The sequence below is a fragment of the Rattus norvegicus genome, chromosome 19, assembly GCF_021556685.1.
Source record: "Rattus norvegicus strain SHRSP/BbbUtx chromosome 19, alternate assembly SHRSP_T2T, whole genome shotgun sequence".
NCBI classification, from domain to species: Eukaryota; Metazoa; Chordata; class Mammalia; order Rodentia; family Muridae; genus Rattus; species Rattus norvegicus.
The window spans coordinates 39,324,045-39,393,891 of NC_141552.1; the positions used below are offsets into that span (position 1 = coordinate 39,324,045).

At 53.1% G+C, this 69,847-nt stretch overlaps 1 protein-coding gene and 1 long non-coding RNA gene across 12 annotated transcripts; one reads left to right on the forward strand and one right to left on the reverse strand.

Annotated features, from left to right (window-relative positions):
• Positions 1–777: 777 nt before the first annotated feature.
• On the reverse strand, positions 778–42,942 carry Adgrl1 (adhesion G protein-coupled receptor L1). Of its 11 annotated transcripts, none has more exons than NM_022962.2 (24): positions 42,162–42,942; positions 27,650–27,811; positions 24,334–24,547; positions 19,906–20,015; positions 16,664–16,678; positions 12,593–13,393; positions 11,562–11,876; positions 11,088–11,191; positions 10,660–10,845; positions 10,440–10,478; positions 10,108–10,291; positions 9,833–9,955; positions 9,017–9,231; positions 8,610–8,780; positions 8,019–8,228; positions 7,717–7,937; positions 7,526–7,592; positions 7,016–7,107; positions 6,463–6,631; positions 5,324–5,452; positions 5,092–5,188; positions 4,874–5,002; positions 4,707–4,724; positions 778–4,342 (listed from the first exon to the last, which is right to left on the reverse strand). In NM_022962.2, exons 2-24 carry the CDS (start codon positions 27,717–27,719, stop codon positions 3,606–3,608), a joined length of 4,416 nt encoding a protein of 1,471 aa, NP_075251.1. In that variant the 5' UTR covers positions 27,720–27,811; positions 42,162–42,942; the 3' UTR covers positions 778–3,605. The 11 variants fall into 11 exon arrangements, with proteins under 11 accessions (NP_075251.1, XP_087451234.1, NP_001418295.1 ...); XM_087595108.1 differs by having other exon boundaries at positions 16,664–16,681; positions 42,162–42,927; NM_001431366.1 differs by lacking the exon at positions 16,664–16,678.
• Positions 42,943–43,470: 528 nt separating this feature from the next.
• LOC147999399 (uncharacterized) lies at positions 43,471–55,827 on the forward strand. Its single transcript, XR_015644045.1, has 3 exons — positions 43,471–43,868; positions 53,192–53,300; positions 55,393–55,827. It is a non-coding gene; the product is annotated as an uncharacterized LOC147999399 (long non-coding RNA).
• The last annotated feature ends 14,020 nt before the right edge of the window (positions 55,828–69,847 follow it).

The window sequence follows — 69,847 nt, forward strand, 5'->3', positions numbered from 1 at the left end:
TGACTGTCCTCATTCCACATTAGATTCTAGACAAGTGGCCGGAATCTGTGTCACACTTCCATGCTTGGCTGTAGCTATGTGTCTAGGCCAAGAAGGGCATGTGACCCAGTAGACAGGCCAGAGACCTAGGTGTGTGTGTCTATCTAGGTATGCATCTCCATCTGTAAAGTGGATTTATAACTGTAGCTGTGCACCTTGCATTATGGCTGCAGATCAGAGGAAACTACCCAAGAAACAGCCAGGCCAGGAGTATAAAAGCACTCCACATACAAGCATACATCAGTTCTGGTATCTGCTGAGGGTTCTAAGATTGTTTTAGATGTTATATGAACCACATGTATGCCTGTGGAGGTCAGAAGGTTCGGATTCCTTAGAATTGGAGTCACAGGTGGTTGTAAACCACCATAGGGGAACAGAAGTTGGGACTTGTGCAAGAGCAAGGGTTTTGTTTTGTTTTGTTTTCTTTCAGAGCTGGGGACCGAACCCAGGGCCTTGCGCTTGCTAGGCAAGCGCTCTACCACTGAGCTAAATCCCCAACCCAAGAACAAGGGTTCTTTACCACAGAACTATCTTCCCATCCCCTGAATTTTGTTGAGACAGGGTTTCACTGTGTAACCCAGGCTGACTTTGACTGATAATCTTGCCTCAGGTTCCCACATGCCAGTTACAGGCCATAATACCATGTTCATCCACCTTCGGAATGCTTGACTTCCCGAGATGAGGGAAATATAGCATGCATTTTTTTGTCCACCAATTGAATCACACCACTCTTTCTCATTTCAAGAAATCTTAATTTCTTTATTGTTTGACTTTTTGACTCAACATTTTTTTAAAACTTTTTGTTTTTTTCTGAAACGTTCTTATGAGCCTTTTGTTTTATTCTCGTTAAATGCACTCGACCCAAAATTGGTTTGGCATATCGAAAAGGAGACCAAGGAGGGGAGGGAGTAGGGTGTGGGGGCAGGGAGGAGGCCCAAATGGACTAAGAAATTGAGAATGAGAGAGGAACACTGAGACGGCAAACAAGGACACAAAGAAAGAAGTCGGATAGCTAGGAAAACCCAAAAGAAAAACCTGGAGAAAAAGAATGAGCAAGGTTTAGGAGCAAATGAATTCAGGAGCCCGAGGAAGGGAGGAGGAGACCAAGACCCTTCTCTGTACCGTCCCCGCTGGGGTGGGGGCGTCAAGGCACCAGGTCTGGTTAAAGTAGGGGACACCTGGGCTCTCTGGGTGGCTTTACGCTGGATTGTAGTGGATCCAGCCGCACTTGGGGACCTGCCATGTAGCTCTGAGGCCTGGGAGTGAGTGACTCCCTGTGCTAGTAATTCCAGCCAGAGCAGGAGCCACAGGCCCTACCACACTACATGCTACCCTCCATAGCCCACCTTTGGAGAGGGTCTGTATAGGGAGAGGGCACAGGACTCCTGTGTCTGCCAATCCCCGAGGAGCTCTTCCCCCAACACCTTCCACTTTATTAGTGTCTGATGGCCTCAGCCTGGGCTGAGTCAACTCCTCTGGCTCCTAGGACAGCCACTCCAGACAGCCACTCCAAGGTCCAGACCCAGTGAAGTTAGGCAGGGCTGAGCCAGTCCACACACTCTTCACACCCGCCTGGCCAGACTGTCCCCATCCTGTGTCCTCTTCCCTATTTAGACTTCACTCTTATTCTTCTGGCAAGGTAGGCTAAACATTACCAGGAAAACTGAGATGGAATAAACCCTGCCTTTCACACTGTTCCCCTCCATGGGGCAAACCATTATCTTTGGTCTGGCCCCTTTCCCCCTCATTGATTGGGGACAAACCAGTCCCAGCTCCTTAGAAGGGAGAGGGCTTTCTAGCAGCAAAAAGGGTCCTTCCAGCCACCCACCCACCACCTCCTCAGCTCCTTCCTAGAGTCCCTTCCCCCATAACCCAAAGAAGCTCATGGCAGCAGCAAGCTGAGACCCGAGGATGCTTGAAAACTCATGGCACTTGTGAGGAAGGAGGCAGGGAAGAGACAGGATGAAGTCAGCAGAGGTGCACTGTCACCTCTGGAAGATGGCAACAGGATAATTCTACCCCCAAAAAACTGGGGGGAGGGCAGGCTGGGTTGGAGGTGCTTAGCAGACACCCTACACCTGCCTGAGGGCTTGGGGGTAGGGGCGGGTTAAGAAAAGCGATCTCTCACCTTTGTCCCCCACCCCTGAAATGACATCACTACTGCCATCCCACCCTCAGCCCCAGGACCCACTCTCTGACCTCCTCGTTCCCTTGCCCTTTTCAGGATGGGACACCAGCCTCCTCCTGCCTGTCATGAGTCCCGAAGTGATATACAAGAAGCAGGAACTCAAAGGGGGTAGTGCAGCCATCTTGGCAAAAACATCTTTGGGTGTGAAGATGTCTCCTGGCCAGTGGGCAGGGGAGACAGGCCTCTGGCCCTGGGGCAGGCAGTGAGGTACACGCCCCAGGAGGGCTGACTGATGCAGAGAGGACAGAGCAGAGGTGAAAGGACCGGTGCTGGGAAGGACAGGTTCTTTGTTTCGCTGTTGCTTCTAGATTTGTTTTGTCTCTGGAGTGTAAAAAGCTGCTCTGATGGCTGCCCACCCCGGCTGGGATGTACACACAGGAAGTCCTGGCTGCCAGGGCTGCCGCTGCTCTGTTCCGGAGGGAGAAAGTCCGGGCTGGCCTGGGCTGCAGGTGCCCGGTGGCTTCAAGTGATGAGATTTTCTTACTTTTTTTTGTCTTTTTTTTTTCCTTTTCCATTTTGTTGAAATATTTACAGCAATAGGGGAGGAAGAGAAGGGTAAGAGGACCCCCTAGGGAAAGATCCAAACCCAGGACCCACTCCTCAGGGAGCCCCAGACCCCACATCTGCTCCCCAGATAGCCCAGCCCACAGGACTGGGAACTGCCCAAATATGGCCACTGCAGTGGGTTGGGGCCCTGCGGGGAGTTGTGCTTCATCAGGAGTCACCCCAAGGGAGGGGGTCATTGGGTGCACTCTGGGGGTTTAGGGTAGGCTTGCTCGGGAGATAGGGACCAATAGCAAGGGAGAAAGGAGCTTCAGAGAAAGTTCCACCATTAACCACCAGCCCTCACAACCCCATCCATCCCCTGGGCCTGGGCTCTCTCAGGATGTAAGGCCCAGTCTCCAAGAAGCAAGGAACTGTAGCATGGAAGGACCCTGTCCATCTGTCCCACTGCTCCTTTCTGGTGGACGAAGAAGAGTGAGCAGCAGATAGGGTGTATCCTGCAAGGCTTCGGCCACCTCAAAAGTGGCCACCCCTGTACACCTAGGGAAGCCTTATCCCTTGCTTTCTCCCTCCAAAGGGAGGGAGCTTTGGACGTTGGTCACACCTACCAGCTTCTCCCTCACTCCTAGGGCCCTGGGGGCTTCTCCTCAATGCACTCCCCTAAAGAGGCTGGGGCTTGTGGCTGGTGGAAACCCTGTCTACTAACCCTGGCACCTGGGGCCCAGGTCATAGTCCCCAAGGGGACTGTGGGGCCCACAGGCAGAGGGGCACCTGGAGAGAGTGGCCCACCAGCCACTGCCTCCATCAGTCTCTGCTCCCACCAGAGCCCCTCCTGGATTCCCTCCCTGGCCAGGCCTCTGGTCCATGAGGCCCCTCAGAGACTAGTGACCAACTGCATTTGCCCATCCCCATCGGGCCCTGGCCCCTCAAGGCTGGGGGCTGCCAGGTAGCCCTCATGGCTGGGCCGCCGCACCTGGTAGTAGCCCTGTAGGGGATTCCGAGCCACCAGGGCCGGCGGGCGAGAGGTGTAGTAGATTTCTGGGGGCCCAGGGGGAGCAGGTGGGGGAGGGGGCAGGGCCTCATTAGGCCCTTCGGGGCTGCTGTCCGGGTAGGAGGGCGAGTCCCGCAGGTTGGCCCCGCTGGCATAGAGGGAGTCCCGGCCGGGAGGGGAGGAGAGGGGCCGGCTGGTGGCCCCATCCTCTGCCGTACAGCTCTCCGACTCATCCAGATCACTCTGGTACAGCACCGACTGGGCCCGGGGCAGCAGCAGTGGCTCCTCCAGGGCCTTGTAGAGAAGTTCAATCTCAGCCCGGTCAGCACCCCCAGGCCCACCAGCCTCGTCCTCACTGACTCCTGGCACGGGTGGCACAGGAGGCTCTGGTGGAGGACCTTTGGCGCCCCCACTGGCCCCCCGAAGGTTGTTGTGCACCAGCTCTGAGATGATCATCTTCTCAAAGGCCGCAGCATCCGCTAGGTTTCGGCCTCGGGGTGGCTCAGGACCCCCATCCCCCGGAGGGAAATCACCACTTCGCAAGGAGTAGCTGTTGTTGAAGTTGCCATTAAGGGGCAGTGTGTCCATGCCACAGGCTTCCCGGCCGCCCAAGGGGTGCTCTGCAGGGCAGAGGGAGCAATAAGGAAGAGGCCAAGGGGTCTGCCTAGGGCCTCTGCTCTCGCTTTTCCTCTTCCTCAACTCGCAATGGGCTGAAGAGGGTGTACATTAGGACCAATTCCCCAGGATCTTGAGTTTTTCCTTAAGTTTCAGAACTTCAGCAAATGGAGCCCTGTGTATCCAGGTTCACTCCCTAGGCTTGAACCCTCCCTCACTTTCATTCTCTACTGAGGGTCCCACCTGGCAACCATGTCAGAGCCTGTGGGTAGAGGCACCCCAAATGTAGAGTCCATGAGAGGCTCCAGAAAGCTCTAGCCTCCTTCCCAACCCCCTTTGGAAATGCTTCCAGGAGACAGTGGTACTTACTAGGTTCCCTGTAGCTTCCTGTAGACGCCAGCCCACAAAGGAAGAGAAGACAAGAATGAGCTCAGCAGAGGCCTAGGACCTCCCAGCCTGGGGCCTCCCAGCCTGGGGCCTCCCAGCCTGGGGCTCTGCTCCTCTTCCCTGGCACCCAGGCATCTATGTGTCCTCACCTGGGGAGTTGAAGACTGGGGGCGAGGAGGGATTGAAGCCCACAGACTCTGCAATGAGTGTATTGTATGGGCTAGTGCCCCCACGGGGCTGTAGCACAGGGTTGGTCAGTAGGTGGTTCCCCATGGTACCTGCCCAAGGGAGGGGTAAAAGGTTACAAGGCAGCCCAGAGACCTGGGGCAGGGAGCTTCTGAGAGGACACAGAGCCAGGGAACCTCACCTCGGTTCAGGGTGGGGGTGCTGTTGATGTCCCCTGCCATAAAGGACGACTCTGTCTGCTTCCTCACGGTGTCATTCCACATCCTCCGGATTCGGCTCTGGGGACACAGCCCAAACGTGAGGGGGTCTCCAGGACCACTCTGCCCTCCAGGATCTTTCTGAGACTCTGGCAGAGCACTCCTGCCTCTCGGCCCCAGAGAGACCTGGTGGATATGCCTTCCCTGCCCGGGTACCTGGGTCCCTGTGTAGTAGCGGGTGTTACTTCGCATGGCTGAGGTCTTAAGGGAGCCGTGAGCCCCCCCAGGTGGGGAGCGAATGCAGCAGTAGGAGTGACGCAGGCACTTGCTGTACTCCTTGTGCACCTGTGTAAGAGGTGACAGTCACGGCAGTGTCACCCTCAGAAAGGGTTACTTCGGAGGACCAAAGACTGATATATTAGTGGTTGGCAGGTCATTGAAACGTTGGTCCATAATCTTTTCTCCACCATCAACTTTCCTATTTATCCCTTCATTGTCCAACTTAACACATCTTCCAGGAACATGTACTAGACATATGTCAGACCTAGGGAACACACATATGCTCCTGGTCCTCCTGCCCTGCCCCCCCCAGTGCCAGGACTCTAGGCATGCACCACTATGATCAGTTCATGGGACACTAGAGATGGAACTCAGGCTTCAGGTAAGCTAGACAAACATTTTGCCAACTCAGCTACACCCTCAGCCCGGGTGAGATGGAGCTCAGGAAGAGCAGAGCCTCTAGAGGAGCAGTCCAGGTTCACCACTGAGCCTTCTTTCCAGCCCTTGACTTTTTAAAATTCTCCCTCTTGTGTGTGGTCTTGCTGTTTTTCGAGACAGGTTTCTCTATGTAGTCCTGGTTGTCCTAGAACTGGCTCTGTGGGCCAAGCTGGCCTTGATTTCACAGATCTGTCGAGCTCTGCTTCTCGAGTGCTGGGACGAGGGTGATGAGCCAGCAGCACCGGCTCTCATGTGTCGTGAGTATGGATGTTTTCTGTGTCACACATGTAAACCATTTGTGCAGTGCCCTCGAAGCCAGAAGAGGGAGAAACACTCCCACTGTTAAGGTAGGAATCTTGTAGTGGCTTCCAGTTGTCTGTCACGAAAGGCTGGGTGGGCCTCACGACTAATAGGGCCATAAGAACATCTATAGTGAATCTGTTCTGTCGCCATTCTTCTAGAACTGTCTTTACTTCTGACTGAATATTCCCACTCTGCCTCTATTAAGACTCAAATGGTCCACATTAGGGAGGTGACCAGGAGACACACTAAAGGTCCCAGGGAGTACCTAAGCCTCATCCTGGCCTCCCTCCCCTAATAATCCAGAATGTCCCTGAGGAGAACTCTACCACCCTCACCTTTTTCTGTAAGGCGCAGTGAAAGACAAAGATGAAGACCCCCTGGAAGGCGTTGAAGGTTGTGAAGAGGTAAGCCATTACTACTGACTCCTTGTTGATGAAGAGGAGGCCGAAAGCCCAGGTGAGGCCCAGCAGGAAGAGCAGTGCAATGGCACCCAGCGCCCAGGACCTAGTAGCCAGAGGACAAGCTGTCACAGTACTCACCAAGGAAGACGGCCCAGCCCCAAGGCTTCCAGTGCCGTCTAAAAGACCTAGCCTAAGGTTGAGGAGGTCTTGGGAAGGCCTGTTGTTCCCCGCCAACTTCATCATTTCGGTTAGATTTCCAGCCCACTAAAACTCCCCGTGTGGCCTATTTTCCAGGTGTCCTCAGACAAGACTCACACTGACTACAGTCTCGGGCCCGAAAGCACAGGCTGGATGGACCTCTGCACCTCTGGCTCTGTTAAATAGGGCCATCCCAGGTACAAATACCCTCTCACTGAAAACCCCACTAGACAACCAGCAATAAAAGTGTCTCAGGACACTCTGAGGTTCACTAGGGTTAGCGGCTCACTTGATGTTGTCAAGGCGGCTGGAGTCAGGCTTGAGCACGGATGAGCTTCGGATCATCTTGTGCAGGGTCACCATGAGGAACACCAGGTTCACCTGGGTAGGAGCACAGGAAAGGGGGCTCAGACTGTGGTCCAACCCCTTCTCAGTGCCTACAGGGCCCAAGATGCGCACTGTCTGTCGTTACTTGATGTTGTGAGGCCAAGGGTCATGGCTTGGCATGAAACGGGCTTGGACTAGAACTGCAGGTCACTGGCCGTAGAGCCAGGGACTACGGACTAAGTGATCCTGGTGTTTTAGCTGCGCTTCAGGCTGTGTGTGCGATGAAAGACAGAACCAAGGGCCTTTTGCATCATGGGCAAGTGTTCATCACTGAGCCATCCCCTGGCTCATCTGCGTGGTTCTGCCAGTTTTTATACTAAGGGTCCTGTAAGGCTGGCAAGGGGCCCGGCCAGGGCTTAGGGTCCAGACCAGCTTGAATGACAAGAGCCCCAGTACTTGAAGTGCCACTCACCACAATAACAAAGGAGACGGGCCCAATGAAGCTCCAGATGAAATAGTTATCCACCCTCAGCCAGCAGCTACAAAGAAACACAGCCAGAGTGGAGAGATGCCTGAGAGCCTGGCCACCCGCCCTGGCCCAAAGAAAGCCAGCCTCGTAAGAACCAAGAAGACAGAGAGCACAGGGATAATGGGGTGACTCACGCCTTCTCAGTGCCGTAGCTTCGGTAGTCAATGGCGGCTGCGATGCCTACCACCAGGGCTGGGAAGCAGTAGCCGCCCAGGTAATAGTACTTGGTGCGTGAATATTCGCTCTCGAACACCTCGACCAGCAGGAGGTAGAGGTGCACGCCCTCTAGGCACAGCCAGGAGAAGGCGGCCAGGAAGAAGTAGTGCAGCAGGCCCGCAAAGATAGGGCAGGCGACCTGCAAGGGCACTCAGTAAGCGGCTGCTTCACGAGCTGCAGCCCTGTCCACTGCTTAGTCTTGGCTCCAAGTTTGCCTCACCTCATACTGAGTTTTGTCTATTCCAACCAGGAAGAGCAGCTCTGCAAGGAAGAGGTTGATGCACAGGTTCTTGTGGATGGTGTTGCGGTCGGTCTGCAGGCCCCGCAGGAAGCAGAAGGTGGAGATGCAGATAGCCAGACAGACCAGGGAGATGACAATGCCAACCCAGGTGATGACTGACAGCAACAGCTCATTAATACGGCCTTGGTACTGGGGGACAGGAGAAGGGGGTGCACTCAGGGCTTGGCCTGGTGCCAGCTGAAGACAAGGACCCAGGTAAGGCTGTGGGCCTCAAGGCCCTCCAGTGCTGCCCAATCGGCCACCAAGCTGGCCCCCACCCCTGTGCAGGCAGTGCGGGCTCACTTCCTCATGCTCTGGAAGGCTTGTGATACCAACTTGCTTTTCCTGAGTGCCTCAGGCCAGAGGGAGCCAGATGCAAGGCCTCATGCCCCAGGTAAGACTGGTGGCCCCCCATGCCCATGAGCTGGCCTTGTAGGCATCGCCCATGCTGTGTGCTCTCTAGGATGCCATGCAAAGCCAGGCCAGCAGCAAGCAGGCCTGCCCGGAACAGCACCACACTGGCCAGCTTACGATCTCTCGGTGAGCCATGAGCACTGCGAAGTTGGTGAGGTGGCTGCAGGCACATGTGGTATGGGTCTTATTGGACTCCACCAGTCGGCAGCCCTGGGTTGACCAGTAGCCCAGCATGGAGCGCTCTGAGTAGTTCCAGAAGGAGCAGTTTGCATTGAAGTGGTTCTTGGCCTGTTATATAGGGGTGGACAGAGGGTTGAAATTGAGAGTTCTGTTCTTACCCTCACACCAGCTTCAGGGAAAGAAGCATTTGGGGACACCGAGGTGACCACCAGCTCTATGGTCCAAGCTGAAGTAAGGGAGCTGAAACTTACTCTCAGGTGGGTGAATGCATGGTGGGGGATATGTAGTCTAGGAACAGAGGATGCTGGGACTTCAGGGAGTTTCAGGGGTACACCTGGGCTCACCTCCAAGTGGGCCACAGTAAAGATGACAGGGTCCATGAGGAAGACACGGCTGGACTCCTTATTGATGGATGCTGCGATGACCTGTGAGTTAACCACCAGGGAGGCACCTCCAGGGCCACCGGTCCCTGCCTCACCTGCCAGCTTCACTGTGGCATTCTCCGTGGACAAGAAGAGGCCCAGGTTGTTGTAGAGAATGAAGACAACCTTCACCACACCTGAGGAAGATGGGCACAGGGAGATATGGCGGCCATCCTTAGCCACAGCACTCTGTCTGGGTTCCATGGCTCCCATGATACAATGAAACTGGGCTATCACATGTCAAGCAGTTCAGGAGCCATTTCCACAAGGCCATTATCCCTTGGTGGGCGGTTTAAATGACAGCACAGTGGCTGGCTCTCTGACCTACTTTTACTTTCTTTTCTTTTTAATTTTTAAAGATTTATTTATATAAGTACACTACAGCTGTCTTCAGATGCACCAAAAGAGGGGATCAGATCCCATTACAGATGGTTGTCATGTGGTTGCTGGGATTTGAACTCAGGGGCTCTGGAAGAGCAGTCAGTGCTCTTAACCTCTGAGCCATCTCTCCAGCCCCACTATTACTTTTTGCATGCCCTTGGGCAGATGCCTAGCCTCTCTGTGCCTCCATCTCAAATGGAGCCAGAACCCAGGCCTCTGCAGAGCATTGGAATAATAGCCACACTAGTGACAGATAAACCATGATTAAAACCCATGACTATGGGTTTCACATAGAGCCAAGATCTAGGTACAAAGTGGGCAACATGCATGCACAGACAAAGGCCTGCGGACACTGACCATTGCGGCTGTTCTGCTTGATGGTGTTGGCGGACAGCTGAATGGAGCTCTCACTGGCATACTCCTGGGGGAACACCAACTCCTGCACTTGACCCTCTGTGCTCAGGACAGTGACCTCCAGGACTGTGTGGGCAGGGGTGACATGCTATCAGTGTCTATCCCCAGACAGGGTTCATGCTAAAACACAAGGCCTGCAGGAAAACCACAGACCCAGGAACTGGGGAACCAACAACCCCCAAGATTGAGACTGATCCTGGAGTAGCTGCAGTACTCACCCACATTCTGCTTGGCAGCCAAGAAGCGAGCAGGTTCTCTGACATTGTCGGCCAGCAGGAAGGCACCCTCCTCTAAGACATCTAGGAGCATGGTGGCCGTATGGACCTGTTCGGTGGCATTCATGTCTTTCCATGACTCAAGTGCCTCTGGCCGAAGCAGGTTGTCCACTGTCTCCACCACAGCCTGTGGGTAGCAGGGACAACAGAATGAGTCTCCCACATCCTCCAGTTCCTTGGGACAGTCTTGATGTCTCCTCCTCTCCCTTCCATTCCCAAAGTCCCCAGGAAGCCAAGGCCCCTCATTCCCAAGAGCTGGGCCTTCCTGGGCTCACCTTGATATAGTCCTTGCAGGTTCTCTCTCGCTTGTGCATCTACAGAGAGAAATGGAGGGAGTGACAGGGGGAGACTGAAGACAATGCGCTCCCTAGCTCTTGTGCTTAGACACTGATCACTCTTCCAGTGACCTTCTTTAGGAACCCTACCTGGGGTACCACATCCCTCACTGGTCATTGTGGGGTGGCAGCACAGGCCAGACCCTTCATACAGGCCCACCTTATTGTAGTTCTTGCCAGCTGACTCTCGTTCAATGGGCCGTAGGGCCTGGAGCTGGGCATCCAGGATATCTAGCAGTTGCTCCATCAGCTTCACCGATGAGGACACGTCCCCAGCATAGATGGAGCCCCGCGTGTGGCGGGCCAGCTCACTAGCAATGTTGGCTGCATTCTCTCCACTCTTGATCTGCATGAGGTGGGGAGGAGGGTGACCTCAGGTCTGAGGGGAACTGGCCTACACAGCTGTACATTCCCTCTTCACATGCCCCGCCTGCAGAGGCCATCTTCTCCGTCAGCCTTTCCCACACAAGGTTTACAGAGAACCCTTGCCCTGGCTTTTAGCCCTATGTGTCTCCCCAACTTTTCCCATCGCTCCTGCTACCCTGGGTTCTGGCTGGCCTGCCTGCAAGGGGCAGCAGTTACTGGTACCTTCTGGGCGACTTGGTTGACCCAGGGGGAAGTGCAGTTGCTGAGGTCAGGGCCCCGAGGATTCCAGAGCCCCAGAGCTGGGAGGCACTGGAACGAGGCAATTCCTGTTGAGATAGACAAACAAGCCAGAGAGAAGGAGATGAAGAGACCAAGGACAGAGGGAGGAAAGAGCAGAGGGCGAGCAGGAGAGGGACACTTGGGGAAAGGTACAAGGCCACCCTAGGCCTCCCAGAGTTATCCTCCCCCCTGACCCCTGCAAGACCCGCTCTGGAAGGCTTTCTTCACTAAGCCTCTCCCAACCTTGTCTGGAACCCCTAGAACCTGAGTTGTTTATCTGTCCCATATCTGTCTTGAAACTGGCTATGCTTACTCTGAGGCCAGGGGCTGAACACCTGCAGTCCCCCAGGTACAGGGCTGCAGAGCCCAGCTGTCCGTCCCCTAGCTCCTCCAGCTCAGCTGTGCTGCAGCACTCACCTCGAGTTCCCTTGGGGCAAGGTCTCTCTACCAGCATACCCTGCTGGGTAGCTGGCCACTGGACCCGCCGGACCTCTCGGGGTTCACAGAAGAGCTCAGGGGACACATGCAGATTGGGGGCTGGAGGCCGCCGGGTACTGGGTGCTGGGGCTGTGGCTGGAGGCAGGTCAGGTCCCAGCTGGTTGATGGCACCTACTGGGTGCGTGGTGAGGGGCGCCCGGCGGAGTGGAGTGGTGGCTGCAGGTGAGGCTGTGCTGGTGAGGGGCGTAGGCCGAGCTGTGGTGGTGGTACTGAGAGGTGGGGAAGTGGCTGGGCCTGGAAGGAAGAGGGGACACAGGGTATGGTCACACCCATACTTAAGGCACACCAATGTGCCCAAACACAGGGTCCCTTGGCACCTTGACATCTACCTTACCCATTGAAGTACTCTGGGCCCCCTGGTCTTTTTGTGCTCAGAAGTCCCCTGTATATATATGGATATATATACACTCAGAAGAGAGTAAAAATATACTATGTGCTCTGTGAGGCTCTCCCAGAGCTGGTACTGGAGACGTGTGTCAAAGCTGCTGGATGCAATCACCTCTCATCTATGACGCAGCTGACCATGGTCTGGTGCCTGCCTACCTACACCTTCCCTCAGGGGTATCATAAGGCTCTCTGCAGCTCTGGGGTGGCTCTGGTTAGCTGACGGGAAGCTGGAGGCAAAATGAGAACAAGTAATTGTTTGCTTTTGAGTCTACATATCCAACAATCTTACACTGATGTGCCCAGGCAGCACAGATCCTAGATCCTGGTTAGAGCCAGAACCCTGGGGGGTTCCATTCTGAAGTAAACAATGCCTCAGTCACTTAGTGTATGAACTTCATCTAGGAATCAGCACAGTGAACCCCAAGCCTTGAAGACAGAAGGCACACTGAGGTGTGGAAGGGTGGATGTTTGCCACACACTGTGATTTTCTTTACCTCCTAATCCCCCAGAGTACCGGTGTATTATGTGCAAACAGGCCAGCACCCCTCAAAACCCATCCTCACCAGCACTGGGATCTGGGGGTCCAAACTCCAGGCTGTAGCGCACCACGAAATAGTTGTTCCACACATACAGCTGGTTGTCCCGGGGATTGTAGTCAACAGAAGATACAAACTGGTAGGGGTTGGGGAAGGCGAGACTGACGGGCTCCTCTCGGTTTGCATTGGTGTTAAAGGCATAGTCCACGCGGTTGCCTGCTGCCTCACTGTCGTCATCCACATAAACAGAGCGCAGCACATAGAGGACACCACACACCATGAAGGCATTGGAGGCTGAGCGCTTGTCATAGCCTGTTTCCCAGGTGCCCTCGAAACGCAGTGTGTAGGGGTTGAGCTGGCTCACCACCAGACGCCCGTTGTTCCCCTCGGTGGCATAGATGACCCACAGCCCGTTCTCATCCACTGCCAGGTCAATGTCGGTTTTGCCTCCCCAGCGATAAGGTGAGGTGTCGTGGTAGTTGGCTGTGTTTATGACTGTTTCTCCGCTCTTGATGCGGGTCCGCAGGTCATATTTGACAATGTTGCGAGTACGTTCCTTGTTATAGAAGACGGCACCATCATATACCACAAAGCCAGTGCCATCTACACGGTTGGGCAGTCTGTACGTGGTGGTGTGGCGTGCAGCCACATAGTCCTCCCAGGAAGCATACTCGGTCAGTGTGTCCGTGCGGTAGGGGATCCAGGGCATAACGTAGATACGGTCACCTGCCTGCAGTGGGTCCTTGCACCATGCGCCAGACTGGTGCTCCGATTCATGTGTGGAGGTGGGCTCCAGCACCTTCTGCAGTGTCCCTGGGCACACGAAGACTGGGCCGGGTAGGTAGGTAGGCAGGGAGGAGGTGGGGAGGAGCAGAGGCAAGGAGAGAGGGGAGAGAGAGGCAAGTTGGTCACATGGTGGGGGAGGAAACCATGCTGTCCCCTCCTGCTGCTGCAGTCATGGTTGCTTGGTCGGGCTGGTGATGGGAAGGGGGTTTGTGGGCCGGAACTCCCGCCCTGCCCAGCTGCCCCTCTCCCTGGAGATGTGAACCCTGGAGACCATCAAGAGCAGGGTTAGTGTGGGAAGGTAGCGCCCTCTTCCCTTTCTTGGCTGCTAGAGACCCTACAGGCTGGGGAGGAAGGATTTGTCCAGAGTTCTCCCAGGTTGGGCGAGAGGGGCTGGGGAGTGGGTCCTCTGCTGCAATGCCACCTAGCCTCAAGGTTCAGTACCCTGGCCTCTCCTCTCTGCCTCCACGGAAAAACTAGGGGCTGGGATCCCATCCTTCACCAGCCGTGCAGGGGTAGACTTTCTTTGTTCTTTAAAATAAAAACAAAAACTTCACTTTCTTCCTCCTCCAAAAGCTGCAAGGTAGAGTGATGTTTCCACACCCACTCTGGCAGGAAATCTTAGGGCTGTCTATCCTTCTCCTCAGGTCCCTGATGCTGTCTGGGTTCCACTCAGCTGGCACCCGCCAAGTAGGTAGCTGAGGAGAGGACGGAGGAAGCAGCTCCTGGGTTAGGCTAGGGAGGAGTCCAGTGCTGCCCCAGCCGGCAGGGTCTCTGGTGGCTCAGGTTCAGAAGCACACACTGACTGGTGCACAAGGGTGGAGTGGGGACATGGAGAACAGGACTCCCGGGACATTTGGGGTGAGGGAGCTGTGCAGAGGGAAGAGAGACAAGGAGGGGTGTGTGTATCCACAAAGTCCTGGCTCCAAGGGAGGCGTTCTGGAGACCACCTGGGAAGAAAAGGTTAGTGCTGGCGAGGAGAGAGGGGGTGAGCAGAGAATTCACTCCAAGGCCCAGGCCCGACTGAGAGTCCCTTCCAGGGGCAGTCCCAGGTCCAGCTCGGAGGGGGCAAGGGAGGGAACCAGGTGCTAGGATAAAGCCCCAGCCCACCCCAGCCAACCCCCCACCTCCCCTGCCCCGGACCCCGATTTACCTGTGACCATCCCCGGCTCGGGAGGAGGGACCAAGGCAGCGCTGGTGTCAGAAAGGTGGGGGGCCCCGCCCCACCCCCCCATTCCCTGAAAAGAGGAAAACCTCGACTGCATCTCGTTGGCACCGCTGGCCTGCCCACCCTTGCCCCTCACAGCCCAGCACCACCTGTTCCTAGCCTACTCTACTGATCCGGCAGGTCAGTGTGGCCAACTCCCTCCTTGTCCCTGAGTACTGTGGGCCAGCCCCTTCCCTCAGGAGGGCTGGTACCTCCCCCTCACTTCATGACAGAACCCACAGGCAGGCCAGGGCTGTAGGGTGTTATATGTGGGTCTATTGTGAATTCTCTGCTCCTGCTTGGCCCGTCACCAAAGCAGCTAGCCCCAGGGGCACAGGGAGGGCTGGGAGGACTTGGCACCAGCATGGTGGGCAGCCTCAGTTGTGAGGGACACCCGGGTAGGAGCCAAGTCTAGTGCCTACTTCCAGCCTAGCTCATCAGTGAGGCTGGTTGGGGATATGTGCAACCTGCAGTTCTCCCTTCACAACACTGGGGCGGTTTGGCACCAGGGCACAAGACAGCCAGTAGTAACACAGCCCCTTTAGCCAAAGTTAAGCCTGGGTTCTAAGCCCCGGCATTCCTGTCAGTTTATCTGTACCCTCTGACCAGACTACCTGGCCCCACCCTTTCTTCCTGTTTCCCCAGATCTTTCCTTGATCTCATAGAACCCAGGCCTGGGGTGTGTGTGCGTGAAGAGGGCCTGAGCCAGTCAGAGGGTACCAGTGGAGAAAGGCACAGTTAGAGGTCATTTCAAGGTGGGGGGAAAGACGAGGAAGGGTCTGCCAGGGGCCTTGGGCAGCCAGGACCCCTCCTCAGCACCCAGCTCCCAAACACCTCTTCCCTCCCCCAGCCCAGCCCGGAGAGGAGATCCAGTGCCGTAGTTCCAAGCCTGCAAGAAGAGTGGCCAGTGCAGGGCTGACTCAGGAGAGCAAGGGAGGGATGGTGCCCAGCCTCTGAGATGGGCAAGGTGGGAAGGAAAGGGGAGGGGAGCAGCTCAGAGGGACCCCACCCACCTCCCTGGCAGGGGATCCTCCACAGACCACCTTAATTTCAAGGCAAAGAGGAACCCCGAAGGGCCATCTCATTGCTGTCCATTCCTCCTGCCTACTACTAGCAGGCCACCCTCATCCACCACCATGGGGCTCCCTGCAAGAAATTACGGGGCCTGTGGAAGTCCCCAGAGCAAGTCTATGACCTCCACCACCCCTCCCTGGTCCTCTCCCACATCAGCCCGGAAGAAACCCTGACTGCAGCTGTGCAGAGACAGAACCCACTCCCTCCCTCTCCAGGAAGCCCGCCCCCACCCCCATCCCAGGGTTTTGGTAGGCTGCCCCTCCCAGGGGACTGGGATAGCTGACAACCCTCCCCAGCACTAGACCCAACTGGTCAGGAGGGTGGAGTGTGAGGAGGACTGGCTCTCTGTGCTCCACAACAGCTCTGGGCCTTGGAATCGCCAAACCAGAAGAACTTAAGCCACCAGGAGCCAGAGAGAGAGGAGAAATCTGGTCCCCCAAAGGAAAAAAGTTTCTCTCCATCCCACCGCCCTCTGCCAGAAACACTTTGCAAGAGGTATAAGGGGAAAGGAGAGAGAAGAGAGAGAGAGGTGGGGAGAGGAAGAAGAAGGGAAGGAAGAGACAGAGCGAGGAGGAGAGGAAGAGAGACCTCTACCGGTGCCTGTGGAGGCTGGGGAGTCAGTCCCTCCCTCCCCACCCGCCTGGAAGCTTACACATTTCTCCTAAGGGAGGCAAAAGAAATGAGAGATGAGGTCAGGTACCCTGCAGGGACCAGGGACCAGAGAGGTACAGAGGGGGGTGAGAGGAGAGAGAGAGAAAGAGAGACGGGTGTAGGAGTGGGGTATCTTGCCCAGGCTCAGAGAGGAGCTTCCGTGAGTATCTGGAGGGTGGAGAAGCCCAAGGCCATGACCTTGGCCTTGGTGGTGCTGCAGCACCAGGGCCAGCCCAGCTGTGCTGGGAGGACACCCGGGGCAGGGAAATCACTGGACCAAGTAGGGTGGGGGAGAAGAAGGGGGGGAGGGGTGGGCCACATGAGTATGGTACGGGTGGAACAAAGTGTGAGTTAGGGGTTAGCATTGGTAACAGTGCGTTTACCTTTCTGCTCCACTTCTACTTTAAGCATCGGAAGAGAGAGAGAAAACAAATTGAAAAAAAATGTGCAAGAAAAAAAAGAGAAAAAAAAAAGATTAAATTGCTTTTGTTTCTTTTCTGGCCACACGCCCCCTCTTCCTGTCTTTCCTCCTGCTTTCCCAACCCCTTCCATAGCATTTCAGCCCCCACCCCCAAGTCCCTTCTTTTGGGGGTAGGATGGGGTGAGAGGGTGCTGAGGAGAAAGTGAGAAGGGTCAGGGGGACACACAGAAGGGAAGAGACAAAGAGACTGGGTATGGTACAGACAGGCAGGTAGACAGAGCCCTCAGGCAGGAGGGTCCCCAGGTATAAAGAGGAGCCCGAATAGGCTGGGGTAACACCAGGCAGCAGGGAACCAGGGGCTCCTCTTCACCCTGTGTGCCAACACCCCTGTTTGAAACAGGGGCGGAGAGAAGGGTGTCTCTGGGGCCTTGGTGCCCCTCTCAGCCAAGAGCATAGGCTGAGCCACTTTCCCTTTGAGTAGGCCCCACCTGAATCCAGCTGTGTTCCCCTAAACCCTCCAGATCCCTGGAACGCACAAAAAGAGGCCAGTAGAGCCAGACACAGAACAACAGAGGCAGGCGGGCAGGTGCCCCTGGCCTCAGACAGAGCCAGGGTAGGGGAGACAAGAGGCACAGAATTGGAGGGGACATAGACTGGGCTGGACAGCACGTGGCAGACAGGCTCCTACACTCCCAGGGGGGTGAAGGAGTTGGGGGTGGCCTCAAGGTTCAGCTGCTCTGCCCAGTCCACCAAAGGCCCAGGAGCCCTAGCTGCACCCTACCCTGCCCACCGCCCTTGATGACGCACAGGTGGCACCTGGGGAGGAAGGGAGAGTTAGGCTGTGCTCAGCTGCAAAGCAAATCCAGTGTTAGTTCAATGTCTGGGTTTCCCACACTCCAGTGACCCCCCCCTCCCAGCTGTGGGATCCCTGCCCCCACCCCTGCCCCACCTTCACCAGCACTGGGGTCACCCCAGCCTCTGAAGTCCAAGGTCCTGTGGCTGACCAGGTCAACCTCCCCTGGGCACCCACTTGAGTTGTGCAGGGACCCTGTCTGGCTGCCCAGCGCCTCGCCCAGGGCCTAGCACTCAGGATATGCTCAGGGAAAGTCATGAAGTGTGTGCCTATCCTCTCCCTAGCTTTATTTATTCCTGGACCCCAACCCCGGCTATTGGGGGGCAGGGACAGGAGCTAATGTAAGCAAGCCTACTAGCTCTGCATGCCCAGGAGCACTTGAGGTCAGCCCTACCCGTGACCCCTGCTCTGTGTACACTGTCTTCGAAGGCTCATTTGCATTCTCCTTCATCAAAGTTGCCCATGACCCGTGCCCTGGATCACTTTTCACCCCACAGCCCATCTTCCTGAGTTATGCTCCTGGGCCACACAAGGGGGATGTTGCTCTAGATTTTTAAGCTCCACTCAGGACCCATGGCCACTTTATTTCTTGTACCTTGGTTTGGACTGTGGACTAGACCAGGGACTCTTCCGGTCTTGTGACTACCTGTCTGGAGAGCTGGGTTCACTAACTGTTGCTACTCTTGTTTTGATTACCAAGGCAATAGCAGTAACTGGTTAGAGGTGGAGTGTAGTCACAGTGACAGCAGTGCTCGTGAGGATGCAGGCACAGTACAGGCCCTTGCAGTCAGGCCTACCAGGACTCTGACTACAGCTGGGGAAACTGAGGTTCAGAGATGTGAACCACACAGAGGAGGCCATGCAGCGGCCATTCCCTAAGACCTATGGTGGCCTGGGGCACAAAGCAGCTTGGGCCCCGTGCTGTCTACTACTTTAAGTACTCTGGGCACGCTTTGATCCCCTCCCCCATCACAGAGGAGTAAGAGGCTCAGGTGGCGGGAAAGAGCGTCCGTACCATCACTGAGCACATCTTGAACCAGGTTCGGGGCTGGGCGCTGGGGGGTGAAGTCGCAGCCTCTGCCTTCGGGGCTTTGCTCCTGGGAGCAGACTCTGGCCGCAGGGCCAAGCGCTTGTCACTCCCGATCTCCAGGACTCACGCCTCCGTCTGCAGCACCCGAAGAAATTTTAAGTCATTTGCTGCAGGTTTCAGAGCCAGACAAGTCAGGAGCCACAGTTGAACCTCACACCACCTGCCCAACCCTCTGTCCTAGGCTTGCCACATCCCACCTCCCTCCCTGCTGCCCCAGCTGTGGGTGGGCAGTGTCCCCAGTGCTGTGGGGAGGCTTCGGGGAGCAGACGGGCATCCCCCTCAGGCGGTGGAAGAAGGCCTCAGGCACTGAAAGGAAAGGGCGAAGACTAAAAGAAGAAAGTTACGCGAGCAGTAAGTGACCCTGTTCACCCATCATCCTGGCTTCACCTGCAAGGAGAAATCAAAGGTTGGAGGGGTGGGGGTGGGAGAGCTGCGTGGGAGGGGAGAGGAGGGAGAGTTACGAAGTCTCCTGCTCCCCTGCCCCTCACACTTGGACACCCTGATGGTCTTGTCTCCTCCCCTTTTGCCTAGAGGGCCTCCCTACCTCCAGGCTGGCTGTGTGAGGCCAGATGAGAGGACAGAAGGGGCGATGGGTGGAGGAGGAGGAGAGTGGGCAGGAAGACTGGTGGTGCTGGGGAGTGCGAGGATGAACAAGCCTTTGACTATTTCCCTTGGTCAGATGCAGGGTAGTTAGGCTTCTGGCTCCCAAAGATCATCTTAGGGGGCACTGTCATTCCAACATGGCAGCACTTCCTTTGTGGACAGGAAGTGTTCTCAGGGCAATACATAAACTAACAGGCAGTAGGAATCTTGGAAGATGTCTTTGGCTTCCATGCTGAAGAAGGGGCAGGAGTGGGTGTGTGGAGGAGATGATGATGGTGAGGGCTGTGAGGATATGTCCACTGTCAGGAGGGAGGCAGAGCAGGTGGGAGGCTGGAGAGAGGCCAGCATGCTGTAAGAGTGTGGCTTTGAGGGGCTTTAGCAAGCAAAGGGCATGTGAAGAAGCAGGGAGTGGGCAGGTGACTAGGGCTGAAGACACCCCTACAGGAAGGGACAGAGTCTGTGTGGTGGGAGGAGAGCAGCCACCAAATGTGGAAAAGTGTCTGTGAGAAGAGTGTGCCAGAATGGGAGCAAGCCTGCTGCCCTGTGCCCAGCCCTATGGACGTGTGCACGTGTGTGCACATGTGTACTGATCAAGGCTCTCCTTCCCTGCTCCACTAGGGGAAGGGCCCAAGACGGCATGAGGAACAAGATGACTCACTGTAAGGGACACAGTCGTACTGCACCTCCAGGTACTTGTAGGTTCCAGGACAGGGGTCAGGAAAGGCGTCAGAGCCGGCCACCACCACACACTGGGTTCGGTTATTACATCTACAGAAGGAGAAGGGAAAAGGAGATGAGAATAATGGACTCAGACTCAGAAGGCTCTAGGGTCGGAGGGCAAATGTACAGTTCCAATGGGAAGGCACTATGGAGCGCGGAGACTGGAGTGCTGTTCTGCCTCCTGCCTGCTCTTTCCCACAGGCCTCCACAGCCACGAGACAGGCTCTCCCTGGACCAGACACCTTTGGCATTTTTCTTTAAATTGAGTGTAAAGCCCCTGTGCTGGTTACTAAAAAGCACAGATGGGCTGGGGAGGTGGCTCAGTGGTTAAGAGCACTGGCTGCTGCTGCTCTTCCAGAGGTCCTGAGTTCAATTCCCAGCAACCACATGGTGGCTCACAACCATCTGTAATGAGACCTGATGCCCTCTTCTGGTGTGTCTGAAGACAAAGCACAAACACCATATATGATGGGCACCTTTGTAAACACACCGTCCTCAGAAGACTCAGTGCCTGCTGTGACCACCTTGGCCTTTCCCATGGGCACTGCCACCCTCTGGAGGGTGTCTGAGAGAGAGGGTCTACAGCTGGCCAGAAGACTCATGAATCTCTACAGGGAATTCACTGATTCCAGGTCCCTCCAGCTTCTCCTAGGTCTGGCCAGTATAGAAAAGGATGCCTTATTATATAACCCGAAGACACCATCACAGACCCTGTCCACATTTGGTGGCTGCTCACTCACCCCACAGACCCTGTCCCCTCCTGCAGAACACCTCAGGTCCAGTCACCCCACAGACCCTGTCCCCTCCTGCAGGACACCTCAGGTCCAGTCACCCCACAGACCCTGTCCTGTCCCCTCCTGCAGGACACCTCAGGTCCAGTCACCCCACAGACCCTGTCCCCTCCTTCAGGACACCTCAGGTCCAGTCACCCCACAGACCCTGTCCTGTCCCCGCCTTCAGGACACCTCAGGTCCAGTCACCCCACAGACCCTGTCCTGTCCCCTCCTGCAGGACACCTCAGGTCCAGTCACCCCACAGACCCTGTCCCCTCCTTCAGGACACCTCAGGTCCAGTCACCCCACAGACCCTGTCCTGTCTCCTCCTGCAGGACGCCTCAGGTCCAGTTCTCCCTGCTTCTTCACACTGCTCCTTCCCACCAGCAGTACCCAGCTAAGCTTCCTGTCCCAGGTCATCCTCGTCAGCTACACCCGGTTTAGAACTGCCTACGACATTAGTCAGGTGTGCTTCTAGGTATGTCTGTGAGGGTACCAGAGAGAAGAGCCACCTGAATGTGGACAACTTCAGGCAAACTCCATGGCCTGACAGTGTAGACTGACGCAATAGAAGGGGAGGAGAGAGGCAGAATGCCCTCACTTCCCCTCTGCTTCCTGGCAGCCATGAATGGGGGTAACCATGTTCTGCCACACAGCTCTGCAGTGATGTTTTGAACTCTGAAACCCAGAGCCAAAACAAGCCCTTAAGTTGTTTCTGTAAGGTCACAAAGACAAGAAATGCAGCCAACACCATTCCCTGTCCCTGGAGTGGCCAGACAAGGGGTGAGCATTTACAGTAAGTGACATGAGCTGGTAGGTGGTACATGCACCTTCCACCCCAGCACCCGGGAGGCAGAGGCAGGTGGATCTCTGAGTTTGAGGCCAGCCTGGTCTACAGAGGGTTGCAGGGATACACAAAGAAACCCTGTCTTTGAAATTAAAAAAACAAAAACAAACAAACAAAAAAACAAACAAACAAACAAAATGAACAGAAAAGTAAGTTGAATTAGCTCTAGTTCTTCCCGGAACCGGGAAGGACAGAGGGGAAATCAGCAGGAGGCTGGGAAGGAAATGGGGGAACTCGGCATGGCAAGGTCTGGTGTTAGCCACCACCCAAACCCTTTCTTTCAAGCTCAGCATTGGCCTCATACAACAGAGCAATCCTGGTCCTCAGCAATGTGCTCTAGAGAATTTATAACACGTGTGTGAACAAATCCTCAACACGCATGTGCACAGCTGCACTGCCTACTTCCACCAACAGGGGGAGACAACACAAAAGCCTGCCCGTGGAGGAATGCTAAGCAAAATGTAGCCTGTTTGAGCTCTTGGTGGCATCACTGGTGTAGCTGTCTTGTACAATGTAGCCTGCCACATGACAGAAAAGGGGCTATGGTGCTGACTCAAAGCAAACCAAGGATAAATGTCAACAGTGACTCTGAGGAAAGGCTGCAGGTTGGTGTATGTGGAGATAGAGTCTAGGCAAATCCCTGGACAGAAAACACAGAGCAGGGGCAACGGGAGAATGGGAAGCAGCTGATAAAGGCTACGTGGTTTCTTTTTGAAGCCATGGAATGTTCTGGAACTAAGCTGAGATGGTAAATGCACAAAATGTCGCCAAAAGCATTCACTTTAGAATTTTTGATCCCCCAGCATCACAGCCCAAACTCCCCTGAAGCTGGAATGAACTACCATGGGAGGGTGGGTGTGTCTGTCTTTAAGGGGTGGGACTCCAGGAAGTGGAAGCCCGAAGGTGCAGTGAACGTTTGTGCCAACTATCCTATGGCATCTGTCCCAGCAGCTTAGCCATGATCCTCACAGACACAAGGTCGTAGCATTCAGAGAGGAAGCAAGTTGAGGGCCCCCAAAGCCTTTCCCACAAAGCTCCTAAGGCCCCTGTAGCTCACTACTCAGCCTCCTGTGTAGGGGAGGACATGGACGGCTCTGCTCTAGCCCTAGCTGTGGATACGGTGGAAAGGGACCAGGGTGCTCCCAAGGAAGGGGGCAGGGCTTAAGTCATGGCTGGGAGGCGGGATGAGGTATCAGGAGGATGGGGCAAAGGCGGCAAGGCAACTCCAGCCTTGCATACGTAGAACCAGTCGGTCTTCCATGTCCTGTGACGATCTTGGTGCCTTCCTCTCCCCTGTCCCAACTATGCTGCTCCCAGCTGTCCTGCCTTTTTTTTACCATGCTACAGATGCCCTGAACTCTGACCTCTCAGGCATCAAGTGAGTGCCTACGTGTACCTGGCCATAGCCATAGCAGTAAAGGACAAAAGTCTGTTGTCCCTGTGTGGCCAATAGCTTAGAGTTAGGGACGACATAAGATAAAATACCAAGCAAAAACTAAATATCTGATGGAAATATGGTTGAAAGGCAGGGCCCTGAAGGGGTCAGGAAAAGGACAGGGGCCTGCACCTTCAGAGTGTGCTAAAGTATCCAGTTAGGTAGACAGCCATAAGGAAGCATAGAACAGCCACTTGGACCTCAGGGCAGAAGGGACAGCAGGGATACTCATGTTTCTAAAAAAACCAAGAACAACAATAAAATCCCAGCAATTAGCTTTGTCACTTCCCAACTAACAGGCCAGGCTCCTGTATCCCACAGATCCCATGAAGCACCCGTGTGACAGACCAGAAAAGGAGGTTAGGAGCCTTTGGGCTACAGGGCTGCAAATTCTGAGGCATGTTCAATGCTGAGAACTGAGCCTACAAGCATGATACAGTGAGGGCCTTGCACAGCTGGAACTGAGTGAGCCCACAGCAAAGGTGGGGCATTGGTCAGGGCAGGCCGCACAGTGCACTCTGAGCCTCAAGAAGAAGGTGGGAACCAGAGTTCTAAGCAGAGGCATAGGACCCGACTCAAATCTCCACTGATGCCCACTGGTTGCACAGGAAGAATGGACTATCACAGGCAAGGCGATGGCAAGAGAGCAGGCCGGAAGTCCCAGGGGCAGCTGCACGTCGAGAAACCTGACGGACTGACTAGTCCAGTACGTTGTGCAACTTCACATGTGGGCCGCCCCAGCCTGGACACTTCCTCAGACACACAAATACACCTTTATCCACATACATACCTGCTCAGAGACACAAACACAAGCTGCACATCTGCACACACATGCTCAGACATCACACCACAACTACACCATACAGCTGCCGCTCCTCAAATGCTCAGGACAATTCTGTACAGCCAGGTGCCCTTCTTTGGAGAAACTTCTCCCTCTGCTTTGGGTCTGCAAGCTCCTACCCGAACTCAACATGGGCAAGCATCTCTAGCACTGGTTCTCAACCCGTGGGCCACAACCTCTTTGGAGGGGTTGTATATCAAGATATCCTACACCTGACAAATTTACATCACAATTCAAAACAACAGCAAAGTTATAGTTAGGAAGAAGCAACAAAAATAATTCTATGGTTGGGGGTCACCGCAACCTGGGGAACTATATTAAAGGGTCGGAACGTTAGGAAGGTTGGAAACCACTGCTCTATGGGGTGAGTGAGTGAGGGGACACTGTCCTTGTGAAGCAACTCCAGCTCACTTGTAGCCCGTGCTCAGGAAACTCCTGCAGGACACGTGGAGGGTGAAGAGCAGGCTCACCTCTGTGACATGATTTTGAAGGCGTCAGGCAGGTAGCACTGCACGTTCTCCATCTGAAAAGGGTCGGCATCGCAGATCTTGTCATCTGTGCGCCCATAGTTTGCATTCTCCACCATGATGACGTCACTGCCCGGGCACCGCAGCTCAATGGGGTAGCCTTCGCATGCTAGCTCCCGGCGCATCAATCCAAATGGGAGTCCAGCCCGGCTCAGGCCTGCAGAACAGTTGGGGACAGTGTCATAGTCACCAGGGAATAAAGAACTTGTTGGCTCAGCCATGTTGGGAAACTAGTTATATGAATCAGGCCTATAGCACTGAGTTTTAACCCCTGTGGAAAAAGGGGTGATTTGGCCCAGAGCTGATGAAGTCTTCACCTGGTGATGCCCTGCTTGGTAAGAAAGGGTGATCATCTTGGAAGTTATGGATCAGCCACAACTGTGTGCCCCAAATTCTTTAAAAACAATCAAGAACTTTTCACATTTTGTGTGTATGTATGAGGGTGCACAGGTGGAGGTCAGAGGGCAATCTGTACACTTTTTTATCAATGGTTCTGGGGACTGAATTCAAGTCAGGCTATGCAGCAAACACCTCGATCCACCTGAACCATCTCACTAGCTGTCCCCCAAAATCTTATGCTGAACTGAAGAACTAAGCCCCCCTACCTCGGAAAATGGCTGTGCTCGGAGACAGTGTCTTTTGGGGCCTTTCTCCCCAACTACTAAACTAAGGCAGGGTCTCATGTGGCTGAGGCTAGACTTAAAGTTGTAATACAGCCTTGAACTGACTTGAACCACCTCCACTTTCCCAAGCTAGGACTACAGGCATGTGTTATTGAGAACACACGCACACACACAATTTCTCCCTCAGGGATAGGGTCTCAGTGACCCTATCATAGGGTCTGTGCTAACCTTGAACTCATTAAGTTCCCTGAGCTATCCCCAAGCCCAGTGATCTTCCTTCCTGCCTCAGCCTCATCTGTTGGGATAGTGTGCACCGCCACATTTGGCTTGGAGATGTTTTATAACAGAAACCAATTTAAGATGAGGCTGTCAAAGAGGGCCCCAATCCAGTCTGACAAGGGTCCATACAAAAAGGGAGCATTTGGGGTATATTTTAGATCGGCCCTGGAACTGTGATCCTCCTACTTCAGCCTCCTGACTGGCTAGGACATCAGGGTGGCACTGCCACTCTCCACCCGAAGAGGGAACCACACACACATGCACGGGAAAGACTATGTGCAGACATGGAGGGAGAGGCTCCCCCTTCAAGCTGCAGAGACCTCAGCAGGAGCTGGCTGGGCTGACGCTAGGATGTAGGGCTTTGTTCTCCTGAACAGCGGGGGTGGGTTGGTGGGTCGAAGGCTATGGCAGTTTTAGCAGACAAGTCTCATCAGGGGATGAGAGGTGGTAGGGTGTAGTCCTCTGGAGGAGTGGCTGCCGTGCAGATTATCAAACAAGTCTAGGGGTGTGGCTTCAGTTAAAGCTGGGGACGGCCTGAACGCTGTGAGGACTTTACTATTCTGTTTCAGACTCGGATGAATCTCTCCTCCCACTGCAAAAAAAAACTTCCATGGCTGCTGCTGGCCCCAAGTGAATTACAGCTTGTCAGTTGTCACAGTAAGAGTGGTCCTGGGGACTTCCCTGTACCACCGCACACCATACAAGGAGCAGACCACACCCAGGCAAGCATTCTGCCACTGACCTGTGCCTTGCTTACTACTTATTGTTCTGGGGATAGGGTCTTGCTGTGTGGCCCAGCCTGGCTTGAAACTCCCCCCAAATCCTCAGATAACAAGCATGTGTTACCACACCCAACCTTTTGCATGCTTAAGTTCAGAAAGCCACTAGTAGTAGCTTCCCAGGGCCTTGTTTTTCCAAGCTGTAAAATGGGTACCCACAGGTCAGGATCATACAGTTGAATTTCTAAACCAAAGGAATTTTCCTTTGTTTTGGTTTTTTGAAACAGGCTTACACATAGCCAGGTGGCCTCAAAATCTAAGTAGTCAAGGCTAGCCTTAAATTCCTGACCCCCCCCCCCCAAATGCTGGCATCACAGGAGGGTGGCATGCTGCTTCACAGCAGACAGCTTCACATGAGGGGTCCCTCTGTGACAATCAGCTACACAGCACAGCTCTAAGTCCCAACTCTGCTGCTCCCTGGCCTGGCTGGTGGCTCCAAATAACCTAATGGGTCCTTGGTCCCTGGTCACAGGTCCAAGATCCCTCTCCTGACATCAGAGGTTAATCTACAGTTAATATGCTGATGAGCTGCTCTTTTGTGGTTTGTTTTGTTATGGATATTTCTCAAGATCCAGGGGTGACATGAGCCAGGCTGCCCTGGCCAGCATCATGGGACACTGGTTGCCCCAGCACACGGGGCCAGGGAGGGCAGAAGCTACAGGTATCTGGGGGAGCACAACAGCTGGGAGCACACGAAGTGCTATGAAAGGTGTCTGTGGCAGCAGAGCCAGGTCAGCCCCTCTTAGAGAGAGGGTCCCCGGGGTTAGAGCAGCCAGGCCTTGGGTTTTAGGGATGAGTAGAGCCCCAGCTGAGAGAAAGTTTCCCATGTGCGCCTGTCACGCCATCTGCTTCCTCCTCTAATTTTAGCTTCTCTAGTCAGGGAGGGAGGCCGGGGGTGGAGGGCTGGCTCACATGGGGCTGGGGGTGGAGGCAGCCCCTTCTGGCCTGTCAGGGGCTGCTCCCGGAACTTGGGTACTGGGGAGACTGGGTCAGCGACCAGCAGGACCCTGCCAAGGCTTCAGAACAAGGCTGACAGTGTCCCTTCATCCCTGTGACTTTCCAGAGGACAGGGCTGGCAACCTGGGGAAGGGGACCTTGGAGAGGGCAAGGCCAACAGACCCCATCTCAGCTTCTGTTGCCCTGCACCCAGCTAGTACCCGACTTGTGATGGTAACTAAGTAATCGGCGCTGGGCAGCATGCTCAGGGCACTAATTGTGGCATGTGCAGGATCCCAGGCCGGAGCCGGCCGCGTAATTACTTGTTTTTAAATAAACGTCAGCAGGCATGCTTTAATTAAGCCTTGGTCCCAGTGAGACTCAGAGATGTGATGAATGAGGGGGAAGGAAAGACAGAGAAATAGGTGGTCCCCCGGAAGGCCTGTCTTGGTCCTCGGGGTCCCCTGGTGCCCTAGCCTGCTAGAGGTTCAACATCCCTCAATAGTACCTGCCAAGAGCGGCATCACCAGGTTCCCTCTGGCCTGGTCCGGCTTCATCTGGGATAGAGGCTGCAGTCCACAGAGAACTCCTATTACCACCCTCCCATCCAGGTTTGGAGACCCAGCCCTTCCCAACACCTACCTTGGGTAGCAGAGGTGACGAGGACAGTCGTCACACAGAGACTCCAGAGTGCTGCAGCCAAGCGGGCCATGGCGAAGGCCAGGGGCGGGCACGGTGATCTCAGCGGACTGTGGGGGGGGCCTTGCCCCGCATCACCAGGGTACCAAGGCCTGGCCCACCAGCCTGAAGGAGGACAGGGGAATGACACCGGGCAGGAGCTGACCTCAGCAAGCACAGAGGGCATCTGTCTTCTGTCTTCTGTCAGTGGTGAGGCCCTTCCTGGGCCTGTTGCACATTACCCTGTCCCAGGTCGCGCTCACCAGCTCTGGTCCCTCTTCTCCAGGGGAACCTCTCTGGAGGCAGCTTGACAGGTCAGCATGGCTGCCCAGCACCCACCCACACCAAAGCAGCTTCAACCTCATCCCTGCCCCCTGGCCCTGCTCACTCCTCTCCATCACTAAGCATCTCCATCCCTCAAGGAGGGCAAGGGGTGTCTAACCTGATTTCAGCTCCAGCTCGGGCAGGAATCCAGCCCCGCCCCTAGCCTCTGCTTCCTGTCTCTCTGCTCTGGCAGCTTAATTAGAATCCAGCTGGCTGGCGCCACAGATAGGGGACCAGGGACACCCAAGTCCCCTCTTTCCTTTCTAGGGGACTCTCGGGGGGAGTTGGAGACAGGCAGTCGGGGTGGGAGGAGGAGTAGGGACCAAGGGTGTTCTGATGGCCTCCTTGGTCACAAGCTCCTCCCAGGCCATCAGTTGTGACTTGCAGTTTCTTCCTTCCCTACTTTCTGCTTCTGTGACGTTCATACCCCAGTCTTCAGGGCCACCACAGCCTAGGGCCATCAACCTCACCTGCTAACGGCCTATAAGAACTCACTCTAGGAAAGGTCTGGAGAGGCAGCACCATGGTGTCCCCCGCCTGCCCCTTCCACTCCATTCCAATAGGTTCCAAGTCTGTTCTTTCCAGCATGGGATCCCTCCACACAGCTCTGCTGCTCTTCCTCCCTCCTCCCATTTCAAAGTCCTTGAGAATCCACCTAGCACGACCCACTTAGGTCCCTTTCCCCACTCTTCTCTGCCTGGGGCCTTTGCATATACATGTGTCTTTTCCTCGGTGCACAGTTGGAACTCACAGTTATCCCAGGGCTGGCTATCATCCTGCTCATACGGAACGGTTTGTCTGGATAGGGAATTGCCATCTGGGGACCTAGATATCTGAGGTCATGACCACCACACCCAACTTCTAGAGCAAGCCCTACAGACTGAGAAATCGTATTTGTTGACTGAATCTCAGACCTACTACTTCTCCTCCTGCCATCTCCCTTGTAAGTTCTATGGCAGGATTACCTGAGTAGAGCTCCCACCCTGCCCCTCACCTTCCACAGCTAAGGGACAGGTGACATGGTTCATCTCAAAGCTCAACTTTCCTCTACTCCGAAGGTAGCACCCTGCTGACTTGTCAACCCTACCTCTCCTTTCCTTCCTTCTTTCTCACAAAAGCTTCCAGTCCCCCAGCCCCCAGTCTGGGATGGTCCACCATGACGCCAGATCCTGTGCTCATAAACAGTAGTTCGCCAACATCATCAGCTTACACTCTAATTCCTGCTCTTACCACCCCTTGCCACGGTGGCAGGTCTGTCAGGAAACCCGTCCTCTCAGCACCATAACCAGCTCTCTTTTTACCAGCTGGGACCCTGACCATCTAGCCACCTTCCCCCCATTTATACCAGGATAGACCACACTGGCACTCACCACCACCACCCCCTCGGTCCCAGCCAGTTCTGGGAGGCAGACTTCGCCTGCCTTTCCTGGAGCTTTCTTTCCAGCTGTGCGAGCCTCAGAAGCAGAAGGAAATGGTTCCTTACACTCACAGGAGGCTGGCTCTGAGCTCCTGCCCCATGTGAGTCCAGGTCCCCAAAATCGAGTCACCTTGAAACAACCTAGGGCTAGGTCTATCCTCTACCACCCCTCCCCCAGCCCTACCCTCGGGGAGATAATTTATTATTATACTGTTATGATTTATTATTATACCGTTATGAGAGCAACAATCTCCACACGTGTGCAGTAGGCTTGTCAGACCCTCATCAAGGGGAGAGTAATATAGGGGTGGGAGGATGGGACAGAGCAGTGACAGACAGACGACGGCGAACTCTTCCCAAGTCTGCATTCTGGATGCAGAGACCCATCTGGTTCACAGCCTCAGGCCCTATTGGTGGCAGAGACTTGGAGGCTGCAAGTGTGAGCTCAGACAGGACCAGGCCCCAAGAACCCCTCCTGGCCACCAGTGGCAGCCACCTTCTAGATCCATGTCAGAAGCCAGACCCTTTCCTGTTCTTCCTCACCTGTCCTAGTAGCTCAGGAATGAGTCAGTGGTCTGTCCTCACTGTATCCATTTGTCCTTATGCTGCTCTAGGCTTCCTGCAGGCCCAGGGACGCTGTGCTTTAAACTACAACCTTGTGGTGAAGACCATTCGTGAGGACCCTGGTTCAGTTCCCAGAGCCCGCATGGTGGCTCATAATCACCTGTAGCTCCAATTCCAAGGGGATCCAATGTTCTCTTCTGGACCCCGAGGTCACCAAGCACAGAGTTGATGCCCATACACATGAGTAAAACATACGCACATACATTATATGTCAAATATGACATAGCTTAAATCATTTAAACTGTGTTTTCTTCTAGAGTACAGATGAAACCTAGGGCCTCCCGAATTTACTAAGAATTCATTCTTCTTGTGAGCTGCATCCCCAGTCTCCAAACCACTTAAGCATACAGTAAGTGGTATTAATTACAGGGTCATTTTGACTGCTTGGTTTTTGAGTAACCCAAGCTGGCCTTCGAATTCACAGCAGCCCTCCTGTCTCAGTCTCTTGCAAGCTGGGATTACAAGTGTCTGCTGTACCTGGCTTCACTCACTACTACCCTCCAGCAAGGTTCTACAATACTGCCCAGGCTTTTGTGATCTCCTCAGCTCCAGTGACTCTCCTACCTCAGCTTCTCCTCTGGCTGGGACCCCAGGTATCAGTGTGCATGACTGCCCATGGCTGTTTCTGCAGTCCCAGGGGTTGTTAGGTCCGCTGTAGGCAGCATCTTCCAAGGCATTACACCCAGCCCTTTGTTCTAGCTTTCTTAAGATTGGAGTTGTGTACATGTGGCCAGGCCTGCCTTGCTCTTTTTTCCTTGAAATGCTGAGGACGGGACCCCAGGCCTGTGGGCTAGAAGCCAGCACCTAAAGTACCTAAAGGTGGGGCTACTCAAGTCAAACACATGGAGAGCAAGGGGCATTTCTGCCACGGAGAACTGTGGCTTCTTTTCCTTTTCTCCCCTTCTAGCAGGGGCGTGATTTGGAATTCTGGGGGATATAAATTCTAGGATCCCAAGAACCGCTTGGTGGGTTGTTGATTGGTTGCCATTTGCTAAGTAGCAAAGAAGAAACAGGAAGAAATTAGATGTGAGACGGTGAAGATCAAACTTGCCCCAGGAACTCGAGGCCCCAGTCAGCAGGAAGTAGGCTAACGACACCGTCGCCCTTTTCCCTCCATCCTTTTTTCTCTCCTATCTAGGGTTAGGGAATTGAAAGGGTGGAAGAAGAGGGCGGAGAAGGAAGACGAGAAAAGAGCCCACTGAGTAGCCAAAGCCCGGCCGCACTGCAGTCTCGGACTTCACTGGAGTCTTGGTTCCTGGCCGAGACATTTGCAGCACGCTTCCTGGTTTCCACCCGCTTAGCACCTATGGAGGGTGTACACCATCTCACAGACTAGACCGCCAGAGGTGGCCTCTGCAGTGTTGACTCCTTCCAAAGTTTTCTGCATTTACAAAAACATGATTTAATATGGCTTAATTATGGGAAAACAAAAGCTTTTAATATTTTCCTGCCATTATCCCTAAGCATCCAAGTATCAAGTTAGTATGTCTTTGGATTGTATAATTTTTCAATTTGTTTGAGGGGGAGCTGGGAAAATGGCTTTGTATGCTACTGCTAGGTGTGGTGGTACACACCTTTACCCCCTGCACTTGTGAGACAGAGGCAAGTGGATCTCTGTGAGTTCAAACCACTATGGTGTACATAGTAAAGTCTAGGACAGTCAGTGTGAGACCTTGTCTCTAAAAAGCAAACAAAAGAAAACTAAAAAATATCAATCTGTCCGTGTGTGTGTGTGTGTGTGTGTGTGTGTGTGTGTGTGTGTGCGTGCGTGCGCGCGCGCGCGCGCTGGGGGAGGTATTTGTGTGCATACGAGTGTTTATGCCATTTGTGTACAGATGCCCACAGAGGATGCTGGATCCTCTCAACAATCAGTGTTCTATAGCACTGATGCTGGGTCAGGAATCCATGCAGAACCAGGAAGGGTTAAAGCTTCCAGGATGGGGTATGCAGAGTCTTGCAAATGCCACACTACTTCACAGACTGGTGTCTGGGACCCTGGGCAGCAGGAACTGACTTTCTCATTACTCTAAGAGATAGGTCTGAGCTGAAGAGGACTGCAGGCTGGGTTTCAGACTGCCTTCCTGGGTGTGTAGGAGAAATATCTCTGTGCCTCCTGTGTTCTTCTAAAGATACCAGCAGTTCCCCCTAGCTGGGACCCATGACAGGGTCTCAGTTAACCTTGTTGCCCGACTAAGAGCTCCTCCAGTAAAGTGTGTGTGTTGGGGGGGGGGGGTGGTGGTGGTGGTGGTGGTGGTGCAGAACTGTCAGTCCAAGTAGTTAGGAGAAAGAGAAAAGGGGGTCTTGAATTGAAGGCCAGATAGAGCTACAGAGTGAGTTCAAGGCCAGCCTGGAGAACTTAAACATTATTTCAAAATAAAATTTAAGCTCAGTACACACACCTTTAATCTCAGGGCTATGGAGACAGAGGCAGGCAGATCTCTGTGAGCTTGAGGCTAGTCAGTCAACAGAGCAAGTCCCAGGCCAGGCTACATATTGAATATGTATTTAAACTTTAATTATGTGTACACCTGAGTGCTGATACGAAAGGAGGCCAAAGGCACTGGATCCCCAAAGTGACCGAGAAGTGCTGAGGACTGAACTTGGGTTCTCTGGAAAGGCAGGCCACATGTCCCTAGCAGGTGACCTATCCATCTCTCCAGCCCTCGGGTGAGTATTTATAAGGTCAGGATGTAGTAACCATGCCGTGTCTTCACTAACTCTCCGTCTTACTTCTCTTCACCAGCTGTGGAGAGTGCCTAGCTAGCAAGCACCTGGATAACTCTGCAGCCTTGATCCTCCGGTCTTCACTGGGCTACAGATGCACACTGCCACACCTGGGGGTTTCTGTAGGTTCTGGGGACTCAACCTCAGGCTGGCCTAAGCTTGTGACAATCCTTCTGCTTCTGCTTCCCAAGTGCTGGGATGACAGGTGGACACTATCACACCTGGCTACCACGTGTCTCAATTAACCACAACAACAGAGAAAGGTGCTGCAGTAGCCACTTTGTGGAATCTGGTATCTTCTTAGACTCTCCTGGGTGCCATTTCTGTCCAGCACAGTCCCCTCCCCCTGATTTCTGCTCAGAGCAGCCTATGGCTCCCACCTTCCTTAGACCAAAAGTTTATAAAGCCCTCACTGAGCTTTCTCGCCTTACCCTACTGACACAGTGACCTGGAAGATGAAGCCCCTCCCAGTCCCCAGCTGTGCTCCAAGGTTATGAGAGAATAGGACCCCATGGTGGCAGTTCATGGACCCAGGTGTGCACACACCTGTGACCCTGGGGAACAAGGCTGGTGACTCAACTCTGATGTGTCCTCCAGGGGCCACACATCTGCCTCAATGTTTGTGTCTGAGTTCTATCTATACTTGCCTTTAGCCTGGAGAGGGCATGTGCAGCAGGGTCTGTCCTCGAGTGCCCTAGGGTGGGGACAGGAGGGTGACAGGAGGAGAAGCGGCTGCTGGAGGAGAGGGGGCGCCTGGAGCCTGCCCTAGCCTGCAGTTGCCACGGCAACCCTGTATGCTGAGTGGGTGGGAGTCTGAGAGTCTGAGGAGGGGTGACAGGCAACAAGAGGGGGGCGCTGGGCCCCTCCTGGCCTCACTCGCCCGTCCCTGAAGCAGCCGCCCCTTGTTTCCTGTTCTTGGCAGCATGATCACCTCCATCCCCACGTCTAGGAAGCCAAGGCTGGTGGACACTGCAGGGACCAGAACCAGTCTGGAGTCGGGGCCTGGGTCTGGACTAATTGATTAGGCTCTTGGCCTTCCTGGACCCTCCATGGAGAACTGACAAGGGTGTCTGGCACAGAGATGGAGCAGGTGCCTGTGAGTGTTGGGCCTGAGTCCTTTTCCAATAGGGCTGGCGCGAGGACAGGTCCCCAGTGCATAGTCAGTGCCTCGGACTCACCAGACCGCAACCTGGTCCTTCCCTACAGACGGCCGCACTGAATCCCTGAGCCACCTCAGTCATAAAGTCACTCCTTCCCTCACCTTCTTCAGACCAAATATCAAAGCCTCCACTGAGGCCACGCGCACAGCCCTTCACCAGGACCTTTTCACAGACTGCCCACCCCCTTGTCTACTGGACTTTGCTCACGTTTCCTCAGAGCCCAGGAAGGCCCTGCCGACTCTAGCTGGCCAGCACTCTGCCCTGCCTCTACTTCTCATTTCCCATGGCTCTTATGCCGAGGAACCTGGCATTTCCGTCACATGCTTTCCTGTCCTACTGGGTGCTGGCTCTGCAGGGCTGTGTCCCAGCACCTGGCAGAGCAGGAACCGGATACGTAAGTGTCTAGTAGAGAGGCTTTGAAGGCTGCTCCGGCTGTAAGCAGAAATGGGAGGGTCATAGGATCAAGGTCAGCCTGGTCTACAAACTGAATTCCAAACCAGCCAGGATTAAACAGATTCTGAGATTCTGTCTCAAGATAATTAAATGAATGAATTTTTAAAAATGTAAAGGCTGGTGTGGTTCAGTGGCAGCCACCCGTTCTGGTGAGGCATCCCTGAGGCCCACACAAGCCCTGGGCTCACACTTTGCTGGTCACCAGGGATTCCCTGGATTAGAGAGGCAAGAGCCACTCAACACCCTGGATCCCTGGATGCCTTTTCTCTAGTCTCCCATCTTTCCCACACCGCCCCTATGCTTAGCTCTCTGGATTGGACTCAGGCTCAGCTGTGGACCGTCTGGTTTTCCCACCAGGTAGGGACCCAGAGAAGAAGGTCTTGTCTACATCTACCCAGCACAGAGTAGGTGCTTGTTGATTAATAAAGACAAAACAGGTGCAAAAGGCCAGACATGCAGGAGGGGCTTCAAGATGGGGGCATACATGTGCAGTGAGGGAATGTGTCTCTGAGCGGGATGTGCAAAGTTCCCCAGGTAGCAATGTGCTGGAACAAGCTGGTAGCCAGCGAACGCAGAGGAGAGTGAAAGGAAGGGTGGCGCCTGCCTTGGGCCTTTGAGAGGACCCTGGCTTTCCCTGTGAATGAGGTGGAAGCATTTCTACCTAACCTGACTACCCTGGATGGTGGGTTTTATGTGGATGGTTGTTCTGGGACCAGAGGGGCACATCACCCTTTTCTCCTGCCCCTGCCTCCAAAGCTAGAAACTCATCCTTCCCAGTTGCTACCTTCCAGCCTATCAACCCTGTCCGCAGGACTACACTGCCACTCATCTCCACGTTTCAAGGCCAGGAAGAGCTAAATATTCCTGGACCTCACTCTGGTGCCTTTGGCTACGAGGGTCTTCTCCCTTAGGGTTTCTCCCCAGGACCCGCCTGACCTGGGCCCCACCCCGAATCTGCTTAGTCCAGGGGCCCTATCAGTCCCTGGTAGCTTAGCGCTTCAGTTCTGCCGGCAGCAGATCTCATGCTGAACCTCTCCACCCTCCACAGGTGAGCCCAGACCTTTCCAAACCCTGAGGTCCAGTTCAACTTCCTACCCATGCTCAGCCACAAACACTTTCTCTTTCCGTATCTGAGCCCTGCTTCTTCCTCACTTTAGGGAGTGCTTCCTTCTTGGACTTTCTAGCCAGTTTCCCCTCTTCTAAGAAGCTCTGACCAGCCTGCCTGCTTGCTCTGCTCTCTGCTGTGGTTTTCTAGTACCAGGGTAGCCATGGTGCGTGTCTACCTCAGCTTCACCTCCCATGCCAAGGCAGAGCTGAAATCAGTGCTAGAAGCCGGGAGCCCAAGCAGAGGGCACACAGGACACTTCCCCCGATGACTGCATGCTGGCAGGAGAGCAAGTGTGCACAGCCCAGAAAGGGGGGTGGGGAGGCAAAGGGACAAAGCCCCAGAATAGCATCCTCGGGTTCAAGGTTCAAATCCTGATGGGGTGCACTTCCGGCTAACTGACAAGATCTATGTTCAGGTCATGGTTCTGGAACTATGCCTCTCTGTAGGGGGACAGCCAAGTGGCAAAGTACGGCTCAGGCTCAGAACAGCGTTTGGTTTGGGGCTGCAGCAGCTCATCGTGGAGCACTTGTCTGGCATGTGGAAATCCTAGGTCCCGGGGTTGGGGATTTAGCTCAGTGGTAGAGCGCTTGCCTAGCAAGCTCAAGGCCCTGGGTTCGGTCCCCAGCTCTGAAAAAACGAAAAAACAAAGTGGAAATCCTAGGTCCCATCCCCACTGCCTAAAATAAATAAATAAATAAATAAATAAACAGTCTTTCCACCTGCTCTCCCGAGCCCCGCCATGTGTCAGCCAGCACTGGGGAATAGGAGAGGACATGAAGGAAGTAGACTGATCAGAGTCTACTACAGTGGAAGATAAAGCTAGAACGAGGGGGAGTGGCAGCTCGTATTCTAAAGTTATTTCTAGGGGTTGGGGATTTGGCTCAGTGGTAGAGCGCTTGCCTAGCAAGCGCAAGGCCCTGGGTTCGATCCCCAGCTCCGGAAAAAAAAATAGAAAAAAAAAGTATAATATTTAAAGTTATTTCTATACTATATATATATATGGTCATTTTGCCTTACATGTATGTCTGTGTACCACACAGGTGCTGTACCCACAGAAGCCAGGACCTGTCCCTAGAGATGTAGGCTGCTGTCAGTTGCCATGTAGGTGCTAGAAACTAGACCCAGGTCCTCTGGAAGAGCATCAGTGCTTTTAACCACTGAGCTATCTGTCCCAGTGATCATACAACAGGCATGCTCGCCTGGAGATGACACTTCACCTGAGTCAGTGCTACGAAGTTAAGAAGGGAGTCAAGGAGAAAGAAACTCACGGAAGGAAAAGGTATTTTAGGGCATTTGTTGCTTATGCAACAACTCAGGGGCTAGATAGACCATGTTTATAAAACGGCCCAGGGAGGAGGAGCAGGAGATCAAGAGCCGCGGGGAGGCAGGCAGCCAGACTGTGCCTGATCCTGTAGTGAGAATGTTGGTTTCTTGAAAAAAAACACAGAAATTTTGTAAGAATATGTTCCTGTTGTAATCCCAGGTGTGGGATACAGGGCTGCTTCAGATGGTCCACAGCAGCTGACTATGATTTGCCTCATGCCTCTGGCAGGAGTGTGATTTTGCCAGTGGCAGATAGGTACTGCAGTCATGCGACATTTGGAATTCTGGGGGCTTTTCAGATAGGTGGACCCCCCGGAGCTGGGGTGGGCTGTTGGCTTGTTGCAGTTAAGTAGTCACACACAAAGAAATGAGAAGAAATTAGACCCTGATCAAAGTTGCCCCAAGAAGCTCAATGCCCCTGGTCAGCGGGAAGTAGTCTAATGATCACATCACCCCCTTCCCCCTCTATCCTTTTTCTCTCTCCTCTCTAGAGTTAGGGGGTTGAAAGGGTGGAAGAAAGAAGAACCCACACAGTAGCGGAAGTCTGGCTACATAAAGCCTGGGTCCCAAAGGCCCAAATGGGGCCACCCCTCCACTGAGGTGCTCTCTGCGGCACGGTCTGGCAACTGTGGTTTGGTCACAGCCTATTCTGTTTGTGGTGAGTTCAGAAGGGCATCTTACATTTCTAGGGTGAAGAGAAGGATGAATTTAAACAGAGCCAGCCCAGAGCCCATAGAAATCCCCGGCTTGCTCTATTTGGGGTGGGTGTGCCAAAGTTGAGCTCACAGCTGCAGAGTATGTGTCCTGGCTGGACAGCTCTGCCTTGGACTCAGGCTGGAGACACTTTAGGGTGCAGCAGTGTTGTTTGCGTTGACATTTAGTCAGTCTAACTCTAAGGTGATGTTGGGCATCCTACAGATTCCAGGGTGCCCCATAAAGAACACCATGGAGAGCCTTGGGGGTTCCCTTGCCTGTCAGGAGGCTGAGGCAAGAGGGTGGAAGGTGTATGTGGCCAGTCTGCGACAGAGAGAGAAGAGGGGGAGAGAGAAAGGGCTACCAAGCATGCACAGCAGGCTCCAACACCAGGGACACCACTGTGTCGCTCCAAGTCCTTGTATGACTTTTAGGCCTTTTTTTAAGCCTCTGGTAAGTGTGGGGGGCACTGTTTATTTTTAGCTCTAGGGCGTTTCCAATTTATTGACTGAATTGTTATATTCTCCCCACTTTGGAAGCGAGGCGAAAAATTCTGGTCACTGAGGATCCCATCCCAGAGAGAAGCCGGGTCAGGGTCCAAGAGGGAGCAACTACTCAGACTTTTAACTGCTCCCGGTCTCCTGGAGAGGGTATGGGTTCCTCGAATTCCCCCTCTAGAACCTATGCCTTGTAGCACAGTCATCTGGAACCATGTACTCACACAAAAACATACCTTTGAGTACCATGAGATTAACCCCAGATGTACACAAAAATTAAAGAAGAATGTAAGTGTAGTTAACCCAGCCCATGCCTTGATACTAAAATGGGGGCCAGGTCAAAGGGTTATCACACAGGGTCAAGTGTTCCAGCCCACCCTCCTCCCTCTGTTTTGCATTACTTTTATTATCTGTATCATGTTTATGTGTTGGGGAGGGGGTACGTGCACAGAGATGTTAGCTCCCCAGGAGCTTGGAACAGAATTCTGGTCAAGGACAAGAGCAGCACACGTTCTCCTAAGCTGCCTCTCCTTCTTTCCTTCCTTCCTTTTTTTTTGGGGGGGGTGAGTTTTTATTTTTTCATTTTTATTTTTCGAAGTCTGTGCTGGCTTCAAACTCATGCTCAGCCAACGCTCAGAGTTGGGAATGGCAGGCCTTTACCACCACAGCAAAGAGCTCTCCTAGGGCACCTGTGCTCCAAAAGCAACAAGACCCCGAACCTCTGGATTGTACTCGGACAGACAGACAGACAGGCGCGATCCATCAGAATTACAGAGGTGTGAAGACCACAGGCTCCATAGAAAGGTCAGGAGGGCTAAGGGAGCTGAAGTCTGAATGCACAAGCCATGTCCTGGATGGAACTGCGTTTGTAAAAGCGGGAGCTCAAAGGGCATGGTGCAGTTTGTGACGAGGGAGAGGCGGTGGGATGAGAGCACGTGATGACACACTCCACACCCTAAAACTGGAACTCATGGGGCTGAGGGTCATCTCTACTCAGTCTAGGGCTGCCCTCCTTAGAAGAAATACACACATAGACATTCTCTTCCCCCTTCCCTCTCTCTCTCCCCCTCCCTCGTCAGGCTATGAGCCTAGGGAATAGAAGTAGCCACTATCCCAGCAGCACCTCAAGCCTGGAACCTGACAGAAAAAGCACTTCTAAGTGTTTGCGGTTTGCTCACAGAGGTGCACCAGCCCTTCTGGGACACACAGCTTGCTCACACTATTAGGTGTGAGCAAATTAAAGTCCTCCTGTCAGTGTGCATACATCCCGTCGGCACAAGGGGATGCAGTTTGGACCCTCTCTGAGCACAAGAGCTATACATGTGGGAATCATGGTCGTCACTAGCCTAGGCCTGAACCATACAGTGTGCACACGGGCTCACACGGACAGAAGCAGAGGTGGAAACCAGCTAGATTTGGAGACATCAGGTCTTCACTGAGTGTGGAGAGCCCCACCCTACCCCAGGACCCCACTTTCTGTGCTCAGTAGTAGACACTTGGCTCTATCACAGAGAGAGAGGGGCATGCAGTCTTGCTGGGCACCTCCAGCTCACTGGGGAACCCCTACCTCAGGCAGCTCCCTCCTCCAGTGTCCACACAGAGGGGCTGGAGGAGGGGAAGTGTCTGGCAACTGGAAATCTGATCCCTGAGAGAAGCCCACACAGAAACTAGAGCTTTCAGTGTCCTTGGTCAGGTCTGGCTGAGGAAGCAGCAGAGGGTGGGAACACAGACTAGGAGCTCCCCATCTGCGGTGGGAGTGGGAGGTGGCTCCCGCTCCTACTTCTTTTTTTTGGGTACATGCTCTAGAGGTTTTTGGGGCCCACCTGACTCTCTTCCTTCCCCTTTGCTAGGTGCCTAGGCTGAGGCTGAAGCACCAGAGGGTCTCCTTGTCAGCCTGGTGGGAGAGTCAACACAGACATGAAAGACAGAAAGCAGCACACAGTCCCATGTGAGATGGAGACCAAAGGGCTTGATGCAAACAGTCTCCTCTAGCAGGGCAAGGCGCTCACAGACTCCTCCGCCCTCATGGGAGTGCCCCCTAGGAGAAGGGGGTTCCCCAGGGCAGGCTGGGAATAGAAGCCTGGCTTCGAGTCTCTGGCTTTCCACCTCCTCCTCCCAGGCTCAGTGGCCCAGGTGCACTAGTCCCCAGCTCCTCACCCTCCCAACTCTGGGGGCTGTCTCCACACCCAAGGGTGTCCATCAGCACAGGATAGTGGGGTACACCAGTCTCTATGAGTGGGAGTAAGGAAGCACATCAGAAGGCAAAAGCAACAGGGTGGCCCAAGCCAGAGGAGGAGGAGGGCACCAGCAGGAGAGCTGGTACCCACACATCCACGCACCCGGCTGTGGCTGTGCAAAGGTGCCACGCCGCCAGCCATGGAATCAGTTCTTTTCCGCCTTCCAGATGATTCTCCATCTCTGTAATTAATGGGCAAGTCATATCTGAACGGCATGGCAGGCAAATTGCTAGTTAGGAAAATCACAGATAATTTTCTCGATATGATAATGAAGGCTGTATTCCGTCTCTTTTTCTCCCTGTTTTCATCCTACTTTTAAGTAATAAATTCGGCATTAGTGGGCAGGGCGTGGGGAGGAAGGAAGTCACCTGTCCCCAAAGCTGAAACCTGTCTTAGCAGGCGATCGCCAACACACACACACACACCAAGGTCCCCAGTTCCTAACTGGGCAGATGGAGAAGATGATGCTAGGGGTGCTAGTGGGGACCTCAAAGGAACACCCTGACGTTCCACAATTGATGAGGTAGTGCCAGGGTCTAGGGAGCAGGTAGAGCACAGGAAGTCATCAGGCTGTGGGCCAGATAGAGTTGGGTCTGGGGTCGAATTAAAGACTCACGCCTGCCCTTGGGGTGCAGGAAAGAGAAGCAGGAACCAATGGCCTCTCTCTCAGCAGCACTGGAGGTCAAGAGGCCCAGAATAGACATCCACCCGCAGGTGTCCTCCTCTCCTGTTCCTACACTGTCCGACTACCTCTCCACGATGACCCTCCCTACTCCACTGGAGGCATGAGGGTAAGCAGAGAGAAGGGGAGACAGACAGAGATAAAGAGGCTGCCAGCCATCTTGGCGGCCATCTTGAACCCCTCCCCCAACTCCCCCAAACGCACCACATGTTTGGATATGGGAAGACAAATCCGGCTCTGGGTCCCAGAGAGGCTGGGAAAGAAGGGGGCTCTCTGGTTCACATTGGGACAGGAGGGACATCCATAAAGATGCCAAAGCTGAGGAGAAGGCGGGGTGGGGGGACGAGGAAGGTTCAGTAATAAGATGCTGGGTAAGGATAGCTGGAAGCTAACCTAGACAAGAAGTGAACATACTGGGATGTGCGAGCTTAGGGGCTGTTTACCGACGGGGCGCCGTCTTCACATAGGTGCCTGGGGCGCACTGAAGTGATGCCATTTGAGGCATTTTCTGGCCACTGCATGAGTACACACTACCCTCCAACCACACACACACACACACACACACACACACGAACTGGACTTTCATCCCAGGACCCTCAAATGGGACGATGACAACTGAGCCACACAGCTCTCTTTCAGGAACACCTGGAAGAGGGGAGAGAGCTCGTTCCGGTAGATCCAACCTGACAGCCTCCATCCGTGCTTAACTGGGTACCACCAACAGAAGATGCCTCACAGCTGCACCAGGGTTGCCCAAGGCGCCCCTTCGGGCTGTAACCCACTGGACACCCAGACAGACCTCTCGCTGTCCGCCCCCCTCCCCAACCAACGCCACTACCTCCTAGAGAAAAACAACCCTAAGCCCAGCATCCTGCGGTGCCAGCCCCCCGACATGGCTTCTCTGGGGAGCCCGGGTCCGCGCGCTGCGCGCACACGCACCCTCTCCACTCACACCCAGACACCTACACAAACAGGGCGCCAAGCACCCGCGCGCACACGCACCGGGGACACGCAGGCACCGCCGCGCCGCTTCCCCACAAAGACCGGCGCGCGCGCGGGCACACGCAGCCACGCGCGGGCACACTAGCGGTCCCCTCCCCCTGCAGGGCACCCTGCGGCCGCCCATCCGCACCCCCACCAGGCCCCTGGCGGCGGGGGTAGGGTGCTCCCCCGCCCCTCCCGCCGCGCACACCTGGCTCAGGTGCGGCGTGGCCCGAGACTCCCGCACACTCACCTGTCCAGCGGCGCTTCGGGGTCGGCCGTGCGCGCTCCTCCCGCGGCTCCGCGAAGCCGGGCCCCCCGCCCGGCACATCTCCCGGAGCCCGGCCCAGGGGGAAGCGGGGAGGGGGTGGCTGAGCGAGGGAGGACTCCGTGTCCCTTCTTTCCTCCGGCCCAGCACTGCCGCCACCAACCAAAATTTAAAAGGGAAGAAGGGAAGGGAAAAAAAAGGAAAGAAAAGGCGGATCGCGGCGCTCCGGAGGCGGCCCCGGCCCCGGGCGCGCGGGTCTGCGCCCCTCCCGGGGAGCGAGGCGTGGAGGCGGAGGGGCGGGGGCGGCGTCAGAGCTCGGGGGGCTGGGGCGAGGCGGAGACCCCCGAGGCGGCGCCGGCTGCCCGCATCTCCCCCGCAGCTCCGCAGCCCCGACGGAGGCGGCACGTGTGTGCCCAGGCGACTTCCCAGCGCCCCCGGACGGCAGCGGGCGAAGGGTTAACGCGGCTGCCCGGGCGGCCGCGCAGGCCCCCGCCGCCCGGCGGCGCCGCTTCTGGGCCCGCGCGGCCCCATCCGCCGGGGCGTCTCCGGCAGACGGCGGGGCGGGGGCGTCGCAGCTCCGACTGCTCCCGCGCCGACCGCTCGCGCTGCCCGCAGGGGGCCGGGGCTACGCAGCTAGAAGCAGGCGCGGCGGCGTCGCGCCCCCGGGGTGGCCGGAGCAGGGGGCGCGGGGCTGGGCCCGTGGGCACCGCAGGACGCGCGGAGCGAGCGGGCGCGGGGCACCAGCAATGACAAGCCGCCTGCTCTCGACGCTGCCGGGCCCGCCGGCTCCGGGAGGGGGGGCGGAGGGCAAGCGCAAAACCTGGCCTGGACTCACCGTCCAGGACTAGCCTCCGCAGCCCTCCCGTGCGCCCCGGGGAAGGGCCCGGAAACCTGGCCTGGAGTTCCACTCGCCTCCCCCAAGGAAAAGTGGGCAGAGGGAGTCGACGCGCTAGATCCCCCTAGTTGGGCCGGGGGGTGGTGGGGTGCGACGGACGGCAGGAAAAACCGGAACGGATTCTGCAGCCGTGCTGTGCAGAAAGGCGCCTAGCCGGTGACGGGTAAATGGAGAACAGAGCAAGGACTGCGCAAAACCTGGTCCGGATTTGGCTGAGAGGGGTGGGACGGGAGGGGCGCTGTGGGGTGGGGGGAGCTGCGACAGGGCCAGATGCACCCGGGGCACGCAAATTTCGGTCCGGATTCTTCCAAGGGAGATGGAGTAATGCGTCAGGCCTGTGCGGTGGCAACAAAAAAGACCTGGACCAGAGCGTCTCCGACCCGGGATTGCAGGAGGGTCGGAGAGGCTGCTGCTTAGTGACTGACAACAGCGTAGGCTGTCTCCCATCTTCCTTACAGCGACGTGCAGTGGGGAGGGACAAAATGAGGGCTGGACTGAGGTATGGAGGGATCCCGCGCGCTGGCTGCAACAGAGCCGGCAGGTAAAAGCAGTATCTGGATCCTGGGTGATGCGACAGGAAGGGGATGTGGTGTGGATCCCGCTACCCTGGGAGACCAGACCTACAATAAAAAAAAAAAAAAAAAAAAAAAAAGGAAAAAAAGAGGGAGGGACGCAAAGCCAGGACTGGAGCGTAGGTGGGATGGGATGAGAACAGTCCCCCTCCCCCAAACAGAAGAGAGATCCTTGGCAACCGGACAGGGTCCTGGAGCTGACCAGGCTGCAGGAGCGGAGGAGAGGTTAGTATCTATAAACGCCTCAAGCGTCTGGCTTTGGAGGGGGTGGGTAGAGAAGAAAAAAATTGAATTTTAGGTTGATGGCGAGAGCAAAAGCCTGGTGCAGATTTTCACAACGTAAGAACTACACTGCAGGTGATGGACTCGGAGAAGTAGGGCAGCGGACCGGACTTGGATTCCTAGGCTTTGGACTTAGTGAGCGAAGCCAGAGGCTGGGTTTAGTCCCCCCCCCCCGCCCCCCGCCCGCCCGCTACAGAGGAAGCCTAAGATTCCTTCTCTGGATGGGAAAGGCGGTCGACCTGGCCCAAATCTCTGGAGCCAAAGCTACCACTGCCTAGACCCACAGTGGGAGGGGGGGGGGGGTGTGCTATAAAGCTGAGCCTCGGGCCAAAACCAGGCACTTCAGCAATAGAGACAACTCATTGCGCACGGGGAAGGGGGGGGTCGGGGAGGGGAGTCCTGAGAGGTAAGACAGCAGAGCTTGGAAGCTGCCACGCTAAGAATCCGTTTTAGGAAGGATGGGTGCAACTCTTAAGATTGATGGCTGAGGAGAATCAAAAACTGGACTTGGATCCTTTGGGGAAGGGAATCCACCCAAAAGCAGCCTAAATACCGAATCAGGTAGCTTATTCAAGTTCAAAGTCCGGCTGAATGTTAACACTCTGGAAGCCTTAGGAGTGCAGATAAACCCTGATGTGGATTTTCAGAGAATGTGATGTGCTGAGGTTAGAGCGGGAGGTGGGGTGGGGTGGAGGATGGGGGTAGGTTAAAAGTCTATCTCAGTGTCTATGGAAGGTGCAGTGCTGACCAGGCTGTCTGCTGAGTGGGTTAAAGTCAGGAAAGGGTTTGAGAGTAGAACTTGGGTGGGTCTTGAATAGGAACCAAGATTATCCACGGAAGCCTTAATGTATATGGATGGGGCATTAACCTGTTTTCAAGAATCCCTTCTATGTAGCAGAAATTGGGCGGGAGGCATTACTGGACTTTTCATTGCCACTCCTTTAGAAAAACACACTTTCTTTCAGGATTAGGCGTCCTTGACCTGTGGTCTTCCAACTTCAGGAAGGAGTACTTACCCTCCCCACCCAGGGAAGACTCCATATTTGAAGAGCGTCAGCCATGAACCTAAGTGACCAAGTCCCAGAAACTGAATTTGGGGAACCAAAGATACACCTTCAGTGCAGGAAAGATCCTATCCTTTTTGTGACTGACTGAGGGAGAGGAGGGTCCCATCTCTCTGTGCCAGTTTCTTATGTTGACACATCAACGAATCTCTAGAAAAATCTACTCCCCCAGCATCTGCAAGTGGTGTGTGTGTGGTACTGAGGCTGGGGTGTTCAGTGCCCTAGCTGTGGTTGCCCAGCATGTGTAAGGGCCTGGATTCCACCTCTAGTCCAAATGGAGAGGAAGGAGTCCTTTAACTACTAGCTTCCTTTCTCCCCCAGCTGCCCACCCGTCTCTTCTGCAAAAGCAATCCAGGTAGTTTGAACTAGCACTCTCCATTATGAGGGAAAGTCGTGGTATAATTTTTTTAAGGACCAAGGCTCAATTAGGAAAAAACCTAGCAGGATGTCCCCTCCCCCTCCCACTTTCCAGAACCCTTCTCTCCCCCAATTCTGGTGGCCAGTGGTGCGCCCCTGGTGGCGGCCGAATTGGCTTGCCAGCCTCCTTCCTAATCGTGACTCTTGGGTTCTTGGGCAGAGGGCTCATAAGGCAAAGGATGCAGGGAGGTTGTGAACGCAAAGTGTCACCCGCACACCCCGACTCTGCCTGCGCAGTCGCAGTGGAGGCTGCGCCGGCCGCCGAGCTCCGGGAACCAAAGCTTATGCATGAGCGCAGGCGCGCGCGCAGACTCGCCCACTGTAGGTAATACTAACTCCCAATTCCTTAGTGGTACCTGAAGCCCTGACACGGTGCACTTCACTTCTAGCAACCTGCTTTTCGCTTTGGGACCCTATGCAGAGTGACCACGTCGTTCCTTGGCACTACATTCTGTACATCTGGTCCCATTAGATCCTTATGCACAGACTGTCCCGCGTCTCGGGTACCCCAGAGTCTATAGGCATGACACCCTATCTTTTGAGCACCGTGTACTTGAAGGCACTGATGTGCAGAGTGTCTGGGCATGAAGGTACCCAGTGTTCTGCATCTTTAGGATCTCATAGCCTGAACATCCAGCATGTTAGGCACCTCAGTCCAAAACATAACAGTACCCTTCTGGGTTCTAAGAGTGTGGGGCCTACGGGCTCTGGCTCAGTGAGCCCTTGTCCCCAGGGTTCCAAATTTGTCTCAGGCCCAAATGCCTTCCAGGGTACCCCCTGCTGCACCTGCAAGATCGATTGGACCTGCATGAGAGTTGGGTGATTGTGATTTTGTGCGCTCTTGCGGTCCCTGGGGCTTCACTATACCGGATTCCTTGAGTAATTTCTGAGCTCCATCCAGTCCCACACTCAGTACCCACTCATGTGAACACCAAGATAAAGGCCTCACTGAGTGCTGGACATTGTGAACACAGCTTTAACTCCAAAACTCAGTTCAATGGCAATGAACAAATTATCTCCTCTGGGGCTGACATTCTAATTGGTAAAATGAACAACTACAAGGTCCTGCAAATGCATAAAAGTTGCCATCAAAATCCAAGTGTCACCAAGGAAAGGAAAGAAAATGGACCGGAAATGGTGGCAGGTTTTATGATGTAGGAGTGGGACAGAAGACTGCATTCATGCTAGACAAACACTCATATAGCTTCAGGTCGACCACCTTTAGTTCAGGGAGGTCTCTGAAGGTCTCTCTGAGAAGAGGGGTTTTGAAAAAAGATCTGAGGAAAGGGAGGAGCCACAGAGTTGGGGTGGGAATATGAGGAAGGTCCTTCCAGGCCTTTTCCAGAATCCAGTGGCAGGAGCATTGAGCAGATACATCAGTGAAGGCCCCTTCAGAGGAGAGGGAGAGAGGAGGAGGTAATGAGTATTTTTCTGGCTTAGTGGGCTGTGAGATGGAAACTGCTGGACGTTGATGAGAGAGGAAAGGAGGGGCGAGAACTGACTCAAGTGTTCACAGGTCCTTTTGGCCACGAGGGGGCGAGTGTGGGGGACAAGAGCAAATGTCAGAAACTGCTGCTGACTCAGAGAGCGAGACCCTGGAGGGTAGCAATGGAGATATCGAGGAAGACTTAAGGGGCTGGGATGTGGTTCTGCAGTAGAGCACCTGCCTAAAATCCCTCAGTGAGGGGCTAGGAACGGCAGTCGATCTTAGAGCGCTGGCTTACAATATCCTAGGGAGGAGCGGTAGGGCTTTTGCCAGGCCCCTATCCAAGGCAGTGCTCCACCTCCAGCACAGCACAGAAGCAGCTCACAGGGTACTGAGAATCAGGAGGAATGGGAACATTGGAGGTTAGCCACAATATTTACATCTGACCCACCAACTAGCAAGCAAACTAGCAAGTCAGCCTCCAGGGTATGCCCAGGTGTGAGGAGACACCCCCACCCCTTACCTCACAGAGGGCAGTTGAAGCTCCAGATCTCAGAGAGCGTTTACAGAACTGGAGTCAAAGCTGGGTGAGGGGGCAAATGTCTGTAATCTCAGCGCTCTGGGGGCTGAGGTGGGAGAAATCCTGTGAGAGTATGGTAGTATTTGATTTCATTGGTGTGAAATATATATATATATATATATATATATATATATATATAGATGGCCTGAGACTGGGAAAGAGACAGACAGCGGCAGCTAATGGATAGGGTTTGCTATTTGGAGTGAGACTGGTAGAAACACTATGGACCTAGACACATGTCCTAAACCCTAGGCTGTCCATCCTGGAGTAGTCAGCACTTACTTTTACTTAATAATATTTTAGACTCAGTTTTTTTAAAATAATATGAGTGGGACAGCAAAGTGTTTCGGCAAGTGAGAGCATTTGCTACCAAACATGATGATCTGACTTCAATTCCTGGAATCCACAGAGTAGAAAGAGAGAACCACTAGTCCTCTGAGCTACACACGCACTCGAGTGCATGTGCAAGCGCGTGCACACACACACACACACAGTGCACACTTAGAAAGTTATAGGGGTGACTTGAGAGAGATGGGGAGACTAGGAAGCTGGACATCAGATGAGAGGTTGGTGAGTGCATAGGATGTAAGGGAAGGGTGGCTGGGTTTAGGGTGTGTTGTAGAGATACTCCTTAACCCTTGCACCTCCATGGTGCCTAGCACCCTGTCCTTCTCATTCCCGAGGCCCTCCTCACAGCATTGTCTACCTTAGCATTGCCTTCTTGTCTGTTATGTGTGTCCTCCACGGGCACATGTGTTGAAGGCTTTGTCCCCACCTTTAGGAACTGGAGCTCTGTTAGAGATCTTTGAATCACAAAGTGTCTTAGTTATTTTCTGTTGCTGTAATACAAGCATCATGGCTGAGGCACTTACAAAAGAAGAAGGTTTTTTGGGGTTTACAGTTTCAGAGGGTTAGAGCCCATGACTACCATGGTGGGGAACATGGCAGCGTTCAGGCAAGCATGGTGCTGCAGCAGTAGCTGAGAGTTCCCAACTATGACACAAGCTCAAGGTAGAGAGAGCTAACTGGGAATGATGTAGATTTGAAACCTCAAAGCCCATCCCAGTAACACACCCCCTCCAACAAGGCCACGCCTTCTAATCCTTCCCAAACAGTTCCACCAACTGCTCAAGACCAAGTGCTCAAACATATGAGCTTCTGGGGGCTATTCTCACTCACACCACCACACTAAGGATGACGTTGAAGAAAACTGTGAGATTCTCCTTCCTTTCTGTCTCCCTCTTTTACTTCTTGTTCAGGAACTGAATGGTGTGTTCCCCCACAACTCCACAACTCCTACCAAGAAAGATATGTTGCCTTGTTACAGGCTATGTGATTATGGAGGGAACCTCCAAAACTGTGGGCTAAAGATATGCAGGCCTACTGTGTGTGAGAGAGTTCCATCCCTATCAGGACATATATAAATAAATAGGGGAAAAACCTCCCCTCTTTATAAATTGCTTTGTTTCAGGTATTTATTCACAGGTAATTTTTGTTTTCTTCTTTTTCTTAAAGGATTAAGTTAACAACTTTATTATTAGTTACATACTTCATGGGGGCAGGGAGGGGGAGGAAGGGACAAAGAATGGGTCAGGGGTTGTAAAAAAAATATCCAGGTGTGTACCCACCATTCTGTTTACACGTGGTTGCAGGGCTATCTCCCCTGCAGGTGTGGCTGCTGAAGCTGTCAGGTGTCTCCCCAGATGCAGGCCTCCAGGCAGCAGGTGCAGCTGTCAGGTGTCTCCCCAGATGCAGGCCTCCAGGCAGCAGGTGCAGCTGCCAGGTGTCTCCCCAGATGCAGGCCTCCAGGCAGCAGGTGCAGCAGATTTCCTACAGTGGGTGCATAGGAAGTCTGCCACAGCAGGCATAGGAGCAGCTGGGGTTTGTGGCAAGTCAAAGTGATGGCTGGGGTCTGAGGATAGATGCTCACAGCTATGCTTGGAGGAAGTCGTCCTTTCTTTTCTTTCAAACAAGGCCTCCTGTAGCCCAGGTTGGCCTTTGATTGTCTAGCCGTGGATGACCTTGAACGCCTGTCTCTAACTCCCAAGTGGGAGTGCAAGGAGAGCAGGTAAGCCCCACCTCACAAGGTCTTAGATAATGCTGAAGATTGAACCTAGGGCCTAGTGCATGTCCTGCAGGCTCTCCATCAGCTGAGCCACATCAGCAGCCCCTTGTGTTTGTCTCTGACTTGTGTCTTTTTATGGGTATCAGGAGGTGGGCATGATTGCTCCTCGTCCATTGCTATTGGTCTGCAGTCCAGAACTGCTCCAGACAAACGGTCGTGTTTATAAGGAGGGGAGGGAGCAAGAGTCCAGGAGGCTGCTGACCTGGTTCCAGTCTGACCAGTAGGTGTAGGTGAGCAGGTTGAGTGGTGAGAGCTTAACAGAAACCCAATCGGTCCCGTTAAAATAAACCGTGCTTCTTTCCCCAGCCACTAGGGGCCGCTGTCCTACTGTTCTGTGATGGCCAGGTGAGGTGGCCCGTCCCATCTCCCCAGGTGTGCGGGAGGCGCATCTGCCTGCAGGGCCTGGATGGAGAAGGGGAAAGCCAAGGTCCGAGGGGCCGAGTGAAGGAGAATGCAGAGCGTGCCAGAGATGGGGACTGCGGAAAGAAAAATGTGGTGGGAGGGTGGGAGATGAGAAAGTAGGCCATTCAGTGTTGCAGAGACTGGGGCGGGGGGGGGTGGGTAAGTGGGTAGGTGGGTACAGGAGTAGAAAGAAATTTGGAAGATGCCACCCTGGACACACTTCAGAGTAGGATCAAGAGACAGGTGAGCAGATGAGAAGGAAGAAGGGTCTAGAGGGGTTACCCTGACTGGTGATGATGGTTGATTCCTGGGGCCGGCTGAGATGACTGGGGTGTAGAGCTGTCTGTAAGGTGGTGAGCATCCCCAGGGAAGCTGACAGGAAGGAGGTGGGGAAGGGGGTTGGGAGGAAGGGGAAGAGAAAGCGGGAGCAAGCAGGAATTCATTGGATGGCAGAAAACGTTAGAAAATCCCAGTGTAGAGGTCCTGCTGATGTTGTCAAGGGGAAAAGACAGAAAGGACAAGGGTGGCTTGGGGGAGGGGGGTGTAGAGGCTGTGAGGCTGTGGCTCCAGGGAATAGGCAATTCCTAATCACACACAGGCTTGCTGAAGTTACAGAGCCAGTACTGACCCAGGAACGGAAGGCAGATGGCAGTGGAGTGGGAGGGAGCCGGTGGGGACAGAGGGCAACAGGTCACACCTCCCTCCCTCTTGTTGAAGCTCAGTTTCTACAACTCCAGCAGGATGCTAGCCCATGGGAATCCTCTCTGTTGAAATAGTGGATCCTGCAAAAGAAGCCAGAACCCAGTGTGGCTGTGTGGGTTCTCTTCCTGTTATCATGGCCAATGTGTGACTTAGAGAGACCTTGGCTCACCACAACGGAGGTTCTGGTCCTAGACCAGCCACGTTGTTTTGGACCTTGTGGTGAGGCAGGGAGACATGTACCTGTGCAAAGCCAACCATGCCAGGGTTGGGAAGTGAGAACACACTGAGCTAGCCCCCAGCAGCCCTGGCTTCTCCAGGGCTCTGCCATCTTGTAGCTCTGTGAGACTCTATGAACACACCCCTGCATGCTCATGCCTTGTCCACCTGGTGGCACTGTGTTGGAAGGTTCTGGAAACCTGGGAAGGTGAGCCCTAGCTTGGAAAAGGAGACTACTAACCACATGTCTTAGAAGGTTCTACCAAGACCCCAGACCTGGCTTTTTTCCCCCTGCTTCCTGTTTGCTCTGGTGTGAGCAATTCAGCCTCAGGCTCTCCTTCGGGGACTTCAGCTTGGGAGCTCACAGCTGAGTAAACATGGAGGGAGTCTTAGGAAACCATGAGCCAAATAGATCTTCCCACCCTTAAGTTGTTCTCTCAGGATTTTGGTCATAGTAATTACAGAAAAACTAAGATGGGGACCAATCTTTTAACACGTGGGCCGTTGGTGGGAGCCCACCAGATCAGATCTGTAGTTTGTTTTAAAAAAAAAAAAAATCCCGTAGCCTCAGATGGACTGAGTGAAACTGCTGTCATGCAGCAGCTCTACCACACTGGGGACAAATAGCAGACATTGTGTGACTCCTTCCCTGGGACATTTAAGGACAGAGGCAATCGAGAGATAGCGCTGTCCTCAGGGTTTCCTAAACACAGCATTGAGGGTGTTTACAGCTGATAAACAGCTGAGAGAGACTTGCCCAGTGCATTGTGGGGCAGGAGCAGCACCCTTAGTTGCCACCTGCTAGATGCCAGGAGCACAATCCTAGTTGCGACAAAGATCTTTTAGGGGTGGAGGCAAAAATACTCTCAGAGGAGACCTTCAGGTGAGGGAGATTCTGTATAGAATATTCACCGCAACACAGACTTCTGGGATTTTGAACGGTCCCTATCTTGAGGTAGATGGTGGTGATTTGTATAGAATATGGGTAAAAAAAAAAAAAAGTAGAGGGACCGAGGACATGGTTTAGTTGTTAAAGCATTTGTCCCATAATCGTAAGGATCCGAGTTCAAAGCCTAGCACCCTCGAAAAGCCAGACAGCAGTGTGTACCTGCGATCACAGCCCTGGGGAGCTAAGGCAGTCTCCCTGGGAGTGATGGGCTAGCCTAGTGGTTGGGCCGTCTCACACATACATTTGCAAAGTCCCTGTCTCAAAAATTAAGGTGGAGGGTTGGCAAGATGGCTCAGCAGTAAAAGCCCTTGCTGCCAAGCCTGAAGAAAGACCTAGGTTCAATACCCAGAAGTTGTCCTCTATCCTCCACAGGTGTATATTGGTGCATGTGTGTGTGTGCGTGTGTGTATGTGTGTGCATGTGTGTGTGTGTACATGCACATATATGAAAAAGTAATGAAACTTTTAATTAAACCATAAGATAGACAGTAATTGGGGGCAGCATGCAATATCTACTTCTGCTCCCCCACAACATGAATAAAGTCACACAGGAAAGTTACAGACCCGTCTTCTTGCACATAACCAGAATCTACCACTGAGGGCCTGGGGGCATGGCTCAGTGGCAGAGCCCTTGTCTAGAACCTTCCTGACAGCAGCCTCAGGTGCCATCCAGTGGGAGGGGACTCGCCTAAGGTCTTTGGCTCCAGACCCCACTGCTTTGAAAAGGGCCGGAGCCAGTGTCCTCAAGTCTGCAATCGGTGCACTTGCCTGATGTCCTGTGGTCTTGGGCTCCATCCCTAGCCTCAGAAATACAAAAGCAAGATGCATATGAATGAATCAGATCTAAAGAGTCAACCCGCCACAGAGCCGGAAGTGAGAGAAGCCAGACCGCAAGCCACTGAGCGTTGGGGTCTCTGTGCGAAGGGTCTAGAGCAGACAGACCTCAGAGAGACAAGAGAGTAGATCAGAGGCTACAAGGGGCAGGAAAAAAAAAGGAGAGAATAGATGGCTGCTTCGAGTGTCCTAGAATTGAGAGATGGTAGCCACACAGCTCTTGAAGTTACTGAGCTGTGCTTTTTTGTTTTCTCTTTGGTCCTGGGAACCCAAGGCTTTGAATTGGTAAGCCCCCAAACCCTGACCCCAGGCTAGCCCAGCCTAACCTTTGACTTACCTTGCCATTATTTTGCTTATTTATTTTGTCCTTCGTGTGTGTGACACATCCTTGTCAGCTCCCTTCTCTCCATACACATCTCTTTGCCAAACTCACGACTTTCGTTTTGTGAGCCACTGAGTTTAGGCAAGGCCACCTGTGTGACCCTGGGTGTGGTGCTACGCACTGGAGTCTGGGATACTCAACGGTGAGTATAGTTTTCTTTGTTTCTTTAGATGACCCTGTCTCATTCTGCAGCAGTCTGGCCTGGAACTACAGAACCCAGGCTGGACTCAAACAAGTGGCAATCCTCCTGCTTCAGCCTCCTGAGTTCTGGAATATCAGGTAACACATCCCTTTACTTCTTGACTGAGCAGTACATTTCTACAGTACATAAATTACCAAACCTTGGGCATTTTCTTATAGCAACAGGAACGACAACAGCGACCGCCAGCCATAGGTGTCAAGATGTGGTTGACTTTTTTCTTTGGTGGGAGAAGCAGCCATCTGGGCTTCCAGGCTTTCTGAAGTTCCCTTGCCTTCTCTCTTCTTCAACACTGCAGATCCAGGCCCGAGCTGCCCAGGTGGCCGAAGCTAGTCTGACTTGGTTACTCTCAGGTCTTCAGTCAGCAGTTTGAGCTAGCCTTGGGTCCCAGCCACTGTCTTCCCAGGGCTAACGAATCCCTGGAGCCAAGAGAAACTGTTTTTCCTTTTTTGTCCCCAGTTTGCATCAGCCCCCACTTTGCAGGAGAACCATGCTTTGAAGGCAGAGGGAGGCCTTTTTTCTCCTGAGTCTCCTGTTTGGTTTGTTTTTCCTGGCAGGATTTGTGTAGCTCTGGCTGTCCTGGAACTCGCTCTACAGACTAGGCTGGTCTCGAACTCAGAGACTTGTCTGCCTCTACCCCTCAAGTGCTGGGATTAAAGGCATGGGCTACCACTGACCAGATCCTTTTATTATTATCTTATATTCATAAAATCATGGGTTTTATGGTGACATTTTCATAAACATATATGTTGATCTCGCTTGCCTCTCAAATCTGGCCGTGGTGGCACACACCTGCAGGCTCAGCTTTTAGGACCTGAGGAGGCCAGAAGCTGAAGGGGGAAACAATGTCCCCATCATCTCCTTCCTCCCATTGTCCCCATTCTTCCTCTCCAAGAAGCTCTGGACATACACAAGCGTGCACATGCATGCACGTGAACACACACACACCAGTGTAAATAGAATAAAAAAGGAAAGGAAATATTAAAACAAGACCAGAAAGACGTCAAGTCAGGCAGTCCCAGAGGTTCTGGGCTTGCAACTCATGGGCAGTGACAGGGTCACAGGGTCCCCCAGGCCCTACCAAGCCACCTTTGCAGATTCACCACCCTTTGTGTGGCTAGGAGTAAATCTGTGGCTGACATCCGTTCCTTACTCTGACTCTGAGAAGTGGGAGGGATGGGAGGAGACATTTCCCATCTGTTCTTCCTGTGATGAAATGTGGTTTACACTGTGCTACCCACCTCTCCTCCCATCTCTTCTGCGCTCCAAGGGGACAAATAATATAGATTCTAGCAAATGGCTTTGCTGTGTGCTCACTGGGGTATGTTAATAATGGCTCATTTTATGCCCTGGAGAGGGAAAATATTCTATGGAGATATGGGGATATAAGACTCATTCGCTCTCTCTCTCTCTCTCTCTCTCTCTCTCTCTCTCTCTCTCTGTGTGTGTGTGTGTGTGTGTGTGTGTGTTTGTGTGAGAGAGAGACACACAGAGAGACAGAGAGAGACAGAATGACAGAGAAAGAGAGAGACAGGGACAGAGAGAGACAGAGAGAGAAGAGAGAGAGAGAGAGTATGTATATGCACAATGACATGTCACTCCTAAAGAACATTCTAGAACATTCTATTGGGATCCCAACGGACCTTTCTTTCATTTATTTATGCATTTATTTATTTTAAATTAAACATATGTTTCTTTCTGGGGGAGAAGAGTGTGCACAGCACCCAAGTGAAAGTCAGTCAATAATTCTTGGCAGTGGCTCTCTCCTGCTACTTGGGTCCTTACCTTCTGAAGTGTATGCTCTGGGACTTTGAACTCAGAACTCAGTTGGTCAGGATTGGCAGCAAGTGTCCTCACCTGTTCAGCCATTTTGATGACCCTATTGTTTTTATGTGTTTAATTTTCTTTTTAAACATGGCCTCACTATGTAACCCTGACGAGCTTGTAACTTACTATGTAGACCAGGCTGGTCTTGAACTCACAGAGATCCACCTGCTTCTGGATGAAGTGGAAATTTCTGGCTTCTTTAACAACTCACTTGTGTCACATGATGTTTTTCTGGAAGCTGTCTTGTGAGAGGGCATGTGATGTTTAGAAGAATATAAATGGAACCCCACAGACTGTGGGAAGATGCTCTTGCTTTGCAACGCTTCGCTGGCCTTCACTTTGTAGAAAGAAAAGCATCAAAGAACTCCTGGTGTTCTGGCTGATTCTGCTAACTCAGGGATTCAGCTAGCCTTGCTGTTTCTGCTGGATCACGAAGCCACTCCAGATTCCTGTTTGGTGTTTGCTATTGAACTGGATTGCTGGTGTCCTGACAACGAAGAGTGAAGTCACCCCAAGAAGTTACTTCTAAACAGGTCCACCCTTTCCCAATTAACCTTCTTTCTCCCCTATTAGAAGGGCAGTTGAAGCATTTAAGAACCCTAAATAAGGGGGCTTGAGAGATGGCTCAGTGGTTAAGAGCACAGATTATTCTTCCAGAGGTCTCAAGTTCAATTCCCAGCAACCACATGGTGGCTCACAACCATCTGTAATGGGATCCGATGCCCTCTTCTGATGTGTCTGACAGCTACAGTGCACTCATAAGTAAAATAAGTAAACCTTAAAAAAAAAATGAGTCTTTTTTAAAAAGTAAGTAAAGTTTGTTAAAAAAAAAAAAAAAGTCAGGGGTTGGGGATTTAGCTCAGTGGTAGAGCGCTTGCCTAGGAAGCGCAAGGCCCTGGGTTCGGTCCCCAGCTCCGAAAAAAAAGAAAAAAAAAAAAAAAAAGTCTGCATCTAGAGTGATTGAAGATGTGCCTACCTCACCTGTTCCTCCTTAGTTATTTATTTTTTGGTGTGGTGTGGTGTGTGTGTGTGTGTGTGTGTGTGTGTATGTGTGTGTGTGTGTGTGTGTGTATGTGTGTGTGTGTGTGTGTGTATGTGTGTGTGTGTGTGTGTGTGTGTTGACACAGGGTTTCTCTGTAGCCCTGGCTACCCTGAAACTCAGTCTCTAGACTATGCTGGTCTCAAATTCACAGAGATCCACCTGCTTCTGCCTCCTGAGTGCTGAGATTAAAGGTGTGCCCTGCCCCCTCCTTATTTTGGTAGGAGGGAACCTATTTATTTTTGCCTCAGGGTCTTGCATGTTCCAGACTGGCTTCCTACTCACTGTGTAGTTGAAGATGACCTTGAACTTCTGATCCTCCTGCCTCTGCTTCTGATGCTGGGATCTCTGGCATGCACCACCACATCCTCTGGGAGGATGGGGATCTGACCCAGGGCCTTGTGCATTCGAGGCAAGCATTCTACCAACCGACTCACAACCCCAGCACTGCCAGGTGACCTTTCTGTTTCAGTATTGCTTCGTGGGATGCATTCCCACCTAGAATAAAGGGGTCTGTCAGAGGACATCTGCGTCTAGTCGCTCAGTGCCAACCATAGTGCCAGAGCCAAGGCACCGCCGTCTCCCAAAGCGTTACCCTTTCTGGCTGCAAATTCTAGATACTGAAGACAGTGGTGGTCACAAAGACTTCATACTGGGAGGTTGTAAACGCCCCCGTAATCCTAGTACTGGGGTGGGGCTGTCTCTAAGAGAATGAACGAATGCGTTCTCTGAGGAGATAGCTCAGTGTAGTGTTCACTGCAGGAGCACAAGGAGCCTTGGTTTGGATCCCTGGCACTGACGGGAAAGTCAGGCTTGGTGCCACAAGTCTCTAACCCCAGTGCCAGGGAGGTGGGGACAGAAAACTCCCTGGGGCTAGCTGGGGCTAGCTGGCTTGCTGAGGCTAGCTAGCTGCAGGCCAGGCCAGTCAGGGAGCTTCAGGGTCAGCGACAAACCCTGTCTCAAAAAGCAAGGTGTGAGGGGCTGGTGGTATGGTTCAAAGGGTAAAGCCAACCACTGTCAAGCCTGATAACTTGGATCAATGATGCCACAAAATTGTACTTTGAGCTCCACTCTCACATTATGACACATATGCACATACAAAATAAACACTATATACATAGCATGAATAAATATTGGCGAAGTATTGGGATAGACCTCTGCACACATGTACATGCACACATGAACACATGAATGCACACAAGACCACATACATGAACACACATACACAAACCAAAAAAATAAATAAATAAAAATAAAGACCAGCTCATTAGTGAGCACTTGCCCCGCATGGACAAAGTCTTGGCTTGCATTCTCAGCTCTGCCGAAGATGATGGTGGTGGTGGTGATGATGATGATGGTGATAATGAAGATACCTTAGACAAAAGTCCACTAAACTGGGCTGTTGAAAGGTCTCAGCAGCTAAATATATCTGCTGCACAACCTTGAATCCAGTCTCTGGGACTCACAGTAGAAGGAGAAAAGTCACGGTAGAAGAGGACGCCTAAAAGTTATATTCTGATCGCCAACCAACTATGGCATTCCTGCCCTACTCCCCCTCCCATGGGGATGGGAATGGCATGTGCCTGTAATCCCAGCATACTGGAGGTGGAGGCAAAAGGTTCGGGAGTTCAAGGTCATCCTGAGCTACATTCTGAGTTCCCAGCCTGAGCCCTGTGAAACCCTGTATCAAGACAACAAAACCCCAGGATATCACATCAGGTAGTGTCCACAGAGCAGTCCGAAATCATGGTGCCAACCTGTTCTTACAGACAGAGATGAGCAGTCTTGGCTCCACTGACACATGTCCTAGCACTTGTCACCTCCTCCATTGGCTCATGGTCCCACTCAGCAGGTCTCAAAATATCCTCACCTTCCTCCCACCTTGGAGGCTTAGGGATTCCAACTCAGAAACCTAGAGGAACAGAGACAGATTCTGAATCTGGTACTTCCCTCCAGCGTTCCTCCGCGCAGTGGGTTAAAGGTCAGCCTCCCTTCAGGATATTCTCATATCCTAGAACCGGTGAGTATGAGCTAAGTCTTTCCACATAAGATCATGATGGTGGTGCCCCCAATCTGTTGACAAGTGTCTTTGTGAGAGAAGAGGGAAACAGACAGACAGTCAAGGACAAACACTGAGCCCAGAGCTTACAGTTCCACTTAGACTGGCTAACCAGCTAGGCCCCTGCAGCCTCCTGTTTCCCACTCTACACAGTGCTGGGTTACAGACACAAGCTGCTATGGCCAGTATGGGGATCCCAACATTGGGCCTCATGCTTGTTCAGCAAGCGCTGCCCACCAAGCCATCTCAACTGTCCTTGATTCAAGCCACCCTAGTCCAGAGTTCGTTGTAACTGCCGTAGTAAGGAATACATTCCTCTCACTCCCAGACTGATGCCCCAACACTTGTTTCCCATCTGGTGACAATATTTTGGGAGGCTATGGAATCTTTAGTAGGCAGGGCATTGAGGTGGAAACGTCTAGTTTCTTTGGAAAGTTTTGGCAATGATGGGGCACACAGGTGAAAGGGTGTCTTGCTGAAACAGTGAAAGAATGGTTTCCTGAAGCAGACACAGGTGAAAGGATGTTTGTATATAGCAGACACATGAAAGGATGCTTGGTGAGGACTATAAATATGACCGCGCAGACAGTAGTGACGACCATTGAGCATTGGTTTGGTTTGTTCCAGCTTGCTACTCTTCGCTAGTGACATGCACGTATGGGTTTGAAGAAATTAAGTTTCGTAGATGTGAAAAGCAAAGTTGTAAAAACAAGGTTTTGAGAAATACATCTGGTGGTCAGGATGCCTGTGACAAACTTGTGACCTTTCTGAGAGATACATCTGACATCAGGATGCCCAGTGATATGATAAAGTTTTGGTGATCAAGATTCTGACTAAGCTAATTAAGACAAAAAAAAAAAAAAAAAAAAAAAAAAAAAACAACTGTTCTCAGAAAGACCCCCCTACCCCTCCCTGTGGTAAATTCTGAGAATAGCCACAAGATGTCATCCTGACCCTGCCGACTACCCAGTTCATCCCCCCCAAAGGGCATGCCAACTTAGCCCTTTCCCAGTGATTCCTCAAGGCCAGGTGTAGGGCTGGATGAGGAAAGTGACCAACTGAGCCAAGAACAGCCCCTTGAGCAGGCCAGCCAATACCTGACCCTTTGTCCTGTGCGCCACCAATGAGAATGGGCCAGCTAACCCTGTTACTGAAGTCTGCCCTCTAATGAATAAAAGTTGTGTGCTTTTTGGGTTCGGGGTTGCCTCTCCCTGCGTGGATGAGCAACCTCACGTACATGGATTAAAAGCCTTACACCCTCATGCTATTGCAGCAGTCACTTTGTCAATCTGTGCTGTGTGGGTTGCACTCGTGAGGTAAGGCCACTTCGGGGTCTTACAACAGGTTCTCCTTAGAGAACATTGCTGAGCTCAACTTGTGATAATGCTGTCATTAGAGAAACCCACCCATGAACTGTTCATGAAATTCCTGAGGCAGCTTACTGCTTCCGAGGCCTCGCCTCAGTCCAGTTGTCGAGCCTAACGGTTCCTTCAGGATTGAACAACAGCTGCTGGTTCATACCTGGTCTGCCTGCCTAGAGACTGGTCTGCAGCTTCTGAGTCGTATTTGGTGTTTGCTCCTTGACTGACCTGCTGAAGAGAAGATTGAGCTCGCCCCCAAAGAACTATTGCTGAACAGGTCCTTCCCCCACGTCCTAATCAAATTTCTCTTCCACTGCCTCTGCTGGGAAGTGGGCTAGAGGAGAGGTTGAACCTTTATTAAAAGTAAGTTGCAAAAAAATTATACCTACAGGGCATAGATCAGATCAGATCAGGTCAGATCAGATCAGAAGCAGATCGGATCGCTTAGCAAGTTAGCCTTTGAATGTCAAACCTTGTTCCTGGTCTTTTCTGGTGTATATTCCAACCAGCTCGGAAGATGGCTTCCTGACAGCATTCCTTGTTGGGGTGGTTTGAGAGTTTGTTTGTTTGTTTGTTTGTTTGTTTGTTTGTTTGCTTCTTCCTTTTAAAATTTCTTTTATGTGTGTGAGTACACTGTAGCTGTTTTCATGCACACCAGAAGAGGGCATCAGATCCCATTACAGGTGGTTGAGAGCCTCCATGTTGCTGGGAATTGAACTCAGAACCTCTGGAAGACCAGTTAGTGCTCTTAACCTCTCTCTAACCCTGGTTTGAGACATTTAAACTGTGAGCTAGTAGAACAGTTTAAGGCAGGGCCTCAACCACAGCTCAGGCTGGCCTCAAGCTGTTACCTGTAACCCCAGCATTTAAGGACTGTGAGCAGGAGATTGTGTTTTGTTTTTAGTTTATTTATTTGTCTTTGGTTTTGTTTGGATTTTTTATTTTATTGTATGTGTGCTGTGTGTTTTGGATGTGTATGTATTACCTGTATGCCTAGGACTGGGAGAGGTCAGCAGAGGGCATCAGATCCTTTGGAATGAGAGTTATAGATGACTGTGGGCTGCAATGTGGGTGCAGGGAATTGAACCTGAGTCCTCCTGAAGAACAAGCGCTCTCAACCGGCTGAGCCATTTCCTCAGCCCTGATTTAACATCTAGATTCACCAATAAAAGCTGCATGTGTGTTTATAATGTGCCCTGTGGTGTTTTGAGGTGTGAATACCGCTGGGCATCTCAAAGGATCTTCCAACTTTGCCCGGAAGCTAAAGCAATATGAGTTAACAGGAACTGCAGTGTGGGGTTTGGGTTTTTATCGTTTCCAGGCTCAGGCTGTGGGGTTGAACCATCCTTCTCGCTGATGGACTGTAGGATGCCAGACTTCGCAGGCAGCGGGAGTGTGGCAGCACAGAGCTTTGCAGGAGTTCGGTGGGCTAGGCAGACCAAACACATCTAGTTATCATTAGACTAGGGGCCGGGGAGAGACTTATCGCTTGCTTGTCTTTCATGGGTGAGGACTGGACTATGATCACTAGAACCCACATAAAAATGTCAGGAGTGATGGCCTGCTTGTGACCCTAGCACTGGGGGGATGGGATAGGGCAGTCTCTGCAGCTGATTCACCAGCCAGTCTCCAGAACCCTGAGCTCAAGGATTAGTGAGAGACTCTGCCTCAAAAAAGCAAGGTGGGAAGCTAACAAAGGGCCCCTCCCTCGTCCCATTCACTTGTGCGCATACTTGTGCATACATGTGCACTCAGGTGAACACGCACTCACATACACACACACACACACACACACACACACACACACACACACACACACACACCAAATACATAAGAATTAAGTTGCTTGCATAATGTTGAACCTACAATAAGCCAGTGGGCTATCACCCATGGAAAGCTACAATAGGTTAGGGGTTCCGCCCATTGTAAGTTGAAGAATATCTACACCTCACTGGCTTCCATGTCCCTCTGACTTTTATTATGATTGAACGGGAGACTTAAGGGTTTGTTGAAAGTCATTCATGTTGGATGGTGGTATGGTGGGGCAAACACATAAAGGGATGTTTCATTAAAGTGAGCACAGGTGTGAAAGGCTAAGGCAGACTCATGAAGGAACGTTTCCATGAAGCAGATGCAGGAGAGAGGATGTTAAAGCAAGTAAGTACCTGAAAGGACACTTGATGGAGGGTTCTTTGCTAATTACACACATGTACTGTTCCACCGGACATTGCACAGTTGAGCTGCACTTGTCGGGACTCCATAGAGAGAAATGCACCAAAAACTTCTGGCGGTGTACTGCAGTTTTTTGCCACTTCCGTGGACTCAGGTCAATTGGAAGCACGTGCTGAGGGAAGGCACATGGAGGGTATAAACAGGACCCCACAGAGTGAAGGAGACAGAGCTTGGCTTGCTGGTACAGCTAGATGTGCAATGCTTGTAGGTCTTGAGTCTTTGCATCTCTGAAAGAGGCGCAGCCTAGAACTTCTCCTAATGTCCCTCTGGGTCCCCCCTGCCGAGGCCTGGCTGTCTCTGCTAGGTCACACCACTGTTGTTGCTAACCCAACTCTACCGAACTGGACTGCTGGTGTATCTGTGAGGTGTTTGCCAGTGGATGGAGCTGCCTGCTGACCCCTGAACTGAACGGCTGATTTCCAGACAGGAATTGCTCCAAAGAACCTTTCTAAACAGGTCCACTCTCCCCGCCCCCACCCCTGTATCCTTTTTTTCCCCACTACATCTGGTGGGTGGTGGGCTACATGGGAGATTAGAGCATTTAAAAACCATCACTAAACATAAGGTTTGAAAAGATTAAAATTACAGTGTCCTATATGGATGCAGTGCCCACAGAGGCCAGAAAACTATATTAGATCTCCTAGAATGGTAGCTGGGAGCTGCCATGTGGGTGCTGGGCACTTGATCTAGGTCCTCTACAAGATCTGCAAGTACAGCTAACGGCCGAGCCATTCTCTGGTCCCTGTTGCTCTGTTTTTAAAAATGTGTGTGTGTGTGAGAATGAGTTGTGTGATCTGCCCAACTTGGGTACTGGGATGAACTGATGAGCCAGCCTCCCAGATTCACAACTGCTATAAAACCGACCATGAGCACAGAGAGTTAGGATGCCCAGTGAGATGAGACCAGGTCTCTCCCAGGACCTTAGTTCCGAGGTCTCCAGGGCTGACTTTTGGACCCTGCATTCAGCTCCCTGCCTGTCCTTCCTCATGCCCAAGCTTAGCCCGAGCTTCCCAGCCCCCACCCCGACCCTGGAGGCCAGTGCTTAAGCCACTGCCAAATGCACAGGTCATCTGGTCTCAGGACAAATGTTCTCACTTCATCCTCAAAAGGACTGCTGCTGTGGTCGTCCATTTGCAGTCCAAGCAGCACAGGCTTGGAGCGGCCAAGCCACAGGGTCTCTTGTGGGTGTGGTTATGGGATGGAGTGGGCACATTCATGTATTCCTTCCTGCATATGGAGGTCAGAGGTCAATCTCACCTGTCCTGGAATTCACTATGCCAGTCAGGCTGGCCTCGAACTCCGAGATCTCTCTTCGGCTCTGGCTCTGCCTCCTGGGTGCTGAGATTAAAGGTAGCCATGCTTGGTTTAGAAGTCATTCTTTGGGGTTGGGGATTTAGCTCAGTGGTAGAGAGCTTGCCTAGCAAGCGCAAGGCCCTGGGTTCAGTCCCCAGCTCCGAAAAAAAAAAAAAAAAAAAAAAAAAGAAGTCATTCTTTATGTATGTCTGTGTGCATGTATGTGTGTGGGTGTGTACATGACACGGCCCGTGTGTGGAGGACAACTTGCTGGGGTGGGTGTGTGAGATGCAGGAGTTAAACTCAGGTCGTCAGGTTTGGCAGGGGGTACCTTTACCCACTGAGCCATTTTGGTGGCCTTCGTTTGTTTAAAAAGTAAGTCTCACTGGTCCGAGTCCCTCTGAGTAGGCTGGCCAGTGAGCCCCAGGGACCAGACTACTTCTGCCTCCATAGCAACATTGCCCACCATTATGCCTGGCTTTTAAAACGTGGGCTCTGGAGACTGAGCGCAGGTCACTGACTGACCCATCTTCTCACCCCCGCAAGTCGTGAGCATTCTAAAACTGACACAAATTCCAGTCAGGGCTCTGATTTCAACTGAGGCTGTCACACAAGGGGTAGTGTTTTCAGTGAGACTCAGGTTCTGTGAGGGGTGTGAGGGTACACACCTGTGTGTAGTGTGCACTAACACTCAGGAGACAGGGGCAGGGGGATGAGAAGACAAGTTCATCCTCAGCTACATATTGCATTCGGGGCCAGCCTGAGCTATAGAAGGTCCAGTCCAGATGATGGTGATGGTGGTGGTGGTGGTGATGATGATGCAGCAAAAAGGAATTTAGCTGGTGTGTCCAACAGTTAATTGTCTTGTGTTACAATGAGCACTGGGCCTGTTCCTTTCTTCTCTCGTTGAAGTGAGATCAAGAGTTGGCATGATGAACAGGAGTCAGAAGGCCCAGATGAGGAGTGCCAGTTTGCCTCAGAGAGATTACAGGCCAGGTGGATGTCTTCAGGACACAGATGGTGGTGGTTCTGGTGTCAGAGATGGAGGACCGCCCTGACATAGCTCTCCATACCTGGGCCTAGAGGGAGTTCTAAACCCTGGCAGACACGAGGGGCACACAGCTGGCAGCAGGTGCCAAGTCTGCCAGATTCTGGGAGTCCGTGTGTCACCTCGGGCTCCCTCTGCCCTCAAGTTCATCTCCACAGGCTGTGGGAGCAACATGGTGGGTAAGTCAGTCTCTGCTCAGGTCAGAAGCTACAACTGAGCCTCACTTCTGACACCCAAGCCCTTCCGTGTCTCCTGCTCACGTTTGGCTCATACCAAATGCTGCTGCTCCTTGGCTGGGAGATGTTTCCTCTAATAAGTCCTTGAGAGAGAACTGCCCTATTGTCTCCTGCCTCTGTGTCTGAGAGTCTTTGTTTTTGCAATATCCAGGACCTCGAAGGTGCCAGGCCTGTGGTTTACCCCTAGGTCATACCTGCCCCTCCTCATTGGTGGATACTAGGCAGGTGCTCTCCTGCTGAGCTGTGCCCTCTCCTCACCAGAGGATTCTCTCTCTCTCTCTCTCTCTCTCCTTCCCCTCTCCTTGCCCCTCCCCCCTCCCCCCATGTTTGCAGGATACTTGATTGTGTTGTTTGCTGGAAAAACCTGCTTCTAATTGTGGGTGGCTCAGCCCTAAGCACACACCCTCTGGCTGGAATATAGACAAATCCTTAGTACACACCTTTAATCCCAAGCAAGGAAGTTAAAGTTAGTCTGTAGAAAGTACCCATGTTTGAAAGTGATGTCTAATTGAGTGGCAGACAAAGTGACAAATCAGAGAAAGATTTGATAGAATAGGATATGCCCAACTCTCACGAGGAGCAAAAGAGGCTACTTCAGAGAGAGCAACACACACACACACACACACACACACACACACACACACAGCAAAAGAAGGCAGTTTTTTTACTGGGACAATTACAGAGAGATGGGCTGCAGAGAGAGAACAAGCTAGAGAGGTAAAGGTAAAGACAAAACAAGCCAGAGAATGAGGACCCAGAAGATCAGAACAGATTGATGGCTTACGGGCAATTCCGCTAGGATCCTCCCAGGGACCTAGAATCGGCTAATGTCATCACTTGCTGCCACTACCTGCCACCAGGAGTGGACAGATTATAAAAGGAGTGGCCTGCCACCCCAGCTCTCTCTGTTCCCAGCCAGTCTCTCTCTCCCCTTTCTGTTCTTCTCTGTCCCCCTCTTCTCTGCTTTCATGACTCTGCTCTGTCTGTCTGTCTCTATCTCTTCTTCAGGCCTTCACTCCCCTCCCTTTTTCAAACAACCCCCTTTATGCCAGATCTGTTGTATAGCGTGAATTCTCAGGGGAACACCTTGGCATGGGCCTAGCAAGTGACAGCAGCCCCAGCCCACCCCTCCCACCCGCTGCCATGTTATATTTCACCACACAGATTGCTAGAGTAACTTTGAGGCCAAGCTTCCGGGAGTAGGTCTAGGTTAGCAGATGGGGATAGTAAACCTCAGAGATGACAGTTACAACATGTGAATAAAGGTTACTTTGGGCAAGAGGGTGTCTTGTTGTCTACACAAGCCTGGAACTTTTTTTTCCTTCTGAAACAGGGTCTCTATTTAGTCCTGGCTGCCTGGCTGTCCTGGAACTCCCTTTGTGAGCCAGGCAGGCCTTGAACTCACAGAGATGTGCCTGCCTCAGCCTCCTCTGCTGGGCTTAAAGGCTTGCTTCGTCAATTCTAAAGCTAACAACAAGAGCATCTATCTTAGGGAGTCAGGTTTGAGCCCCAGACTAGCCAGGTCATCTTACAAATGAGAAGCCGTTTGCAATAGTTTGAAGGCCCCTACTTGGGGCTGGGGATTTGGCTCAGTGGTAGAGCAAGCGCAAGGCCCTGGGTTCGGTCCCCAGCTCTGAAAAAAAAACAAAAAAAAAAAACCAAAAAAAAAAAAAAAGGCCCCTACTTTTTATTCAGTCTCCAACTGGTATTTACTGAGCACTTACTATGTAATGCACCATTTGGGCACTAAGGATACTGTGCTAAACCAAACCAATAAGAAATTCTCTGAGGAGGGCTAACATTCTCTGTAGATGGAAGTAGGTGAAGACATTACCCCCAGGAGTAGCCTTCTACTCTTCTACTTATTTGTGTGTGTGTGTGTGTGTGTGTGTGTGTGTGTGTGTGTGTGTGTGTGTTAACTCTCATTACTACCTGACCTTTTCTAAATGAGAACCAAGGTTCAGAGAGAATCACACACTTAAGCTCACACAGCTTAACTGGATAAAGACTCCAGACCCAAGCTCTTGCATTACAGACTTTCAGGTGAGTCACAGGTCACAGGACAATAAGACAGAGGGACGGACAGCTGTTGGGGTGCTGCCAGCTAAGCAGACAGGAGGTCTTTTCTTTTTTTTCTTTTTCTTTTTTTTTTTTTTTTGGTTCTTTTTTTCGGAGCTGGGAACCGAACCCAGGGCCTTGCGCTTCCTAGGCAAGGGCTCTACCACTGAGCCAAATCCCCAACCCCCAGGAGGTCTTTTCTGAAGGGGACACTGAACACAAACCTAAATATGAGGAAGGCCAGCCAGCAGGGGACACTAGCAAGCAGCGGACCCATGCTGAATGTCTCTGGGGTGCTGTGAGGGGAGGGGACCCTGTGATGGGGTAATAAGCCTAAGTAAACACCCCCTGTGCATCTGTGACTATCTCTCCACAGCTCAAGAGTCACCTGACATTTTGTAAGGATCCTTTTTGTTTGCTTTTTTCAGACACGTTTTCACTCTGGAGCCCAAGTGGCCTAGAACTCACAGTCCTCTTGCTTTAGCCTTCTGGTACTGGGACACAGGCATATCCCATCAAGATGAATCACTTGCCAGGGAAACTGAGGCTCTGAGTTGCCTGAGGTTCCCCCTGCCCCGCCCCCCAAACCAGTGGAGCTAGGAAGTGAACCCAGTCTACCAGAACCAGCAGCTGCAGGCTGGGAGGAGATGGAAGTTAGTAAGGATCCAGAGGCCAGGAGAGCTTTAGGGACCGTACTGCTTTGTCCAGGCCAAGCCTGCAAGGTCCTGGGACATTTCAAAACAGATTTCCAGACGCTATCCCCAATCCCTAGTCTCACAGTGCCCAGAATTCCGGCCTTTTCCTTAAGCCAAACAGCTTCAGGCGCTTCATTAGCGCCTCTGAGGCCCCGCCGCCCTGGGGGATGAAAGCAGCCAAGAGGGGCGCTGTCCTAATTCCGGCACACCTAGCGGGGGGTCGAACGCTGAAAGGGACGCGGCTGGCCGGCCCCGCGGCCCCGCCAGCGGCCGACCGGACCCGCCGTCTGCGCTTCAAATGCAAAATCCGAGCGGGGGGGGGTGGGGACGCCAGTGGCCTCTGCTCCTCCTTTAATAGACCAAAGGACTCTGGCGGCTTAGCTCTTTTTCCTAATTTAAAGATATTTTCAGGCTTTTGGGAGCTCCCCGTGGCGAAGCAAGAAGGCTGGGTTGGGGGGGGGGCTTGAAACAGCCACCACGGTTACCCACGGAGGAACAGAAGAGCTCAGAGCAGGAGAGACTCAGGCTGGTTAGGGTCCAAAGATAAGACACGCGATTCGTAGAGATCCGCGTTGGGTCTTTGCTCTTCTGCCTCAGTTTCTCTCACTGGAACCTCTCTGCAAGTCCCAACCAGAAACTAGGACGGAGGGGCTTACTAAATTTAAACATCAGTCTCTCCTAAGAGAGGGATCTCAGGGTCAACCCTGGAGGCCTTGGGAAGAGGATGACTTGGGAGACAGATGGAAGAAGCGTGTTGCCTCCCAGTCTGGCACCCCGGATGCCAGGGTAGGAAGGAGAGTGGAGAGCCAGGCCAATGCGTTCAGCCGCCTCCATACCGGAGGATGGGAACCAGGATAGAGAATGGAGATGCTGCCTGGAGTTAAAGATAGTTTAGGGAAGACGAGAGAGGTGCCTTTCTCTTGATACTGCCCAGGTTGCACTCACTGCCTCACCCTCCCAGTTCCCCCTCCTCTCTTCCTCGCCCGCGGCACCCCAGCGGGCCTCCCAGCCCCCTCCCCGCTCTCCCGCTCCGCTTCTCGGGTTCCTGGCCAGCCCAGTTCCCTCCCACCTCCCCTCCCCCTCTTCCTAAGACTGCCTCCCGCTCCCGGGACTGCGCAGCCCCTGCTCCCTTCATCCCGCCACACTTCCCCCCAGGAGCACCTCCTCCTGGTTCCCCCTCTCCCTAGGCGGGGCCGCAGCCGTCTCGCAGGCGGAGGAGGGGAGAAGTGGTGTTTGGAGAAGTGCTCGCTCTCCGCCCGGGAACCTGGTGCCCGCGCCGCCTACCTCTCCCGCTCAGCCCCAGGCCCATAACGCAGGGGCGCGAGAGCTTTCGGGGATCACTGGGGCGAGGCGGCGGCGCCCAGATCACTCCAACCCTGCAAGTGGACCACGGGGTCCGCGGACTGGGACGCAGATCTGGCGTTGGCTCGAAAGGGTGCGGCGGCTCTAGAACCTGCTGGCTCCCGGGGATCCATCCCGCCCCGCACTGGTGCCCTCTGCAGCCCGTCCCCTCCCCGAGTGCTGAGCCGGGAGCGGCCCCAGAGTGCGGGAGGAACCGCACATAAATCTGCCGTAATGATGGTAGTGCTAATGAGACCCCGCAGCTCGCCAGCCGAGCTCCCGTGCACTGCGCATGAGCAGTAACAGCGGGCGCTCCCCAGAGCCCGGGACTCCTCCACACTTTTGACAGGCCTAAGCGGGAATCCGGGAGTCCCAGTGTTTGGGATGATATCTCACCCGGTTCCTTCATTGTGGCTCAAGGGCAAGAGTTACCGCCATGAAGATGGCTGTTTTCCCTGGCTTCGCTTATTGCCAAGCCACCACCGCAGACCCTGGTACCCCCAAGGTGATCCGAAACACTGCCAGACACACACGAGACTGCTTTCTAGTCAAGAAGGAAGGTCAGAGTTGGGTTTTCTTGTTCTCGGTCCATTTCTTAGCTGTGTGAACGTAGGCAAGTCGCCTGACTTGACATTGAGTGTTCTGTGTGCTGTGTTTAAATAAATCTACACACAACACGCCCGTAAGACAACCTGCATTGTCACAGACAACGTGAAACCCAGCAGTTCCAGGGGTTGGGGAGACGAGATAATGTCTGCTTCCAAAGATAACCTTGATCTCGTACACCCCTGTGGTGGCCTCTCTGTTGTGGCTGGCCGAGATTTGATACTTTTGCTTTGGCTAGAGTCTGCTTCTGCCCTAGTGGCCCACTCTGTCCACGTCCATGTGGAGAGATAGCAGGATCCTTAAAGATGGGAGGTCAGAGGGTTGGGGATTTAGCTCAGTGGTAGAGCGCTTGCCTAGGAAGCACAAGGCCCTGGGTTCGGTCCCCAGCTCCGAAAAAAAGAACCAAAAAAAAAAAAAAAAAAAAAAAAAGATGGGAGGTCAGAGGGCTAGGGGGATATGACTTATCTGCTCTCCTAGCATGCACACAACAGTGAATTCTATCTCCAGCCAACTGGTCATGGTGGCATACACCTGTAATCCTAGCACTTGGGAGTTAGAAAACGGGGAGATCAGGAGTTCACGGCCGACCTAGTCTATATATCAAGTTGATATGGTCTATATAGTGAGTTCCAGTCAAGCCAGGGCTACACAGTGGTTCCAGTCTGGAAAACGGGAAGAGTGGGTGGAATAGTTCTTCCCTCGGCTGTGTGTCCTTCCTGAGCTGTGCGGATTCCAAAGCCTTCTTCCTGGGAATCTCTCTCAGCCCTCTGGGGCAGCGAAGGTGGAGAATGGGAATAGGAGGCCTAATGTTGAATAACCCAGGCATGATAGC

Bases quoted from the DNA above. Each gene is read 5' to 3' on its own strand.
- Adgrl1 (XM_087595106.1), bottom strand. From the start codon at position 27,719: ATGGCCCGCTTGGCTGCAGCACTCTGGAGTCTCTGTGTGACGACTGTC. The intron at 11,192-11,561 runs GTGAGTGCTGCA...CTATCTCAACAG, and splicing joins TTGCCCCAAGGGAACTCGAG to GAATTGCCTCGTTCCAGTGC. The intron at 9,232-9,832 runs GTCAGTGTCCGC...CATCTTCCTCAG, and splicing joins CAAGCAGAACAGCCGCAATG to GTGTGGTGAAGGTTGTCTTC.